The sequence below is a fragment of the Struthio camelus genome, chromosome 2 (assembly GCF_040807025.1).
Source record: "Struthio camelus isolate bStrCam1 chromosome 2, bStrCam1.hap1, whole genome shotgun sequence".
NCBI lineage: Eukaryota > Metazoa > Chordata > Aves > Struthioniformes > Struthionidae > Struthio > Struthio camelus.
In genome coordinates this window covers 160,258,338-160,323,317 of record NC_090943.1, presented here as the reverse complement: position 1 = coordinate 160,323,317, position 64,980 = coordinate 160,258,338, and the positions used below count along the sequence as shown (strand labels likewise).

Here is a 64,980-nt window from a genome sequence, read left to right as displayed (position 1 = left end):
TGTCCGTGTGCGGAGCTCCGCGCCCCCCCCCCCCCCGCTCCTCTCCGGGGCTCAGGAGCGGCGGGCGGGGCAGGGCGAGGCCGTTCCGGTCGCTCGGGGCCGCTTTGCGCTGAGGCGAGGCCTGCGCTGGGCCGGCAGCCGTGTGGCGCAGCCCTCCCTGACGCCGGCCCGCGGGTCGGGCCGGATGCAGCCTTCGGCCCGGCCGCTCGCTCGCACCTTCCCCTGCACGGGAAGTTACACATCCATGCTGCAAACGTCTCCGTTGCTGGCGGGGTTGGTTTTGCCCTGATATAGTTGCCCGGTCCCCTTGGCCCGAGAGCCGAGGGGAAGGCCGTGGCTGCCCAAAGCCCGGCGGGAGCAGGCCGGGGAAGAGCGGGACCGTCTGCCGGTTAGGCCAAGCACGGCGCCCCAGCGACGCGCGGGGTCCGCACCGCCGGGGGATGCCCGCTGCCCACCCGGAGCCCTGCGCCGCCCCTCCTCTTCGGGCAGGGTGTCTGAGGAAGTGGGTTAATGGAGTCAAGGACTTTGCTCCAACTGAAACGGTAGCAGGTTGCCCTTCCTTTTCTTAGGAGTCGGGTTTTTGTGAGTCATTTAGAATTCTGCCAGTGGTGAAGTTACTGCCGTCTTTCCGTGCAGTAGGATTTTCTCATTGTTTAATAAACGTTGGGGTATTGCAGATGGGAGAAGGGCTGTTTGTTTTTAACACCGCACAACATTGTGACTGAATTAGTTGATTCATAAGTAGAACCAACTGAAAGCAAGCAAGCGCCTGATCAGCTGCTCCATTTAACTACAAAAAATGTTGCTTGGTGTGTTCGGTAATAACTTTGGAGTTAGGGCAGCGGTGACAGCTGAAAGGAGATCAACAGCAATAGAAAGAAACTCAGTGCTCTGTTAACTTGGAGTAGTTCCCAAAGAACTACAGAGCCAAATCAATGTCGTTAAAGATATCTTCAGTCCCGCTTCAGAGGAACACAGAGACACCCAAGGCTCAGCCTGTGGACGTGCCCCGTGGTGCCAGCGCGCAGAGGTCGCCACAGCTACGGTCAGTCCAGCAGCTCGCACAGGAGCTCCAGAGTCTCAGGCAAGATCTCCCTGTTCATAGCACTAGCAAGGTCCAGTCTGGGAGCACAGTCAGAGCTTGCTGCACTGACCTCATCCCTCGTTTCTTTCAACCACAGTTGTCAGGTCTCTAGGAGTTGTCCTCTGTCACACCCTTCATTAGTTTATAAATAAACTATCAACAGGCATTAATCCGAAGCCCTTTTTGCCTTGGTACATAACCAGATGGTACAAGTCTTTGGCTGGTACTGTCTGTTTGCTTTTGATATCAGTAATTAGACACACCTTTCAGTAGGGCAAGGACAATTTTTTCGTGTGTGCTTCCGAGGTGTATTCTCTTGCCGAGGCACCAGCACCTGAATAACAAATTTTAGTAAGACATAGATAGGAGAATCCGCAAGCTAAAAATTCAGGTGCTCAGAATCACGGTAATGTATGCAATAACAAAACTTTTCCAATAGCTTGGAGGCTTCCGTTGTATTCCCGTCAGCTGCCTCAGACTGTTGACTGATAATACCGGCAAAAAGGGAAGAAAAACAATATAATCAGAAGGAAACTATTGATGTAGGGTAGATATTCAGAAAGGCAGCGTAACTGATCAGAGCTATGATTAGAAACCAATACTGGACGTAGCTGATTTTCAGCAAGATTTAAATTTGTTACTAGAAAGAATACCATACAAAAAATTGTGTTTAATAATGAGTTTGAGATTTGCAAACAATGGATTCAGTTTCACTTTCTAAACGAAAGCAGTAAATAAAACATTTTGAACTCTTGCATCTTATGTTGAGGTCACCAGACTCTGCAGTTTCAGTCACACTGGTGTAAATCATGTGGGTAAAATGCAGTGAAAGCTGAGGATCAGGCCACAGAGTATTTGCTGATCAGTGCGGATCAGCCTTTGCGCCATGACCGTGGGCATGGCTGTTTAGTCCTGGTGTCCCTTCCTTCCCTCACGTGCAACATACTGTATTATTGTTTTTCATTAAAACAGTAAACTTTTCATGCTAGAAGTTACAACATTGACTAGGTTGTAGTACCAGTCTGTAAAGACCTGAACCAAGCTCTTTGAAGAGGCAAAAAGAAGCTAAACTGCTAAATAGGTGATATCACATGATAAGCAGGAGTGAAAGTCAGCATTGTTATTATTAGGCAATGTGTTAGTTCATAAAATAGGGATACTGGAAGCCATTGAAAACTGCAGAAGCAATTTCTTTGCCTTGCAATTTGGAAGGAGTAATCTTGAATTAAATGGCAGGACATATATACTACAGCAGCGCAGATGACCCCATGTCAGATTATTAGCTGTCGTTTAAAGAAATGAATTCAAAAGTGAGAGGCAATAATGAAAAGGCCAAGAAATTAAAGGAAAAAGCCAAGGGGCATTCACTGTGGGGACTTCTCTGTGGCTGAATAAATAGAGCCATGAAGTAAGTGTGAGCGCTGGACTCCCAGTTGTTCACACAGCCGATTTACTAGCTTATCTCCAGACTCTATTTTGGGCATATCCAGTTGTTTCTCACCAAAACATATTTGCTGTATGAGGAGCAAGCCTTAAACAGTGTGAAGGTGAGGTGATCTGTATCATGACCTCAGAATCAGGGATTTGCTGCTGACCCTCCTTTGTTACTTTATTATTTTATTATTATTATCGTTATTTTTATTATTATGATTTAGCAGTAGAGACATACTCTATCAGTCCGGACTAATCTGGATCAGCTCTGGTCAGTTTGTCAGTCTGTCAGGACAGTGGATCAAACCAAGTGAAGTTTGTTAGTTTGGGTGTATCTGAATTCAGCCAGAGATGATCCTGAGGTTCTTTAGACTGATCCTGTGGTAGGCATCAGTCTGTGTCAAATGAAACTGTTTTCCTTACAGTATTACTTTCCTGTATAAATGCTGCCTCATGATCAATTACTCTGTAGAAACACATTTGAAACATGCTTTATTACAGATATAAATGCTAAAAGTGCCTAGGATGGGGTAGAGTCTCTTGACTCGGTTGCAGCAAATCCAATATTGCTTTGGGCTGAATTTTCCCCTATAAATCACAGGAGTTCACTGTGCGCTTCTTCAGACCTTTGCAGTTTTCCCTGGCCTGCATCAGCGCTCACAGATGATTGAGATCAGAGATTGCTACTCCTAGTTTTGCACTGAGTAGATCTGTTATTTTAACTGTATCTGATTAATAATTCCTACAGATTTTTTTCCTATTTTGAGTGGTACGCATAAGTGCTTATTTAAATGCATTCATTTCTGGCAAGAATTATCTTCCTTTGTGAGGAAAAACAAAAAAGGGATCGAATACTTCAGCCTGGCATGCATCATCCGTTAGTGACTCTCCTTCCATATTCCCTAATAAATCTACGCTTACCTATGTCTACCTCTTACTTCTGATATGTTTTTAGAATTTTTGCCTTTGATGTCTCTTTGCTGTTCACAATCCGTTCAGTCCTTTTGCTTTTCTAAATTGATTCCTCTGCTCTTGTTCTCTGCATTTATGTTCAGCTGCAATTAGGAGCCCTTGTTCCTGTTCCTTTTTTGAGTTTCATGTTCTTAAAGAGGACCTGTTGCAGACTTATTGCTACCTGGTTTTTTACTACGCTTCCTACTTTTCCTTCCTGGTTAGAAAATTTCCCTTTTGGGTTTTAATATATTATTTTCCAGTCATTCTTCGTCCTTGAGATTACCTTTCCAAAAGGTCTGCTCTTCTCTTATTCCAGCCTTTTCTTCACAATAAGTTAACTATCATTACCTGTTATCACTACCTATTTCATTACCACTTTCAAAGAAACTACCTTCACCTTTGGGATTTTCAAGCCTTGCCCCCTTGTTTTGAATCAGAAGTAGAGGCACGACTTCCCATAGTGGTTTCCTTTGTTTCCTGAGACAGAAGCTGATTCTGATGCACCCAAAGAGCTTCATAGATTGGTGACGGCCTGCTCATTCTCTTTTCTCATAGACAGGTAGCAAATTAATGGCATATCTGCACAGTAAAATGCAGTGCTCTGGAAGAGCTAACTTAGGTGCTGAAAGCCACCCGACTGAATCAGCACAGGTCTCCCCAGGACTGAATACTGAGAAGTACTAAGGTCTCCTTTCTTCCCATACCTTCTAGTTCTGGCTGGCTGGCTGAGCTGCCTCCTGCCTTCCCTGACATGTGAAGAACGTCTGCTCAACCTAGGTAACTCCTGGCTCCTTCTCAGGAGTGACTTCTGCAGTACCCCCAAGTGGGGTCGTTCAAGTTGACAGCTGTTCATTTGAGCTATAATCATTACTCAGGTCAAATACTTGCCAGGGAATTCTCCCCTCAGAGACAGTAATTTCTGTACGTCCCGGAATGGGACCAGTCGCTTCCCCTGAGGACACACTGACTTCTAACTGGAGATGGATTCATTGTAAATGCCTGGTTTTAGCCAAGTTTGTTGGCTAGCTGGATTGCTTGTTTAGGATTCCCCCTCCAGTTTTCGACCCTTTGAATTTCGTTTCAAATTGAACATTTGAAAGTTTAATTCCTTCCTGCAGCTTATCCCTGTCAGTGAATACCTTGGTAAAGCTTTCACTGTCTTTTCCTTGAAAATCTTTCGGTCCGTCATAGTGCCTAATTAGTCTCTGGTCAACCCACTGCTCTTTTTCTCTGGCCTGGACAAACCTCCAAATACGTTCTGAATTTTTGTGATTGTCCTGACTTTCTGCATATTCTCTGTCCCATGGGGAATGTCAGGGTTCACGAGGGTTGAACAGGAATGCGAGAGTCACTACCACTATGAGAACTGTTTCACGGCTCACGCCAGTGCTGCAACCAAGGGGAAGATATTCATTCTGTTGACTCGTGGTCCTGGTGCAATCCACAAGCCCTGTGTCTCTGCCACTCAGATGTCCACATATCTGTGTCTCCAGAAGGACAGTTCTGCCTCTTTTTACATACAGGCAAGGGACCATCTCATCTGCTGCCAAGGCACATGGGCTCACAGCCGCCACAAATATCATCTGCTGCAAAAAGTGCAAGCCATCTTCACTGAAAAGCTCAGCTTAACCTAGGCCTTGCCTGCTACCTTTGTTATTTCACTTATTTCACTAGATTAAAGGTTTTAGTAGCCTCTTCCATTTAACCTCAGTTAAGGCCCATCAGCTTTAACCAATTGCTTTAGAATAAAGTCACAGAATGAATCACAGAATCACAGAATCGTTTGGGTTGGAAGGGACCTCTGGAGATCATCTAGTCCAACCTCCCTGCTCAAGCAGGGTCCTCTAGAGCATGTTGCCCAGGATCACGTCCAGGCGGGTCTTGAATATCTCCAGCGAAGGAGACTCCACTAGCTCTCTGGGCAACGTGGTCCAGTGCTCTGTCACCCTCACAGCAAAGAAATTTTTCCTCATGTTCAGATGGAACTGCCGGTGTTTCAGTTTGTGCCCGTTGCCTCTCGTCCTGTCGCTGGGCACCACGGAGAAGAGGCTGGCCTCATCCTCTCGACACCCCCCCTTCAGATACTTGTACACATTGATGAGATCACCTGTCAGTCTTCTAATAGCAATGTTATTAGTCTATAGTTGCATATAGCAGCGTGCAGTGCTTCTTACCTAGGATAACGTTTTATCTCTTTCTCACCTGTTTCAGCTTTCCACATTGCACCTTTCAGAGGACAATATCTGGTTATAGGCACCCTATTAACAAGCCCTTAGTGCCTACTCATCCTCAGCATCCCGCCTGCTTGATCTTGCCATGGCATAATACCAGACCCTCAGTTTTCAATCCTGCTGGGCAAAAGAAGGAAGAAATAGATGGAGGCAGGCTTCATTCACTACATACCGAGTGGTGCCCCTGTTCTGTTGCCACAGGGGTATGATGCCCAGGTCTTCTGCAGGGAGGCAAAAGTACTGTACAATCCTTTTTTTTTGTTAATCATACGAACCTTTAAACTCCCAATACATAAAGTAAGTAAGTCCACAAAATTGGTCTGTGCAAGTAGCACATAGTTTGCCTGCTGACACCTTATTTGCATGGGCAAATAGACCATTTGCATGCACAGCATCATATAGTATGACTCATTCTACTGTTTGTATGAAATCCTTAATGAGCGATCCTCTATTTTACCTTCTGGGCTGCAGTGTTTCACCAGTAAAACAGTAGGATTGCAAGCCTGTATTGGAGGTTATGGATGTACTCTAACCTGACAGATTGCAGAGAAGCCCTGACGTTGCTTTCTCTCCAACTTCAGTATTTTCTTTAATGTGAAACGGGCCGATTTTGTCCCCCGAAATGAGGTGAAATGAGTGGGAGGTTCCCAGCGTAGTCCAGATTTTGAAAATGTCTTTGAGAAAGTTTGCTACCACAAAGCATTGAATTCTAGACACAATTCTTCATAATCACAATTGATTTTTACATCTCATATATTTGAACACCGTAACCAAAACCAATTTCTTTATTTTTAAGTGTGTTTGAATGTTGAAGAGGTCTTTGCAGAAAAATGCTGTCCGTCAAACTGTTTAAAACCGACACCGATGTCTTAAGAATGAGCACTCTAATATTAAATAAATGATGGATATTCCCAAGGCTGTTGCCTAGAATTAGTACTGTACTCACTGTAATGCCATGATTTTAATTTTGCTTACTACTTAGATAATCATTCGGAATTTTTTCCAAGAACTGCTGTGATTTCAAATGTTCTTGTTCTCTTCTGTTACCGTTTTCTGCCTGTCCTGGCCACAGTTTAAAGCAGTGAGATTCTGTCTGAAATATTTTACGGGGCTCAGGGGTCCTCATAGCATATAAAATCAGACCTAGTACAATTTCTTCAAAGCAGGGATCCTTCCTTCTAAAGTGTTTGGAAAGCTCTTGCTGGGCATTAACATGGTTATATATTTTAAATCATCGTAATAACTATTAGATAAAAGACTATATATCACCTGGGAGTTTATATTGTAAAATCCAGATTTTTCTGAAGAGATTAGCCAGCTCTATGACCCAACAGGATGTGCTATTAGATTGTAGGGATGATAAAGCCACTGTATAATGATGAACACACCCCACCTTGAAACGACTAGAATTTAAATAATATCAGAAGTTATTGATTAACCTAGGGTTGGGTATGATTTAGCTGCTCTAGTAAAACTTGACTATTCCATCTGAGTGCTTGTTTTATTGAAGAGCAGAAGAGTCGTTTCTTCCACGCTCAGACTAGGCAAAAATGGGTGGCTCGCATGTAAGTAGCTATTTAATTTGGATTGTCAGGAATACAGCCGTTTCCTTTTGTTATTTTTATCCATTTTCACTTTAAATTACGTTAATGCAGCTGCAAATGAAGATTTAAATGCAAAGTCTACTTTAAATGTGAGGGAAAAGCTCTTGTGTGTAGCCAGTAACATCCACTTCATTGCACTACATGAATTATGAAATTGCTACTGTAACACACGGGTTCTGAGTGTTTTAACACTGATTGAGGCACAGTTTAAAATGGCATTACTTTCATTTTGAGAAAAAGAAATGACGAGTAGGATGTCATGGGACAACTCATTTTAAATGGCAAATTTATATTGGAATTTTCTTAAACACTAAAATAGCTCCGTAACGCTCTATGAAAATCTTCCGATTCCAAAGGCCAACAGTTTCAAACTTTGACTAAGTTTATCACTGAATAGCAGGGACAAGAGTAATCTGAAACTGCAGTGCTCTCAGAAGGGCCTGATTAAAATCCAGGCATCAGGACTTATCACGTTGAATTACCGTACGAGTTTTGACTGAGAGAATTTTGGCTAATATGCAGGTATTTAATAATAAATATCTAAATTGCATATTTATTCTCAAAAAAATGTATTCTTTATTGTCAAAAAATTGACGTAATAGCTGTGAATGCTCATTGCTTCTGAAAATTTAGTAGCTTGCACTGAAGAGGTTTTTTAGCTTTATTTTAAAATTAATGGATAAATGACAACAATATTTATTCAGCTTTGCATATTGATTTCAGAAAATCTGCAGTTTTAACAGTTTCAACAGAGGAGAGCATGTTAGCTTTGACAGACTGATGTTGCAGTAGTTTCTGTCTTAAGATGTGTATTATTTTATTACATGACTATTTTTTATTCAAATTTAGCAAGGCCTTGAGAAATGCAGAGCACCTGTTGCTTTTGGAGCTGTTCTTCAAGTCATTTTCTCTGCCAGACTCCTAGCGGAAGAACCCGTACCATTTGCCCAAGGCTCCAGCTACTGAGCCAAGGACCTAGAAGGGATCACAAGTCAGAGCCAGTAGAAAGGGCCAATTCCTGCATCATTGCATCTCCCTATGAAAGAGTAGCTGGCCCCATCTGCTCACCATCCGTTTCTGACCCAGCCGCTTGCAAGGGCAGAAAGAAGTAGTTCAGCAATCTGCCTTTGCACAGGAAACATTAGGCCAAGAAAGGCTCCCGCTGCACAGCCCTGTGTGCTCACAGAAGCACATATTATAGCGTGGACGGTGGACACCTCCCGAGGCACCCAACCCTGGAGAGCTGCCCCTGTCCCCGCTAACGGAGGGACGCTTTCACTGGACACTGCACTAAATGCAGTATGGGGCAGATGTATCCAATTTAGCTTTAAATTAGCCAGTCTTTGGCAACGGAGATCACAGCGCTGCATCTCAGGCCGGTTTAGCAGTTGTATGAGCTCTGGGCTGGATGAGGTAGCCAGCAACGCTGGCCGGATGTATCTATAGAAAAATGAAGTTGTGCTGTAGGCTTCAGTGGGAAGAGGTGCAAGCCCATGGTTGAAAGAGTATCTCATGATTCAGCCCATGACTCATCTGAGAACTGCAGCTCGTTATCATCATTCTGTGTTTGCCTCTAGGAAATTACAGATCATCTTGGAGAAATGCCTGCATCTGTTTCAGAGAACCACTTCTGGAATAACCTGAAAATATTCAGTTCTTACCAGAGCTTTTTAACTGCAGTTTGTTCTTTCTCCTAATCTCATGGTTTGCAATCATAGGTTCATGAGTGTCTTGTGTATTGTGTTTTTTAAACCTCCAGAGCAAGTCTTACAGCCTCACAGAGGATATACGGAAATCAACTGTAGGGACTACCAGTTTGTCAGCAGATGAGCCAGTAAGCGCTTTTTTTATGAAGGATGAAAGGGGCACCATGGTATTATACAGCACACTTTGCAGTGGCTTATGGTGGCTTTGGGAGGCACTGCAGTGCACAGAGGCAACCCCTCTTTGGCAGTCCAGATTGACACTAGTAAAGCTGGGTGAAAACTGGCTTGTTTCTTTCTCTTGAATACTGCATCTTTCCAAAAATTTGTCTGCTTTGAAATTTCAGAACTGAAAATTTTTTGAATAGCCCAAATTCTGATGGGAGAAAAGGCAAATGAATCGTCTGTGCCAACTGAGATATTTTGTTCTCGTTATATGGATTTAGGTTTTAAAACTTAAAAAAATAAGGTGTCATTAATAAATGAAGTTTGCACTGAAGGCTAAGCATTGTTCGAAACAAAATAATGAAATTTTCCATTACGTGGACTTTAAAATGGAAATTTTCAGCTGTATCAAAATGTCTCATCATATTTAAAATAGAACTTTCATCAAAACCACTATCTTCCTAAATATGTTAATTTGAACAAAAGTAACAGATTTTACTGAAAAAAAGGTTTCAACAAAAAAATTTCCAACCAGCTACAAGGCATAGCTTTCTCACAGAAATTGAGCTCTTGGTCAAGAGCTGCACCTAATGCAACATTACAGCTCCAAATCTGCATATTTCCACATGCTTTTCACTGTCTGAAAATTGAATCCAGTCCCTCTTTCTACAATCAACCAGTCTTGACTGCATATCCTACGAGATTTAAATTCTCCAGTTATTGTTTCTATGCAGTCTTGTATCTTCACACTTACCTGCAGTTCTGCTTTTCTTCAAAATTACCACAAGTGGAATGAATCCTGAAAATCTGGGTAGCTGCTCTTCTGTAAGCAAGGTGCTTTGGGGAAAGTTTGAGAATGATAACAATGGTTTTCACGGTATGATGATTTCAAAAGTTTGATTGGTTTTGACTGTTGTGAAATTGCTTAGCTTTTTAAACTTTCCATCTCTCAAGAATCCTATGTGCATTATTCTGTTCTCAGTGGTGTTTGTGACTTAAATTAATCTGGGGGATGGACAAGGGTTTTGTTTTTATTTTAAACCATTGTTTGAGATTCTCTGGGAGTCCCTGGAGTTTCATCTTGTCATTGTGAGCAGCACAAACCTTCTGCCAGGGAGGGCTCTAACATAAGAAGGGGACGGCAGGTTGCCGTTGGCCAGATGGTTTGAGAGCTTGAAGGTAAAAAAGTAAGTATAACTTTGTAGAGCACATCTGCCTGATAAAGCTTCTTGGGGATAAGTTCAAAGCTCGCAAACATCACAAGGGTCTCTGCATTGCCTATAGACCCTTCTACCCTTGCAGAAATGTCTGCTTAGTTCCGGTATTACTTATTGCAGCATGATGTTGTTATCTCATCACAAAGGTCAACAATAGTTATTTGTTGCTTGCGCTGGTAGACCGAATTCAGTGACAGTAGATTCTTGTTCAGTCCCTGGCCATAAGCCCAGAGTCAGCAGAAGACAGAAATACCTTCTTGTTCAACCACGCGATACTGGGGAAAAACCATGGCAGATTCCTATTTGTGTCCGTGGTCCCCATTTATCCATGATATTTGCTGTTCCTTTTAGACCTGAGTGCAGCTGTGGTAAGTGTTAAGAAGCATATATCCATGAAACATTTATGATGCCTTTCAGTTGTGGCCAAAAACTACTGGAAGTATTAAAAGGTCATTATTTTTGCAAAAAACATAAAAAATGCGAAATGCCTGGAATCTCAGTCTTCTGTGTATGCAGCATCTTTAGTACGCTCTGCCAAGTTCCGTCTTTCCTATGAAGAGAAGGAAAAAATACTCTCCCCTTTATTGTTAGCTGTGGCCACCCACTGAAGTAATGCACTGATTCAGCTGACCCCGGTGGCTCAGATGACCTGGTTGTATCTCGAGATTTCCTCCATCCTATGAGGCAGAAAGGAGTTAGACACAGAAGCCTCCATGTTCAGTAAAGATAGTTGGTTTGTTAGACACTAACCGTCATATGAGCAATGTCTGTACAGTAATAGCCCAGGTATGTATCTGTGATATATAGAGGTATTTTTCACACTGTGTTTAGATAATGCATCTTGCACAGGAATGTTTTAAAAGCAATGAAACATTAGGGACCGTAGGGAGAAGCATGTAAGCCTGGGGCTTCCTTGATGAGGCACTACATCCATCCAGTTCTTCTGCTTTTAAATAATTCAGATTTGGAATATATTAAGAAGTCAGCATGACATCCCCAAAGACTGTGTCCATATATTTGAGCCTTGTATAGGCATACTTAAGTGACGTAATTTTTTGTGCTGGCATACGGAAGAATTAACTTCTGCTCCATCAATATTAACTTACTGGAACTCATCACAAGACTTAGTTGATGTAATGAGAAGAGTGTAAAATTATTAATAAATCATAAGAACACTTGAGCTATATCTGTGTTACCGTTCAAGCCAGAGATTCGGTATCTCTACTGAAAAAGAGGCAGACCAGTTTCCGACCATTTTAGTCATAATCACCGGTGGCTCAGCATAGACAGTGTTGTAGAACCAGGCATTATGATCAGTAAAATTAAAGGAGACAAATCTATTCCTAGTGTAATACGGAATTATTCCACAGTTGAAATTCCAGATTTTTCCTAGGCGAATAAAGCCATTTGTTTGCCATTTTTTGTGGCTTTTGTTTTCAAGATAAATGTTGGCAGGAACTCGCATGGGGCATGACTCAGTGCCTGAAATGCAGGCATGGTGCCTTTGGAGATCTCTAGCAACCCTTCCTACCTGGTTCCAGCTGCCACGCGGAGGGCTCCGGTCCCTTCAGTCCTATGTCACGTCAGCCAGCCCTGGGCAGAGATCCCAGGTGCTCTGGGACGTCTTGCAGGTGATGGTATTTAGTGGTTTCACAGCTTAGGCGATCCACTTCCACTGCATGGGACCATGGTAAATAACTCCAGTTTTAAAAGTAATCTGTATTCAGGAGTTTGGACACAATTCAGCTCTGAAAGAACCCCTCCCAAAACATACTGTTCTTGATTGTGGACATCTCCATCACGGTGATGAGCCTAAGTAAACTAGGTGGATAAAAAAGTAGCCATAAGCTGTTATGAAATGATGTATTAATAACTGCCTTGAAACAGGAGAGACATTGTGGGAGAAACATGTTTTGATTTTGCAGTTTAAAGAACTGCCAGAGCAATGGGCTTGGCTGTTGCCACTTCCTTATAACAGGAAAAAATAAATGCAACTAATTCTATTATGATCCTGTTGTCGCTGTAGTTTCAGTCTCAGATTTAGAAAAGAAGTATATCTGCACCTATCAGTTTGGAAGGCGCCATTGCAAAGGCTGCTGAGCAGGGAAGAGCAGTCTATGCGATCTGTGCACGTTGCGTTATCCATTAAATGCTTCATACCGAACTGCTTCGTTGCAGCAGGCTAGCCTCTGGGTGGGGGTGGCTCTCATTCAGCCGGTAGACCTACAAGAGCCATGAGGATTTTGGAGAGAACAGCAGCCTGCCTGGCAGGCGGCGGGGATACGGTCCTCTGAGCAGTGGTGGAAGCAGATAGCAGTTTTCCAGTTACATATTGTGGCTGCCTGAGAAAATTGCTTGAACAAACAAGATAGATTGACAGGTGTATTTTACAAACTGCTAAACAGCACAGGAAGAAGCCCTTGCGGTCAAAAGGACACGTGTGTGCTTTAAGGGAGCACTCACCAACCGACGTATGTGTGTTTTGCCTAAACCTATCCCACCTGTGCTCATCTTCTCATTACATCCCCTAAGAACTAGTTTCTTTAGCAGATATTGCAGTAGAGAAATGTCCAAAATGAAGTTCAAGAGTAGCAATTCTTTAAAAACAGAACTAAGCCTTTCCTCCAATTGCAAATGTTTAACAACCCCACCTTTTTATTACCATAGCACAAACCCTGACGCTTGCTGATACTTCCCTGCTGCCAACGTGCCACAGCTGTTGGCTTCTGTTTGTTTTTAAATGTTAGCTCCCATCCACTCCGACCAGGGTGTTAAAGACCTTTGCATTTCACATGAGGTCATACCTGAATAGCGGAGCCCAATTATCTGAATTTCACTGAAGGGCTTGCAGAAAAGCCTCTTGCTTTGACACAAAGACTCTTAGAGGTGGGGAACCCACCGTCTGCTAAAGACTAAACATCCTCATCCATCAAAAATACAGCCTTAGACTATGTTAGACTTAGAGGAGGTCTGACCTTAACTACCAGTAATTGATCTTAGGAGGGGGTTTGTTGTTGTTTCCCACACTGTACTAAAGAGCCCTTTAATATTTGGAAGCTTTCCCCATGAAAGTATCTGTGAATGGAAATAAGTGGGCTTTATCTGCTTTTGTGCCCATTCTGATTGATAGTCTGGAGCTTTCTGAGCAAGTCAGCTTTCTTTCTCCCGGAAATATTTGCTTGTGGTCCTTCTTGCAGCTGCTGAGCAGCATGACTACAGCCCTGGTGCTGGGGCTGGCTGGCACGGCCACGAGTGAGGCTGCCCCGGGGCAGAGGCTGCCAGTCGCCTTGGGCCTTGTATAGCTATAGGAGTTGTAATTAAGGTGACTATTCCTGTTAGACTCGTGCCTTCTACTACAATCCAAAAATTGACCCTGTTCAAGGGAGCCTAAGGAGGCATTAAAATAGGTTGAACAAAACTTTTACGACTGGAAATGGTTGTTCTAGTATAAATTAGACTATTGGTGAAGTACAAATATAGCATCATGTTTTCAGTCTGTCTTTTGGAGTATACCGGAACCAAAATAGAACAGCTTACTCCCACATTTATTCTTGTATTTATTCTTAACACAAGGAAAGGCCTGGAAGTGAGTGACAAGAATTAGGCTATTTTTTGCTCAAACTGTCACTTTAGGTAAGAGTTGAGAGTTTGTTCTGATGTATCGGATGTTGTCCCGATATTGTGTGATGTAGTAGAAGACTAAAACCACAAGATATGGTTTTATATGTCTTTCTCTTTCTCTATCCAGGACGGTTAGTCTAGTTAACCTTGGATTCCAGTTACATTATAGCACATTAAAGGCTTCTACTAGGATAAATAATTAATCTTAAGTATGTATGTGTTGATAAATAATTAATCATGTAGGGACTGATTTGCCAAAAGCTGTCTTCTGTGATCAGAATATTTTAGATAAAATTTAACTAATGAGATGAACACCCCAGTCCCGTCATTTATCATACTAACAAAATGACCGGATGATCTGGGACATTTCTTGGTAGACAGAGGAAATAAATCTTCCTCTCCACACAAAAAGAAAAAAGAAAATAGAAAGTCATAGAATATGGGATTGGAAGGCATCTTGAGATGTCAGCCAACTTATCCATTGCCCGCAGCAAGATCGAATCTACCCAAACCTTTTTTGACAGATCCAGCAGCACTGAGCTGGAAGAAAACTGGTTCATCAGCCGGAGACGAGATCCTCCCCGAAGGGCTTTGAACTGGTGAATCTGTGACTGTGCTACTGTGAGAGCTGAGACATCTCGATAGGGTCCACAGTTTCTCATTTGTGATGGGTTTTGGATTGTTTTGGTTTGTTTGTTTTTCTGCCATTCCTGTGCTTATCATCAGGGATATTATGGATCATTTTTGGCCTGTTTTCCGAAAGAAACAGAGTGCATGTGACTGCAGCACGTACATATCTGCTCCACCAGCTAAAGACATTTGAAGCCCCGGAAAATTTTTAGTTGAATTTACCAGCAGGGTACAAGTCTCAAAAGTATGAGGTACCTGCTAAGTTTCATGTAAATCAATAGAAGAGAGAGAATGTATTAGAAATCCCCTGAACGAAAGTCAGGGGCATGAGCTGAACCCTTATTAGACCCCAGAGAATCCACACAGTGCTGGGCGACGATGACTGTGACACTCACAGGAATTGCTTCTGCTGGGAGGAGGCAGCATAGGCACTGAAATCAGTCAGCCAGGAGAGGTAAATCTGTGGGAAACCAGGCAGAGGGATATCTGCCGCTCACCTGTTTGGCAGTAAGGGAGGATAAAATTGTTGCATAGGGAACTGGCTTTTATAATTGGTTTTCAAAAACTTGGTTCTTTCCAATGCGTTCTTCTCAACATAATTAAATATATGTGAAAAATAACAAAACCGGTAAAATACTAGGTACTTTATGCTGTTGCCCAAACACATGCATCTAGAGCTGTTGGAGGTGCCCTTGGGTATGTGAGGCATCTGCACCGGGCTGACAGACCCGGGAACCGCGGGAGACCATGCATTTCCAAACTGGCAGCTGGTCGCTTACCCTGGGGCATCTCCGACGGCACTAGATACCTAAGTTTGGACAACTGAATTCTGCCCTGTTTTATTGGAAACCACGCTTACCTGCAGTGGTTAGGGCTGTAAAAAGCCTGGCTGGGTCACCCTGCCCTTCCTACAGGCTGCTGGTTTAGATGTGCTTTGTACTTCTGTTAGCCAAAGAAAAAGGAAACACGAGATAAGCTTGAAATAAGACATCCACTGGATAAAGCGCGTAAGTGGATCTGGCGGAAATGAAGACTGCGGCAGGCTCTCAACCCCCCTGGATCACCAGCCCTGATTAGAGCTCTGCCCTGAGCTCTTATATCTGCTTCTGCCCTGCTTTGATCAGCAGCCACGCTGCTGCTGCCCCTTCTTCGCGCATCGCCCCTAAGGGCCCATGTCTGCGTTTATCCAGGCACATCATCAGCATCGATCCGTGTGAGAGCTGCAGTGGACAAGCGCCGTCAGCAGCATCCTGAACGGCTGCCCTTTCGGCTCTTGTGACATTACCCCTCCATAAACATCCGCTCTTGAGCGTGGTCGTGCTGTCTGCTTAAAATGATATGGATGGCAAAGTAGCTGCGATTGTCCAGCCGTTATCAGCTATTTTCAGATGGAGTACTTTGTCTCTCTTTTGCAATACAGGAAGCTATCCGGCATGCTCTTGGTAGTGTTTCTTCTGTGCTTGTTTTCTGCTAGCTTGGCAGTTTATATCTACTTCAGGCTTAATTGTCTTTAGGTCAAGCAAGCTATGAGATTTTGGTCCCGAAGCTCACATCTTCTTTTGTCTTCATAAATTTCTGCTATGTATTGCAACATTCTAACTATTGATGCCTTGAACCCACCAGAGCTCTTATTCTTCCTCTATTTCTTTCTTGGTTTTGCTGACCTTTTTGCTAAAACATTTATTTGTGCACCATAAGCACTTCCCATGCCAACGTATTGAAGAAAATTCTCCAAATGCTTCTCTAAGCGTTGTGGACCATCATTAACTATAAGGTCATCTAACATCTCCTTGAAATGGAGCGTAATAGACAATAAGAAAAATTACTTTGTGTGCTTTACAACAAGTTTAAAATGTTAGTTTTTGACCAGCAAAAATCTGCCCATTTTAACTGAAATAAATCTGTGACGATTTTAGCTAAAGCTGCAGAGGAACACGATTGCTGTCTATTAACGTATCGTGGAGGCAATCGCTGTTTAAACCAAAGGAAGACTGCTGGCAGAAAAAAACGAGTGGACACACATAGGCCAAGACTAAAGCTAGGCTCAAAGTTAAAAGAGGGTTCTTGCCACCAGAACGCTGATTGCTCTGATTAAATTAGAAGTGTTGGAAGGAAATGTGGAAGAAAATGGACTGCAACTACACAACTGTGTAGCTGGAGCTTGATCAGTTTATGAGAGCGAGTTCCCTTCCATACCATGTTCAGCTGCAAAATATATATGTAATCAGCCCAGCTGGTATTTGAGACTCCGCATCGCACAATCAGCAAACTGCTGTAGTCACTCAAAGTCCTTAATGACTCAATTCTAATCTAAAATCTTTACTCCAAAACAATGGGCATGTTAAACAGTGACTCTGTGCATATTTTTAGATGAATACTATGTGCAAAGCCTCAAGTAGTGTTAAACATCAGTTTCTTCTGCCGTTTATCCCTTACAGCAAAATCCACCTGCCAGACATGCAGGTTAGGAAGCAGGACGACTCTGAAACAGCTCTTCTGCCCGGGAAGGCTGTGCCCGAGGCCAAGACCAAAGGTGGTGCCAGCAGATCGTGCATTTTAACCAGAGTTTTCCAGATGACTCAGGAGTTGGCCTTGACAGTCACCTACGCAGAATATCAAATTTCGTATCTATAAAAGCTGTCATGCTAGTATTGCACATAATACTATAAGAATGGTATTTCCCAGGCTCGATTAATGTTTTACAGTGATTTATTTGAAGATGTAAGCTTTAGCCCAGCTGACTCAATAGATTCCTGTGGTGCATTAAAACAAACATATGCCGAGCGTCACTAAGAAACAAGCCTTCCTTTCCTTCTACATGATTTTTTCCCTTGAAAAGAAATGCCTTTCTTTGTTTATGTCTTTATGAATCCTTGTAAATCCACACTGTTAATTCATTCATTGGTGCCACCTTTTTCCTACCCGATGCAACTGTGCTACGCTCGAACGGCAACGTTTGCCCTTAGGAGGTAGGAACTCGCTCCAATCTGGGTATAACTGAACAGCCATGAAGGCTTAAAATAGCAATTCCCAAAGTCTTGTAACGTTATTAGCAGGATGAGCTGGCTCTGTGGTAGGGCTGGGGCGGTGGGACCGGCAGGGCTGGGCAGCGCTGGCCTGGCGAGAGCTGGGAGAGAGGGAGCCGAGCCCGCGGCCGGCTCCCAGCTTAACCCCCACCCGAATCCCGGTGCTTACGGCAGAGCAAAGTACAGACCAGCACCTTCGGGCATTTGCCTAGGTATTTCCATCCGGGCTGAAGGACTGCGAAGTGGGAGCAAACGCCAGACAAAGCTTTCTCCCTCTCTTTTCTCCCCAGTGCGACTTCTGTCCTGGGTTACACGGACGCAAATCTGGAGCGACGGTTCTGAACTGAAATGAATGTCTGAATTCCCCCCATTCCTGAAATGAATTTGGGGGGCTCTCAACTAGCATAGCACTTGGATACAGCAAAACAAGCAGATCTATACTGTTGTTATATTGTGTCAGTGCTTTCCTCTGTATTTTGTGCTCCAGAATTGTCTTTTCTTTGCTGATTTTTCAGCTACATCCGTGGGCCGTACCCTCACAAAGAAATGCTTTGCAGGGAAGTGTAGAATTAAGTGCAGTGCTGGCTGCCTAACACAGACAGAGGGATCAGTCCTATGAGTGGCAGGAACACCTTCTTAAAAATATGCTGACTCTAAATAACGATAGCTTCATGTCAGTATTATTTACTCCTTCAGATAGCATCCTCTTCGTGCAAGCAGCTCTCTTCCGCGCAGCACGGTGGAAGGGCAGGGGGATCGTCGCTCCCGCTTACAGCGTCCTTTGGGATTGCTTCAGGGTGCAAGAAGTAGCCACGAGGGCATGACTTAACAGATTGGTGGCTGACAATACTAACGATCACATCTTGAATTACAGGCTAAAGCGCTGAAAACCCTTTGCCTGTTAAACGTGGTATTATGGGGAGGGGGCAACCGTAGCGGCACCACATACCCGTGTGTGGTGTCCCACACTACAACCGCCGCTGTCAAACCTGGGCCCTCTGCTGTCAGGATGAGTTCTGCCCCACTCAAGAGCTCGGAAGTTCATGCGTAGAAACCTGAGGGACATGTTTCTAAGGCTTTCCAGAAGCAAACAGTAAATTAGTGAGAAAAAGGGGGGAGCTCAGCCGGACGTAGAATTGGTTTCCGATTGTATTTATGTAGCCTTAAGAAAAGTGACGGCCTCTAGAAGTAATGCTGGTGCGAATCAGGCATTTTCATTCTGCAGAACGGATCTCCAGATGGAAAGGCCCTCGAACGACTTGCCAGGGTCCCGATGCATATTACATGTAGCGCAAGCTGTTGGCAAATAACGCTTTTGCACAAACAAATTGCACAGCGTACCTCATGGTCCCCTGTGCGGGCAGGAGCGGGGCACGCGCGGGCGAGCAGCAGCCCAGCACCCTGCTGGGCGCTACGCCGCCATGCTCGTTGCACCCAGCGCTTGCCGAGGACCCCTTGAACCGCGCTCCTTGCGTCAACACCGTGCGTGTGCAACCCTCAGGCAAAGAGGGCCACTGCGCAGGCAGCGTTTGCGTGGCGGAGCGGTGTGTGCAGAACGGACTTTCGCTCTGTCGGAGGATGCTGTTATTGCGCTCACCTAAACTCATCGCCGATTCCGGGCAGCTGCTGTTGTTTAGTCTGGCGTTCCAAAGGACAAAGGCCAATCTGATACTCGCAGACCTTCCTATCACCAAGTGGGACTGCAAATGAGGGTGTAGCATATCAATTAGAAGGAGTAAAGACACTAAGTCTGTTTAATTTTCAAGTATATTTTGCAAAAATGTCTTTTGTGCCCGATTCCATCAAGGGAAAAGCACGTGTACCCTGTGATAATAGAAGAATGTGAATGCAGCTCGTGCAAATGCATCTGTTTTCTAACTTTGCCTTTTTCTGTTTCGTTTTCCTTTTCCTGACCGATTTGAAGACTCTTAAATAAACTCTCCCACTGGAAAATATTAATTTTTATATGCGTCTATTTCCACCTTAATTGAAAGGTTTAGACAAGCATATCTTCGAGGCTGGCATATGTCTGCTTGCTTTACAATCCTTTCATAGTATATGGTAGCATACCTATTGACAAGTGAGCTTTGTGCTAATGACAAGGCAGTGAAAGCGTTACTTTGGGAGGCCGCAGTCAGACAAGACTGAGAGAACTTTTTGCAATGTTATAATACCTTTCTAATTGCAGTTGTTGTAAAAATGACTTCCAGTTAAGGTAATTTCAGTGAGATGGTTGCGTTACGGCGGGTACAATTAGCATTAATTTGAATCCTGGTTGCTAACTGCATTAGAAGAGCTGTGTACTTAAATGGCCTTTAGTCTACCACAAAGGTAAAAACAGCGTGGAGAGTGCATTTGGCTATTATCGTTGGTGTAAGACTCTATGTCTCTGGACAGATGACTCCTTTATACCTGTCACCATATTTTCAGAAGGGTTTAGGAGCGCAGGGGTGTCATTACCCTTAATTAGCAGTAGCGGAGAGCACACTGCTGTGCCCTGGGGTGTCACAAGCCTTAATTAGCAGAGCGGTGAGCCAGTGGCGGGCAACCCTGCAAAGCGAGGAGTCGGATCCACTTGTTGCTCTTGGCATGGAAATGCCAAAGCGCTCCCAGTGCCCGTATTAGACCCCCGCAGTTGATGGGGTGCATACAGCTCTAATTGATTTAGGAGCCTAGGACCACTTTTCCAGGCTTATTTTAGCACATAGGCATTTAAAAGATCTGATTCGTGGTACTAGAGGGATTGAAAAGGTCGCTGACCTCCCGCTGCCGGAGACCTCTACCCTTGTCTGCGAAGCAGCCGAGCAGAGGGTGCTCTGGCATGTCCACCCCTGTGATTCTCAGCCGGTCAGATTCGTACGAACTGGCATGGTTTTCAGTTTTCCATAGTTTTCAGTTATTGATATATATCAGGCTGTAAACTGCCGCTGCTGTGGACTTTGAGTTATTATGCCTAATAGATTTAGCTCAAGGTAACCAGATATACTTTTCTGACAAAAAAGCTCCACCAGCTTTATGATGGTATATGTGCCCAGCTATCTGTTTATGTGAATGCACCAGCACAGGGCAGGTTTGCTGGATCTGCTTTTTATTAGGCCAGCTGGGATTTTGCCTGGAGGAAAGAAAACCAGCTTCCAGTATTTACAAACGTACTGCAGAGGTGCAGCACAAGTCTGTGCGCATCTGAGAAGGAATTCATACTGGCCTAACGTTAAAGTGGTACCAACAAATACTATCTGATCTGGCATAAAATTGTCTAGTATCAAGTGATTGCATCAAAAAGATTTGAGCACAGCTGAACGGGCAGAGTGAGGTTATACAGGCTCAGCACCTTGTGCCACGTGGTCACAATTGCCTTCGTTCTGATCTTGCTAGCACTAATGATAGAGACATCGTACCAGCAAAGCCCAGCCTAGACGTCGCAGCTTAGATGGGGTGAACAAAAACCGAGCGACCGCCTGACCCAGACTTCGGGAAAACAGAGTCTAACGCAAATTTGTTTCCCGTGTACCTGTTGTGTCTCTATTTTTCTAGTCAACCATTCATCACCGTCATCATGGCTTTGATGCAGACCGGGATGCCAAGAAACTGCATAAAGCCTGCAAAGGAGCAGGTAAGAAAGCTCTTGTTTTCTATACAATGGACTATTCAATGTTATAGAGAGCATATGCACAAACTTATGGCAAAGCAACTATTTAAACCATTTTGAGTTAATCTTTATGCTTTCTGCCGCTCACTGACTCGAAGAATGTGCACACACAGGGACAACCGCAGAGATTTATATGATTAAGATAAATGGGAAAGGAAGCCAGCTTCTTCCTCAAAGATCTGAAACATCTACTTTGCTAACTGCTTGGCAGCAAGAGATCAGGATGAACATGGCATTTGCTCACTGATATAGGACCATCAAGCTGTCCCCACTGCTAATGACAGTTGTGGGGTCCAGCTAGCCAGGCTAGATTAAAGTCATGGTTATATGTCCTTTTCCAGGTCTTCAAGGAACAGTCAAAAACATCACCACCTCCATATGCTCCTCAGAGCCCACTGCAGCACCTTCAGCTGAAAGGTTTATAGGGTGCTCCTCAGTCTCGCTCAGGAATTATTAGCCAAAATGTTGGCTCACACCATGTTCTGTGGGAGTTTAAACTAAGCTGACTGACTTTGCACTAATGTGCGTAAGGAATACAGTGCTCCTCAGAGCCATGGAGGTGGCAACGTCCAGCAGAGGAGGAACAGCCAGTCAGCACAAGAGAGCAACAAGTTATTAACCTACTCTAGGCATTTGCAATTAAATACATATTTTAGCATTTTTTCCTGTCTACAGTTGGATCATGCCTTCTGTCTCAGTTCTAAGCAGGAAAAACTGGACAGGATGCCATAAACTTGTCCTGTGCAGATATGATATGCAGTGATGAAAATGAATGAGCTGCTGCCGAACACAACTGCCATTTGCAGTTTTAACACGTCTTTTCGCAGCTCCCTGGAAACCCTCGCAGTGCTAGGTGCTGTGCGGGCAGGGGACCAGAAAGAGGGTCCCTGCTCGTAAGAGCCTGCCAGCAAGGCATGACATGCCATGAAGCACGCTGGTGGATGCCACCAACAGTACAGCGCGAGAGAAGCGATGTCCGTGTCAGCCCACAGGAAGTGCGTGCTTCAGCAGACCTGGCATATGGCTGGATGCATTTGATCTAACATCTAAACCCTTTATATCCTATAGACATTTTGGCGGTGCCTATTGCATACAGGATCATAGGTCCCGATAGACGTTCTTCATTTCACTCCCTATGTTGAAGAAACGAAGTATCAGGCCAGCTGCTGGCCCAGCACTTGGAAGTACTCTGGGACATGCACGTTAATGCAATACCTCCTCTGTTGCACCACGCAGGCACCCAGCTAGGATCTCTGTGGTCTTGCCCCATAGCCGCAAACACTGGCTAACGCCTTTCAGCAGCTTTGTTTAGTGCAAACGTCTGTTTCCATGGCTGAGGGCAGGGAAAGCACAACAACAAGGTCATTGCCTTTAGTAAGCGGCTGCCATACCCTGCAGCAGCTGCAACTCAGAGCTGCCATTTCCTCTCCGCGCCCAGGAACCCCTCCCAGAGGGCTGTCACGTGTTCGATTCCTGCACGGCCTCCCCTCTCACCTCCCTGGGAGCTGAAGCTCGCTGTTGGGCCCCATGCCAGGGCTCCCCAGCAGCTGTACAGCCAGGCGCTGCGCTCCCAGCTAACTCCTGGTTATTTTTGCCAAGTGAAGCAGCATCAACAGAGGGATTCAGGAAGTGGAGGCTGGTTCTTGCTCCTCTCCCTGTCTCCATTCAGCGCAAATCATTCACTTCCTCCAGGCTCAAGATGGGTACATCCCTCTGAGGAAGAAATCCAGCAAAGCGGGCAGGAGACCTGCCTGGATGAGCAAGGAACTCCCGGCAAAACTCCAACAGAAGAAGGAAGTCTACCGAATGTGGAGAAGGGGACAGGCCACTTGGGAGGAATATAGGGACATTGTCAGAGTGTGCAGGGATGCGACAAGGAAGGCTAAGGCCCAGTTGGAATTAAATCTGGCAAGGGATGTCAAGGACAACAAGAAGGGCTTCTTCCAATACATCAGTAGCAAAAGGAAGACTAGGGAAAATGTGGGCCCGCTGCTGAATGGGGGCGGGGGGTGCCCTGGTGACAAAGGATACAGAGAAGGCAGAGTTGCTGAACGCCTTCTTTGCTTCAGTGTTTACTGCTAAGGCCAGCCCTGAGGAATTTCTGACCCTGGGGACAAGACAGAAAGTCTGGAGTAAGGAAGACTCTCCCTTGGTCGAGGAGGATCAGGTTAGAGATCTTTTGTCCAAACTTGACATCCATGAATCCGTGGGCCCTGATGGGATGCATCCACGAGTGCTGAGGGAGCTGGCGGATGTTATCGCCAGGCCACTCTCCATCATCTTGGAAAGGTCCTGGAGATCAGGAGAGGTGCCTGAGGACTGGAAGAAAGCCAATGTCACCCCAGTCTTCCAAGAGGGCAAGGAGGAGGAGCCAGGAAACTCCAGGCCTGTCAGCCTCCCCTCCATCCCTGCAAAGGTGATGGAGCAGCTCATCCCGGAGGTCCTCACTAAGCATGTGGAGGACAAGAAGGTGATCAGGAGTAATCAGCATAGATTCACCAAAGGGAAATCATGCTTGACCAACCTGAGAGCCTTCTCTGCTGGAATGACTGGCTGGACAGATGAGGGCAGAGCAGTGGATGTTGTCTCCCTGGACTTCAGCAAGGCTTTTGACACTGTCTGCCATCACATCCTCATAGGCAAGCTCAGGAAGTGTGGGTTAGACGAGTGGACAGTGAGGTGGCTTGAGAACTGGCTGGATGGCCGAGCTCAGAGGGTTGTGGTAATTGGCACAGGGTCTAGTTAGAAGCCTGTAGCTAGCAGTGTCCCCCAGGGGTGAGTCCTGGGTCCAGTCTTGTTCAGTGGATTCATCAATGACCTGGATGAAGGGACAGAAGTTTGCTGATGATACTAAACTGGGGGGAGTGGCTGACACACCAGAAGGCTGTGCTGCCATTCAGAGGGACCTGGAGAGGCTGGAGAGCTGGGCGGAGAGGAACCTCCTGAAGTTCAACAAAGGCAAGAGCAGGGTCCTGCACCTCGGGAGGAATAATCCCATGCACCAGTACAGGCTGGGGGTTGACCTGCTGGAAAGCAGCTCTGCGGAGAAGGACCTGGGAGTGCTGGTGGACAACAAGTTAAACATGAGGCAGCAAAGTGCCCTTGTGGCCAGGAAGGCCAATGGTATGCTGGGTTGCATTAGGCAGAGTGTTGCCAGCAGGTCGAGGGAGATGATGCTCCCCCTTCTGCTCAGGCCCGGTAAGGCCACATCCCGAGTACCGTGTCCAGTTCTGGGCTCCCCAGTACAAGAGAGACATGGCACTCCTGGAGAGAGTCCAGCGGAGGACCACAAAGATGATGAGGGGAGTGGAGCATCTCTCCTATGAAGAAAGACTGCAAGAGCTGGGCCTGTTCAGCCTGGAGAAGAGAAGACTGAGAGGTGATCTGATCAACGTGTATAAGTATCTGAAGGGGGAGTGTCAAGAGGATGAGGCCAGTCTCTTCTCCGTGGTGCCCAGCAACAGGACAAGAGGCAATGGGCAGAAACTGAACCACAGGAAGTTCCATCTGAACATGAGGAAAAATTTCTTTGCTGTGAGGGTGACAGAGCACTGGAACAGGTTGTCCAGAGAGGCAGTGGAGTCTCCTTTGCTGGAGATATTCAAAACCCGCCCGGACGTGATCCTGGGCAACATGCTCTAGAGGACCCTGCTTGAGCAGGGAGGTTGGACTAGATGATCTCCAGAGGTCCCTTCCAACCTAAACGATCCTGTGATTCTGTGATTCTGTGATTCAAAGCACAACGCGTTTTGTACAGGCCGTGGATTCAGGCTGCAGGCTAATGAGGCTGATTTAAGAGTCACTCATCCCCACCCACCCCTCTCATCTTGTGCCATTCGTTCTGTGCTGATGGCACACGCGCTCCCACACCAGATCAGGAGACGGACCTGTCGGGCAAGCAAGCCTGTAGGAAAAGGTTATTTCTCCAGCAGATTTGCTGTTTTGGGCATGGGAGGCTGGAAGTGCCGTGTGATTCAGGATACGAGAGCCGGAAAGTGCGGAGGGAAGAGGGTGGTGAAGGGGCAGAGACCGCTCAGGCCAGCATCGCCACCAAAACCTGCACGTCAGCCAGCCTGGCGGCCACTGGGCTAGCGGTGAGGGCTGCGTCCCGCCGACAGCGCTTGTGGTCCCACGTTGAGCGCTGCGGGAGCAGCGGGCAGAGCAACGGGGCGTGCAGCTGAGGCCTGACACAGCTCAGTGCTCTTATGGCTCAGGTGGCATGAAAGAGCTTCGCTGGCGTCAGCTTCGGCATCTAGGGTTAAACACAGCCGGATCTGAGGATCTAAATGGTGGAATAAGGCGCTTTGTGTGGCCGAGCGGCGTCCAAGCAACCTTGCAAAGCTAGGTGCGACGGAGCAGGGCACGGGGCTGTGCGTCCGTTCCCGCTGGAGTCAGGGGGCGTTTTCCCATCACCTTCGCTAAGTCAATGTCTCCTGTGGGACGCGGCCCTGGGGCAGGCCAGGGGCTCTCTCCACACCCTGAGTTTAGGAGCAGACAGCGTCTGATCTGCTAAACAGGACAAGGCTCAATGGAGAAGGCTCAATTCCCCCTGATAAAATTTAAGCAGCACGAGATGGTGAACTTCCACTTTATGTTCTCAGCATTATACCCAACTACAGATAAATATATCCTCAGAAGAAGCTTAGATGCTACAAAACCTAAAGTTGGCACCGGTGGATATATGTATATTTATATTCTTTTCTTTGGAGAGGGGGCACTTGATCATATTTTCTTCCTGCTACATTAGGTTTCTGATGAAATTCTCTGTATGCCCAACTTCTTTTTTAGGAACTGACGAAAAAACAGTTATTGAAATCTTGTCAAATCGAACATCGGAGCAGAGGCAACAGATAAAACGGAAGTATAAGGCTGCATTTGGCAAGGTATTTCAAAATAAATGGCCTCTTTGTTTCAAATAGTGTGCTTGTTAGAAATATAGCCTACATTCCCCTACTTTGGAAAATACCGAGGGCTCAGTAGTTTTGAAGAGGGCGTCAGTTGGCTTCTGATTTAGTATTTTCTTTTATCTCATAAAATAATGATTATTAATAATCTTATGCCTCAGAGTCTTCTTCAAAATGGAAACCAGCCTCAACCAGATCAAAGCCAGCAGAGCTAGAAAATAATTCATAAATGAAATCAAAAACATTTCGGCTGTGTTCATCTGCAGCGCAATTACGGGAAACAAGTCTGAAAAAAAGCATAAATGCAATTAATGTAACAGGCGAATTCCCAGTTAGGATCCCTCCAAGACCAGATGCAAATTGAGAGGCACTGTTTGATCTTACACCATTATATCTGTATTGAGTTAAATGGATTTAGCATTGTTTAAATTCCAGTGATGGAGCAGAATGCACATTGCAAAACTGAGAAATCTCTTTGGGCGCTTGGTTTCTGAAGGAGGAAACACTGACTGCCTTGGCGACTTGGCAGATAGGAAAAGTTAAAGCTTCCAATGTGTTATTTAGGTAAACACCCAAATCCTACAGGGCTTATTACTGAATCGGTCTTTTTTATGGTCTGCTTGCACATTAGTCATTAATCAGTGTTACTAAGGCAAGCATCACTGAACCTGAAAGCCTGCTGTCTGTAAACCTTACAACAAGCGTGTGAAGGATTTTGGTTGCATGAATACTACAGAATTAGTTCTTTAAGGAGGATTAATAAAAATATGCATTAGAAATGAGCAGATTCTGTAAAACATCCCGGTTTTGTTAGCCTGTAACAGGTCACAGAAGTTAGGTTCATGATGCGCTCATTTAAACTGCTTCAGCCTTGATGTTAGTCTTCTACTGGAACAGATGAAGCGTTAATTTGCGATCACGTAAGAGGACGCTGGAGAACAATAGTTTTAAAGTTGGGTTTTCTTTTCATTTATGATCTGAACTTGTCAAAGACTTCCTGTACGACAGGAGATGTTAACTGCAGATAGGGCTTAAAATAAATCATTAGAAATAATTCTCAGCATGAATGTTCAGCTGACACATATGCAGTAGCTAATTCTTCTCCAGGGTCTTATTAATTTTTAAATTAAGTAGATCACATCAGAAAGGGTTTTTTTTTTCTTTTCTTTTCTTTTCTTTTCTGGTGGAAAATGCTAATTGCTTGAAAGCAAAGCACTTCAGAGAAATGTTTTGCTTTTCCCAAGAAATCAATTCTAAGAAAAATTAAAAGAGAAATTTAGTAAGTTTGATTCCTTTGTTACAACTTTTTCAGAGCAGGAGATCCTACATTGTGTTTCAAAGCTTCTTCTGTCGAGCTTTTAAAACACTAGCCTGCGTTTCTTCCAACAAGTAATACTTACAACTGCTCCAGTATTGCTGATATCTGGAGGTGAGGGGATCATTTCCGTCAACATAAAACAATGATTTTTAGGGAATTTTATTTGCAAAAACTGTCCGCGTGTTTCACGGGTCTTCATACTTTTTTTGATATTGTTCCCTTTTGGTACGGAAGAAACGTTGAAATCATTAAATTACCTGAAACAAATAAACAAATAAATACATTCTCTAATCGCACTTCAGTTTTGGCAGTAACCCTTCCGGCTGCCTTCGCAGGACTTGGAAGAGGTGCTGAAGGGAGACCTAAGCGGGAATTTCGAAAAGAGCGTGCTGGCCCTGCTGGATCTTCCCTGCGAATACGAGGCCCGAGAGCTTCGCAAAGCGATGAAAGGCGCTGGGACGGACGAGTCGCTGCTGATCGAGATCCTCTGCACGCAAAACAACAAGGTCGGGACAGGCCTGCTTGTTTTTACCCACAACCTTCCTTAGGTGGCGGGGCAAAGCGCGCCTGTGCGGTCGCGAGGGGCCGGGACGAGAGCAATGTCAGCTTGTGCAATAAGTCCGCGTCGGTGGCTGCAGCCCGAAGGCTGCCAGCCAGCCGTACGGGGTGGAAACTCGGCGAGGACTTAGGAGCAATACAATTCAAATTCGCTCCTCGGTCCCGTTTGCCGGACGTACATCTCCCTCGGACAGCACAGAGGCAACGTCCATGGCATGCAGATCCCCCGAGTCTATTGACAGGCAACTGTAGAGCCCTCTGCGCCCCTCCGGCATGGGCCGGGCACGGGAACGCGCGCCTCCTTCACAAGTTCACGCCCAAATGCAAGGAAAACCGGGGAGACGCCTGCACAAGGGGAGCATCGGATCCGGGTGGGAGCGGTGCCGGCGGCCGCCGCCAGCCCGGCCATCGCGGCGGTGGGAACGGGAGCTGCGCGGGCGCCGGAGGGCTCGGGAAACGCCGGCGTGCTGACGACCCGCTGCTGTGTTTGCTCGTTTGCTTATTTGTATTTGTTTTTGTTTTGTTTTTTTTGTTCGTTCGCCTAGCAAATCGTAAGCATAAAGGAGGCGTACAAAAGGCGTAAGTAAGATTTTGTTTCACACACCTTCACTGAACGCTGTCAGCATTGAGAGAGCCCTTACGGACTTCTTTCTCCACAGTCTTTGACAGGGATCTAGAGGCTGACATTAAAAGCGACACTGGTGGGTCCATGAGGAAGATATTAGTCGCTGTGCTAGAGGTAAGGCTGGGGGCGGTCCTGTTATGCACCTACGTGACAGAGACATTTTCTTTTCTCTACCGTGGGCAACGCTAATAAGTATTAGCTGGTAATTACAATAAGTAAGGTAATAGTGAGGTAGATATAACAAGCAAAAGGCTTTCATCAGGGAAAGAGCCTTCCGTGTTTACAGCTTTTTAATATAATTAAAGGGGTTATGTAAAATCATAGGTAATTTTATAAATTCTGGTACCTTGAAGAGGACAGACTGTGGCTTTACTATTATTTATAGCGTGGTAATGGCTGGAATACCCACTCACGGTCAGGGCTGCCTTATGCTGATTTCTGTCTAAAACCAGCAAAACGTGATTTCCATTTCCACTGAGGAATCTGCAACTCAGATAGATAAATACAGAAAAAGTAGTAGGAGCTTGTCCTCGTCTTATTCTTTCATTCGCAAGGGAGAAATATATTTTCAGTAAGAGTGCACTTTAGTTTACATCAGCTTGAAATAAGGACAGAAATTAACTTCTCCATAGGAAGACTGTAAGTGAGAAGAGGAGGAACACGAGCAGGAATCAGTGTGGTGGACAGCCTCAGCAGACAGCCCCGAGGGATGAAAAAATTCAGTAAATACAAGAAACTTTCAGGGCACAACAGTCACATTGCTAAATACACTGCAACTAGATTCCCATTGTGGAAAGCAGTGATATAGCACAGCTCTGTTCAGCCTCTTGGGGAGTATTTTCAGGAGTGACAAATAAAGGGTTTATATGTGGAGAAGTCCTTCATGATTTCGATCGGGAACTACAGTGTTAGTAAACACTCGGGGTGCATAGATTAGTGAGGCAAGTACAGAGGGACATTTTGCTGCTCTCGGGGCCTACCCCGGGCTGTCAAAAGCGACAGCACTTCCAGTATTGGGAATATTTTCTCTGTAGCTGAACGATGGATACGGCAGCTGCTATCCTAAGAAACGTCCCGGTGGGCACCCCACACGGATGGAACTGTAGGATAGACACCCCACCTTGGGTAACGCACAGGTTTCGCCACCAACGTCTGCAAAAGACCGCGATCACCCCACGCAGAGCATTCAATCCCGTAGTGCCAAGGCCCCAACTGCCCAATTAGTAGCCAATTGTCAGCAGATGGCAGCAAAGCTATAACCAAAGGGGTTTTGAGGGCCCTGGGCTGACAAACCTCCCTTCCACTGCAAAGAGCGGCCAGCGCTTGGCGTTTTTTTTTTTTTTTTTTTAACGTAATGTCCTTTTCTGCAGGCAAACCGAGATGAGGACCAAGAGGTCAATGCCGAGCTTGCTGGGCAGGATGCCAGAGAGCTGTATGAAGTAAGTGCAATTGTGGAGAAACCCCCGCCTTGCCTGGTGCTGCAGGGCTCCGCACTGCCTCCGAGGCGGCCGCACACACAGAGCACCGAGGCCGTGGCAGGGGGCACGTGCTGGAGCTTGCAAGCCCCGGGCTCAGGCTGCCTTCCTGTTTCCACCGTGGATAAACAAGTGCTCTGCAAAATAACATGCAATCTTCAAGGCAGGGGAAGGCCGCTGGGGAACGGACGAGCTGGCTTTCAACACGGTCTTAGCAAAGAGAAGCTATCGGCAGCTGAGAGCTACTTTTGAAGCCTATGAAAAGGTGAGTTGTTCTCTTCTGCAGTGTGGGTTGCATACAGCAGGGCCTAACACGTAGTTGGCAGACCCTACAGCTACATGTGGAGCAGGCAATCTTTTATTTTCCATTTTGAAAATTGTTCGGTGCTATAAGTATCTTGGAAAATATTTCTGTAGGACTGGACCCTGATCTTATAGAAGCAGGGCGTAAAAGCTGCGTCTTCTTCCAGTAAATAACTGGTTTCCCTTTGTAGCCCGCACAATATCCAGCCAAATAAACGTCATCATGTCCTTTTCTTTCCACAACTGCACCAAGATGTGTATTCCCACTCCGGCAGGAGGACCAGAAAAAGGACAAGTTCACAACATACTGCCCTGAAGCAGAGCCCTTCCGATCTCTTCCTCTCCTTCTCCCAAGCAGAGCCTGACTAGGTCACTCATCCTGATCCCCCCGCTTCAGAAGAGGTGCTCTCATACATATTTAGCACGTTAACCTACCCCCCTTCCAACTCAACGTCCTCTGCCAGACCCTTGCTGTCCCCACTCCACGTCACGGCATCTCCTCTGAAGACAGGGGGAGACACGGTTGAAGAGCAGTGGTGGCTGCCAAGTGGCCACTACTCCACGGTGGGCCCCTCCGTGTCCGGGGCTTCAATCCTGTTGGGACAGCAGGGAGGTACACAGCTGGCTCAGTCTACGCTCGCCCTGGCTTGCCCCCGAGACCCACACGTGTCTGAGGTTCCCACCTCCACCGTTGCACACCGTTCAGCAGCCCCTCTCCCAGGGTAGAAGCATGTCTCCTGCCACCTCCTCTTTCCCCACCCTGGCCAGACAGCCTGTGTGAGTAGTTTTCTGTGCTGTCCTCTGCCTCTGAGCCTCTCCCAGCCAAGGGAAAGGTAGGCAGTGAGGTCACAACTCTCTGCTAGTTCTCCCCGTGTCACCCACCAGTGACATTTTACTCATATCTAGGCCTGGAGCTCACCTCCACTGAGACCTCTTGCCTTGAAATTGCCTCTGAAAGTCAAAACCATTGGAGACGCAAGGTCCTTCTCCTGGCAGCTAGCTGGAAGCTCAGCGGTAGCATTTATTCTGAGAAGAAGGTCTCCCCTCTAGCCCCTGGCTCACAGCCCCACACTTCCCTAAGATGACTCTAAGATCATCAGAAAATTATAACCCTAGGCACTGAAGATGAAAAAACCTTCAGTCAAGGCCATATTTCAGTGTCAGCATAATAAGGAACCCTTAGTTGGAAATACATTCACAGTTTAATCCAAGCCTTGGTTTGTTGCTGGCAAGAGAACAAAACCAGTCACTAACTGCTATTCCCTCCCTCCGAGCAGCCCATACCCTGGGAGTTCATATTATCCAAGATACCTTGGCTTTTTGATTTCTAAAGCCAAGCAGATCACATTGCCCAAACCGATCCATCCACATCCTGCCTGGCTGTGTTTGAGGGAGAAACGGGCCAAGATTAGAGCCATGCAAACATCAGTCCTTCTCTGCATTTGGAAAGATAAATAGGGACAGATCTAAATGAGCTTGGGTTTTGCGGAGCTCAAGGCCAAACCCTCAGAAGGTATCCCTTGCTGGCTAGTATCTGTGGTCTCCCAGGTCTGAGCTAAAAGTCCATTGCAGCGTTGAGCCATGCAGGACCATCCTGATATGCAAAACAGAGCAAAGTAAAAGGCTTTGGGGTTTTCTTTGATTCACAGAAGTGAGTATAAGCTCTATTCTGAAGTGGCAGTCTGTTTTTCCCCTTCTTCAGCCTGACAATTTATTTCCTACAGAATAATATAGAAACTCAGGAACAACTGCAGTGCTTGTAAACTTTCCCTGGGAGCCCAAAGGCAATAAGTAAGAAACCTTCTTACAGCTGGGAAAGCTCCAAAATTTATCATGTTTATGTGGGAACCATCCAGAGCCTTGGTAGAGTAATCAGAAGGAGCTCAAACAGTTTCTTCTGCCTAAGGGTTACCCAAGAAGAAACTGCAGCTTCTTTGTCATAGAAGCCCCTGGATACAAGTATGACTGATTTAGGTTATTCACCTCTTAACTGTTCTGCTTTACCTGACCTCATAGGGCCTCTACCCTTGGTGCCAGTGGACTTGTGAGCATTTACCCAGAGGAAGACCTCCTTTGCCTTTGAATTACTCCCTTAGAAAGGCTGAAAGGGATCTAAATTGGCCTTTTTCCATTGGATCCAAAATCCGATGTTGGTTTTATGGTAGCAGGATTATGTGTACAGACAGCTGCTCTGATGGCTCCTCTTTGTTGTCCTTGTAGCTGCATGGGAAAGACATAGAAGAAGCCATTAAAAGTGAAACTTCTGGAGATCTGGAGAAGGCCTATCTCACTCTTGGTAAAAGAAATATGTCAATAGCTTTCCTTTCTTGTTCTTATCTCCATCTGATATTAACTTTTAGGGGTCTGATGAGAGCTATTGAGATAGTCTTAAACTAAAGCAAACGTAACTGCCAGGCAAAGAAGACCCAGAGACATACAGGGACCATGACAACAATTCAGCACTGTGGATGACTGTGACCGGTATACAGGCCTATGCCCTGGCTCGGGTTGGTTTACTGCTATAGATTTTATCTGAGTGAGGGAAGAGCATCTGGGATCCCCGTATCTCGCCCCTGCAAGCTGCGGAGTAAGCAGCTCTCCCCAGAGTAGATGGGAAGGAGAAATCCAGGGGGGCAAATCCTGATTCTCATGCATGACATTCTCACTGTGGAGTAACAGTGTATTTGGTGCTAATCATTTCATTGCGTAGCATGTTTTCCCTGTGGAAAAATATATGTTCACATTTAGACTCCAAGCCTCCTCCTAGCATACCGGTAGGGGACCCGTTACAGAATTAAAGCCCTACCTGTTTGTATGTCTGCTTGAGCACAAACCCTGAAGAGTTTTCTTTATTTCTTCTTTATTTATTTCCTTCTCACTGAAAATGTAATACAGAGTGTAAATACGCAAGTATAAGAAAGCCTCTTACTGTTCTTCTGTAGTCAGCTGTGCCAAAGACTGCCAAGGTTACTTTGCTACACTTCTGCATGAGTCGATGAAAGGAGCTGGGACTGATGAAGAGACTTTGATTCGCATCCTTGTGACCAGGGCTGAGGTAGGGTACCCTGCGATCTGCCGTACCTCAAATTGTATTTGGGAGAAGTACAAATTTAAAGGGTTCAGGGTAAGTCCTGGTGGACCGTGTGCTCAGTCAACCCAGTTTCAGATTACTGCAGAGCCACTGACGTCAGTCAGTGGTTACACTCTGCTTTTGTACATAGGCAACCCTAATTTACATATTGCATCTATTTTTGTTTTCAAAAGAACTGAACACAAAAGCATGCAAGCAATTTCAGCTTTACCTGCATCAAATTGGCCCATGGGGAGATCTGGCCCCAGAAAGATCTTCATAAGTAAAATCCTAGTTAAGGTAATCCTGGTTAAGATAAAACAGCAGTTCCCAAATTGAGAATTTCTTATAATCATATGTTGCCAATTCTTTGTGATTCTAGCTGGGAAAAACAGATGGGGGAAGGAAGGGAGGAAGGAAGTAAAATAAAGAGCCAAAGGAGATAACTGTGATTCTAAAAAGAACAGCACTGCACAAGACAGTTCAGATTTTAAACACAGTCTTTAAATCTTCCTTCCCTATAAGCTGTTTAGGTTGTAACCCCAGGGCTGTTTCAGTCTTGACGTAAAGGAGAAGTTGTTCGTAGAGGAGGGGTGAGGAGGTGATCTGTATCTGATCTCAGGGATCTGGAGTATGAAAAACAGAAGTTAGTCACCAGGGTAGTCTCTCTGTTAAGACGTGGTCCGGTCATGATAATACTTAAAAACCCCAGTAATAAAGATCTGAGCTGTGCGTAGGTGCCTTTTCAAAGGAAAACTCTAGACAAGGTATTTCGTTCTCCCCACATAACAACCAGGAAATTACCTGTGGCTAGAAGAACACAACTATCATTTAATCATACTCCTGGAAGTGCTTCTTTCTGTTCTTGCCACCAAAGAGTGGCCTCAGGAGGCCCCAGCGACCTGTGCTAGTTTGTGCAGTACTAAGGCTGTGCCGAGTGCTGGGCAGAGATGCCCACCAGGCCCCCTGGTTCAGCTCTGCACACCACCCGTATCCCTCCTTGCAGCTAGCATCCCATCATCACACCACATCATGCAGCCGTACCTCAAGTCCAAACATTAACCTGAAAGTCCTTCAAGGTTCTGGACCTCCTGCTTTCTCCTCCGCTCCTCCCAGTGAGCACAGTAGACTTTGGATCAGACGGTGGGGGGCTTGGTAGAAGCAGGACATATTATACAAAGCACATCCCACTCTTCTAAAGAGGCTCTCCTTGTCTCCTCAGAGTGACCTGCCAGCAATAAAGGAGAAGTTCCAGCAGAAGTACAACAAGTCATTAGCTGAAGCTGTCCAATCTGATACCTCTGGGGACTTCAGAAAGTTGCTGCTGGCTATTATACGCTAAAAAGCCATCCAGAACAGAGAGGCATGCTGAGCAGCCACCTCTTGATTAGTTTCCAAAGTAGCATCCAAAAAATGTGGCATTAGCAGAAAGAAAAAAATCCAATTTATTTTCTTTCCAGCTGAGAAACATGTTGCCAAGTAATGCTGGACGTGAGGTTTATGTTACGGGTATCTTGCCAAATGTCCTTAAGCAATAAAGATATTTTAAAAAAAACTAAATCTAAATTGACCTCTTTGTGTTTGCGTATGTGGAGGAATCTTTATCTTCTGACATTATGTCTTCTGGGTAGACTTACTGTCTTTCTCCAGTTCAGAAGATTATCCCCATTTTTTCCCTGCTTTTTTATCCCCAATCTGAAGGATGCCATGTCAAGCCGTTACAGGTCCTGCCAAGAGAAAATTGATGTTAATTTCTTCTCAGCCCATTATCACACCTCTTTACCCAAACGGGGAGCTGTGAATTAATTACTTAAGTCAGGCCCTGAGTAAAATCCTGCTATCACCAAGGAAAGTTGTAGTGATTTCTCTGTATATTGCCCCCTTAGCACAGTCAACTCCTAAGTTATCCCACAAAGGAGCTAAGGAATTGCAGTCTCCATCAGCACCGGCTCCTGTGATATGGTGCTGGAGCACAGCTGGGCAAGAAATGGGCCTTCATGAAGTGGAAAATGCTGTTCAGTCAGGAAAATGCTGTTCCCACAGACATAGTCATGTGCCTCAGGACTGTTGTGCAGATTCCATTCTTGGAGATTTCCAGCACTGAACTGGATAACACCCTGAGCAACCTGGTCTGATCTTGTAGCTGACCTTACTTTTATCAAGAGGTTCAAGAGGTTGGGCTAGAAACCTCCTGAGGTCCCATTCAAGCTGAACTACCCTAAGATCCTATAATCATATGACGGATGATGCTGGTTAAAAATAACATGGCAGGGCCTGACAAATAAGAAGGGAGAGAGAGGAGAGTCTGGGTCAAGGAGACGGGCTTAGGAGCTCTTTTCTGTGTTTAGCCCCTTCCTTCTTTTGAGTGTACTACACGGTGAGGAGTAAGGTCTTTCAGACCTACATCCCCCGAAGCGTTTTGGCATCTAATTCCCATTGACAACAGTATCTCTGAAGAACTGGACCTTTTTCTCCCTGCTTGTATCAACGTCACAGCAATAGTATCTGGACACCTAGTTATAGCCTCTAAAGATGGCGCAAGACAAATTGGATAATGGGAAAGATGGAAGGCTTTTCAGAATGATGATCTGTATATCACACAAGTATAACAGTATATTTCATATTTAAGAGGTTGAGTCCCCCTTTGGCAACATTTCTATAAACATAAAAATATCAGAGGCTGAAGCTGAAATGAACCATATGCTTCTGGATTTGACTTTATCAAAGGTGTTTTGATTTTCAGACCTAGAAAGTGTGGAGAAGCGTAGGATCTGCATATCTCCTTGTTGCTGTTTCCGTGGGGATCTTGTAACCAGAGACTGCAGAAAGAGTTACGTGAATAATCTACTCAGGTGTCCAGTGTTCCCAGTGGTATTTTATCCTTCAGAGGTCAGATTGCATGTTCAATCCAAGATAAGCCGGTAGGTACCCATTCTCGAATGATACGGTTTGGATAAAAAGTCAGCTGATGTCTGAAATGCACATGAACCTGATTTAGGCAAAGGACTTGTTTTAAATAATTCAAACAAGAGTGCCCATAGCTATATCCCTGGTTTCTGAGAAACCTCTAGAAGTTCATCACCCCTTGAAACCAACTATGTACTTATTTAATGTGAATGTGAAGTGCCTCACTTTATCGGGCAAATTTATTTTTGCCTGAAGACTGTTTTAATTAACACTAACCAGTCATTCTAACTAAAGAAGGAAGAGTGCAATTGCTTTCATCTTAATCTTTCAGCCTTTGAAAGAGGTTGGCCTGTAACCAGGCCAGAAGCCAGATTTCACATCCACACATCTTGCAGTAAAGGCATCACTGAATTACATGCTATATTTATCTGCCTATATGTCTTCCTGTGCACAGTACCTACAGAGATGGCAGTGAAGCTTGTGAAGTTGCTCTGTCTCTCCAGTGATGTAAGAGTAAAATTTGCCCGTATGCCTCTTTTGCAGGGCAAAAGAGTCAGGGGTTCAAAATTTAAGCTCAGTTTTCAAGTCTATAGAATGAGTCCATTACCTAGCCTACAGAATCAGAACCAAACTCAGATTAAGCCTTAGATCAGAAGCAAGTATCGTACCAATGCGAATGACAGCTGTGGTGATGGTGACCTCTGTGAAATCATGTTTGCTGAGCGACTAAATAGAAAATGAATAACCCGATAGTTACCGAGAAATGAGAGGGAAGGATCACAAAGATATCTGGACTTCAAAAAATAGGAGGAAGACCAGGTACTTGGCAACTAATAGCAGCAGAAGGAAGTTAGCAGATTTTTACGTGAGCAAGAAGCAGTAGTCACAAGTTGCAACAAAGGAAATTCCTAGTGAATGTATAGAAAAAAAATCTGCGCCATGAGAATGGTTCAGCACTGGAGCAGGTTGCCCAGAGAGGTTGTTGAAATGTCTATCTTTCAAAATTGCCAAAACTCAGCAGGACAAGGCCTTGAGCAACCTGATCTAACTTTGCGGTAGCCTTGCTCTGAGCAGGAGGTTGGACGAAGTGAGCTCCCAGGGGCCTTCTCAACATAAATCTTCCAATGACTCCAGAAGAATCGGAGAGTTTGTCAGCAGGAGATCACAGATCTACCTCACTGGAAAAATGAATGATACCTAGCTCCTGGCAGCTTGATGGCTTTGGAATAAGCCTTTGTAGATCTGTTACCTGAAGTAGTATGAAGGGCTTCTTCTTATTGTTACATGAACGTTTCCCAATTCCATATATTCCCAGGGGATTAGGTTTGCCTCTCTACGTCTTCTACACTCCTTGCTTGTTTGGGGAGTTTCATTACCATTGGTGAAGCTGAAAGGTAAACCAGGGAACTAGAGGGTGGGGTCGAAGCACTGCTTTCCCAACACAGCAAGGCAAATAGTGACTCCACACTCTGGCCTGGGCAAGCACAGACAGGACTCGGGGATGCTGCTTCAGTGGGGAGCATCTGGATGTGCCAGAAACCAAGTGCTGTGCCATGGGATGGCTTTACCTTCACTGGCCTGGCCTGACACTGTGTATTGGGTGAGGGCTCCAGGTGTTACCAGCCGAGTAAGGCACGGACACATGCGTTGAGCAGAAGGGTTCCCCGTCGTGCTGTCTCCTGACCCACGCCTGGGTGTTTTTTAGGAGCACTACTCGGCCTGGGCCAAAACTATGCCAAAGACCAAGCTAACAATTTCACCGTGTGGAGCCTTATAAGCCAGTGCTAGGGCCTGTGCTCCGGGCATATTTAGTTTGGTAACGTAGACATATCTCCTCTCGCTCTCTCACTGTGTGTATATTCTTATATACATTTACATGTACATGTAAGTATGTGATACATAAATCTAATAATCCCTATCATCCTTTCTGCTCCCATAATTCTTTCCCCTCTGGCTTACACTAAGCCAAATGGTGTCGTGTACCCCTCTTACCGCAGTGGGGGCCCACAGACTGAGTTTTCCGTGCTGCTAGTACACATGCTGCCAGGCTGCCCAGTGTCCCTGAAACGCTGGCAGCTCTCCCAGCCCGGAGCTAATGGGCTGGAGACATACTCATGGCCAGCTGCCACCGGGGCTTTGCATATCTCACTGCCTGCTCCAGCTCACGGCATGTGATTAACTATGATCCCTTGTCTTTTTTATGATAAAAGATGTCATTTTATATAACAAGGACTGTCAAGCCTGTTTGCTGTTACCTCTTCCAGTTTTAATAAGGCTATAGTAAGGAATAATTTTTCTTGTCCCTTAATCTATTTAGACTGAATTTTGGAGAGGGGATGATTCCTCTCTTGATACTGGGGGACCTGGTAGCCATTAGGGCAGCACACATAATACTGAAAAAGTCCAGGGAAGCCCCTGCCTTGAACACTCCTTTTTCCTTGCTTGTATTCGTTCATTTTCACCTGAATTGTAATAGGATCAGTGCATGTGCTTAAGAAACTGTCTGACATCACCGGTCTTCTTCGTGCACCTGTCTGCTGGCTGATTAGATTACCGTTTTTTTTCCGCTCTGCTGCTTAGCACATGATAATAGAGGTTTCATCATCTCGTTACATTAAAACACAAGAAGAGCTGCTCTGGGTCAGATCAAAGGTTTGGCCATTCACATTCCCAAACTGAGCAATACTAAAGAAACAGCGTAAGTGTACAGCATTACAGAAACGTGGTCGTTCCTTGGTAGGCACTTGAAGTCTCTAGCAAGTGGCCGTTTATGGGTTTCATAACCTAAAGGCTGCAGAGGTCACTGTTTCTAACAGGCACCAGGGACTCCAGCCTCCCACAGGGGCTATGGGAAGTCTGCAGCATTGACTCCCATGCTATGGCCATCGGACTTCACCTGCTGCAACCCTGCAAACAAAGGCACTTTCCCATTTGGGCACTGCATTCAGACCAGGCCATTGTCCATGCAAGATCCCAGTCGCGTGATCCAGTCGCACGTCCGTGCAAGATCCAGTCTGTTTAAGCCTTTGTAAGAACTGCTCGGTGAACAGCACGCTTACCTAGGAAACCTGACTCAAAGATTTGCCCAGGGACACACTTTCTCAGAAAAGTGCCACCATCTCACGGAAGAAACAGCTCTTCCCTCCCTCGCTGGGAGTCATGAGGGAAAATGCACTTAACTCTGAGGCACTAAGAAACTGCAGCATTGGGGGCCATAGAGCTGCCATTCTACATTCATACATCGTGAAAAATTATTTCTCATTTATTTATAAGAGTAATCCTATATAAGCATTCACTGCAGGTTCAGCTGCATGATTAAGTCAAAAAAAATGACTAAAAAATAATTTGCATAACTATGTTGGCAAGCAACTTGCAGATGTGCCCGTTTGGTTGGAGACGTGTCTGAAACCGTGGCCTCGCAGGAAGCGAAGAAGAGCAAGCTGCAAAGCAGGCAGCGGGCTCCTCACTGCTCTGCCATCTCAGCCCTGAATTAGCAGAAACCTGCAAGGAGCTAGTTAATGAGCACATGCCGTCCTCCGGCTAGTGGGAGTTTGCATAACCATGCAAAGCCCTCCAGACTGGGATCTTCCAAGCAACTGTCACATTTATCAGTATCTAAAGCAGTAGAACATCCTATCTACCCTTCCCCGACCCCATAAAGCAGCATCATTACTTAAGTCAGAGAGCATCATTACTTTCTTTAAGGGTTAAAAAAATAATCCGTGGCCACTGCCAAGAAGAGGCCAGAAGAAGTAAACAGACAGAGAAGCGTTAGAGCCAGAACAGAGACATAGAGCTAAATCAATCATTGCAGCACGCCACGACGAGAGCATATACATACAGAGCGCGCGAGAGGGCGGTTTGTTTGGGTAGCTAATGTTCTCTGGACGCAGAGTGAGAACTTCTCCTTTGGGTTTTTAATGCCACTCTAAATATTTATAGTGAGATCCTGGCCAGCTCGTGAGGCAGCGATGGCAGGGCGCGGGGAGGGGATGGCGCGCTTTTCTCTGCTCCCCAACGCAATTGTCTGGGTCATCCTTTTAGTCGGGAAAAGGCTGTACATTGCCATGTTTTCCTAAAGAGTGACTCATCCACAGGAGGCAAGTCCAGTGGCTCCTTCACTTGGCCAACTGTGCCCGCACTGTACAGGAAGGGACGATGCTGTAGCCTCCAAAACGGTGTGCCAGACTGACTCCACTCTGTGTCTAGCACGGGTTTAGGCCTTCAGGGTTTTGTCTAGCTTACAGGCTTTTTAGCATGTTGCTCTGCTGGGCCAAAGCGCCCCTGGGAGAGGCCGTGCATGGCATGGTCTGCACTGCAAAGCTGCTGTTTTTAGAACAGCCTGCCCCAGACTCCGCGGGATTCGGGGTTAGACACGAGTGGTTGTGGGAGGACTGCAAAAGCCCATGCCACCTGGGAGCCGCTATTGGGGCGCAGGGGGTCCCAGCGGTCTCGCTCGTCCACCTTGCTGTGCCCAGATGCAGACGTGACTCACCACGGAGCTTTGGCTTTAAAAACGGCCGAAGGAGCTTTGCTTTAACCTTGTGTTTCCCTGTAGGAGCGATGCATAGAAACAATGTTTTGGATTCGATCCCGTTCTGAATCAAAGGGAGGGATTTCAGGGCGGGCGAGGGGCTCAACCTGGTTACCCAGGCACAGGCAGCCACTGCTGTTTTTCCTGCAAGGTCCAGGGTTTTGGCATGGAGCCGGCACACATGACACAGGACCCGCTGGAGACCCTGGCCCTTCTGCCATGGCAGACAGGGCCCAGCAGGGCTATGAGGAGTCTCCAGCAGCACCAGGGGTGGATTTAGGCTCATCATCGTGGACACCTCCATGTATCGAATGCAGATGCCTGCGTGTAGTCCAGGCAGCCAAGCCCTTAGAGCCAGCGGAGGTTTAATCGGGGGGTGTCCAGCGAGCCATTCACCTGCCCAGATGCAGGTGGGACTTGCTGGTGACCCGAATAACGCTCTGCACTTCCCTTTACTGCCTAGACCTCAGTGAGTGCGCTGGGAGCGTGGACACCTTGTTCACATCTGCAGAGTGGAGGTGTCTCCCCAGGAGCTGAAAGCCACCCCAGGAGCCAAGTACTGAGGTTATTTTCTAGCTCTGACATCAACCTGCTATACCATTTCAGCAAACTGCTTTGCTTTGCCCTCCTGGTAATGCCTAACTCCCCAAGGCACCTGGGAAGTTTCCTGGCTAAGGCTTTCAAAGAAAGCTGAGCTCCTTATGCAAAAGGCCACAAACTCTTGTTTGCTATGCAGAGTATCAAGCAGCATCACAAAGATAAATTGCTTGAAGAGCAAACTTCGGTCTCTGCCCAGCAATTAGCTGGACTCTCCGGTGCCCGCCAGCCGCTCTACCTGAGGCAAGCTCTGCTGACGGCAGGGCGAGTCCTGGGGTAGCAGCGTCTCCCACCTGCAGTTGAGGACCTCAAGGGGCAGATGCTCCCCAGGTGTCTCCTTAGGATGGAGACAGCCTGTCCCACTGGGCCCCCTGGAAGGCCTTCTTTCTCTACAAAAATAAGTAACGGCGCATTACCTAACGCCAGCCGTTTCAGACTGTTTACAGGCTTCTCGAGTTCCCAGGCGCTTTAGGACAGGGTCCTGTTGCTGTTTCCAAACGGCCAGCCAGGACTTTTATAAGTGAACTTTCCTCCCCGTGTCTATTTATTATATGTAAACATTTGCCAGAAAAACACCACTCGGGCATGCTCAGTCCCAGGCAGGTCATTGCAAAAGGCAACGGCGGAGTCACACGTGATAACGGCGAAAAGTCCATATGTGCCTATTCTTAGCGCAGGAATGTATACAGTGCCCCCCCGCCTCGCCGCTCCGTCACAAAGGTCCCGAAAGCGGCAAAAGGGACTTCAGAATAAACACGGCCAGAAATCACCCTCTATGAATCACCTACTGAAAGAAACGTCCTGTGGGTTTATAGTTTGTATTCAGGCTCTAGCCATGGAAAATCTCACCAGGGAATAAACGACAGAGAGTAAATGAAAGCAGTGAAGGACAGCAGAAGGTAAATGTTTCTACCGTACGATTTCACTGCAGGTTGAGCTGTTAGTTATGAAAATAGATACTCATCAGATTGTTCTGCCTGGCACTTAATTTAGTCATTGTGTGTCTAATTAACATAAAAAAAGAAAGCACACAGCTCAGCTAAGCAGAGTTAATAAATAACCGTTTTAATGCAGTTTCCCAGTCTCTAGGGTTTAGTTTGCCCTGCTGCAGAGTTCGGCTCTGCCAGATTTACATTCTTTGGGAATGACTAACTCTAGGGGAAAGAGGAGCAAGTTACTAAACTGCTAATACTTTAAAATAGTGAATAAATGTCTAAGCGCATTTATTCAGTGTGATTAAAGTGAACAAACCAATTGCTTCAGCCTTTCAGCTTTCATCCCAAATCAGCAAGATAACTTCAGCGCTTTTGCTTCTTGCCAGGGATACAGGCAATACTGACCTCAGTGTTACAACCTATCTGATAGCTTTATAGAAAATTTAAAAGGGTCTTAGTGACCTTTTAGCTCCTTTATTAGTTTCCCACTGTGCTTAACCCATGTTCCATTTTCATGCATAACAGCGAACAAACATTTAGAGCAACATCAAAGTCCTGATTTGTTCCCTTGGAGCTGGATAGTTCAATAAAAGCTGCTAAGAATTTGTTTTTTCTGCCAAGTCCAGAATTCATCTCTCTCTGATTTTGCTATGGAGGAAAGATCTGCTGAAGAGCTTCTCTTCAAAGACCAGGACTTCTCCTCCGAACTGCTGAAGCAGCTGAACGGGCTGCGGCAGAGCGGGGTGCTGACTGACGTTACCCTCTGCTCCGGGGACTTTGAAATCCCCTGCCACCGAAACGTGCTGGCCTCCAGCAGTCCCTACTTCAAGGCGATGTTCTGTAACAACTTTAAAGAGAGTTGCCAGCCTAAAGTCATCCTGAAGGGCGTTGACTCTGAGATTTTATATCAGATTATTCTTTATGTTTACACGGGGGAGATTCTTATATCCCCTGAGAATGTCCTGTACCTCTTAGAGACTGCATCCATGCTTCAGTATGCTAAGTTGTTCGAGGCCTGTTCTGCCTACCTCCAAGACAAGCTGACTCCTGACAACTGTCTGAGCATGATTAGACTGGCAAAAATCTTAAACTGCCAAAGCCTTAATAAGAAAGCCAAGGCTATGGCTTTGAAATGCTTTCCTGAGGTGGCATCTTCTGAGGAGCTGAAGGACCTTTGTGCTCTGGAACTCATTGACTACCTTGGGGATGACGAGCTCTGTGGGGAGGAGGAGCAGGTCTTTGAGGCACTGATGGTCTGGATCCGGCATGACCTCGAGGCGAGGCAAGGCTACATCCAAGACTTGTTCAAGAAGGTCCGGCTTCAGTACGTCCATCCAACCTTCCTCTTCCACTTCATCGCCAATGACTCCCTTGTTCAGTCCTCGCCCACTTGCAGGAGCATTTTGGAATCAGCCCGGAGACACATGTTTTCCTTATACAGCACCAACACGCCTGACATCAAGCCCATGCTGCACGTTCCTCGCAGGTACTCCAGCCAGGAGTTTCTCATCATCGTTGGTGGCAGAAAGGACAACCAGCAGACAACAAGGGATGTCTTGCTGTACGATAGCAAGACCAACCAATGGCTAAGCCTTGCCAAACTACCTGCTCGCCTATACAAAGCCTCTGCAGTGAGCTTACACAGCAACATTTATGTGCTTGGAGGTATGCCCGTTAGCAATAAGAAAAGCCCAGTCAGTGATAATATTTACATTTACTCCCTCAAACTCAATCAGTGGAGGTCAGTTGAACCCATGTTGGTTCCACGATACTCCCATAGAAGCGTGGCATACAACAATTATATTTTATCATTCGGTGGAATTGGCGAGAAACAAGACATCCTGAATTCTGTGGAAAGATATGATAGCATCTACAACACCTGTGAGAGCATGGCAAGCATGCCTGTTGCTGTCCTTCACCCTGCTGTTGCTGCCAAAGACCAAAGAATCTACCTCTTTGGGGGAGAAGACATTATGCAAAACCCTGTCCGGCTGATACAGGTAACAGCTAGTCCTGTTCCTCCTGGTCGTTTCATCTAAAGGATTCAGTGGCTCAGCTCCCCGCAGAGGAAATCAAAGCCCAATATTGAATGAAATATGTTGTGAATCATAGGCAGCAAGAGGCAGGATACACTGAAACGTTCCTTTGGGGAAATCTTGTATGTAGGGAGCTGGCATTGCAATTCCTTCATTTCCCCCAGAGCCACCTTGATTATTTTGCAGGCAAAAGTCCTGCGGCCCTTCTTCACTCAGCCCTGTCACAGGCAATTTTCCCACCGCGGCGCTGGAGCCAAGGCCTGAGGGCTCGTGAGGCCGACACTACAGACCACGTAGCAAGCTGAAGCTTACCCACGTGCCTAACTTGATGCCCACAGTATTCTCACTTAATCAATGCTTCCCATTAGGCAGGTATGTGGTTGAGCTGGGGTCTCAGCTGAACATCTGTTCACTCGTAGTAAGAGCGAAGGTGCCGGTTTGTGATTATTAGAGCGATTAGATTCTCGCTCATCAAAGGGTCGGAACTTAAACTGACAGTTATTTCACATAAACAGTTGTTTTAAAAATGTGCCTCTTGCCACATGTTGCTGGCTCTCTGCCTCCCTTCAGTGGTTAAACTATATTAGGAGGAAAAAATATATGACATTCTTTCTTATCTGATTTGATGATTTAGTAACATTGTAATGTTACTTTCCCATGTGAGTGTTTTTCACTGGTTTAGGTATTTTAACTAAGAAGGATCGTTAAAGGTGAAGATGGCAGCCAGCACATGAGCAATATTTGGTTATGATGATAACGTTATTTCATCCTCAGGGGGAAGGAAATGTAGTTATCAATAAACGGGGAGATGTCTTGGAGATATTTGCTATGTCAAGAAGCGGATGACATGGCATAAAAGTTTGTGTTGCCCAGATATAGATGACTGAACGATCATCATCTGGCAACGGCTCTTTCTCCCACATAAATTGATGACTTAGATAGCATCTAGGTCCCATCAACAAGTCTCTCTGCCAAACTGAGTGCATACCAGCCACCAGCACAAATATAGCAACAGGGCAAACAAGGTGGCTGCCAGCATAGCTAGATAAAATTGAGGTTTGTTTGCATGAGAAATTGGTATGCCATAGGCTAAGGCAGGAGTACGCAGAATAATTGGAAAGTGAAAGCAAGTGAGTTTGGGAGAGCGTTAGCCAGGAATTACAGCGATTTAATGGCCGCACAAATATCTGCAGCCAAGAAGCTAGTTTCTAACAGATGCACTCAGCCGTGCTATGTGCTAACATCCCCTGAGCCGACAAGGCCAGAGAACTAGAATGTTTTCCAAGGGGACATATTAGGAGAAAAAGTGGGTAAATTCTCGGATTTCCAGCAGTTCAAGCCAGTGGATTGTATTCATTAAGACAAAAATAAGAACCATAAGTTCCTCTGTAATTACAATTGCCAGTTAAAATGCAGCATGAACAGCTGCGTGTGTATCTTTATTTATTTTTCAGGTTTACCACGTCTCCAGGAATATGTGGTTTCGGATGGAGACCAGAGTGGTGAAGAATGTCTGTGCACCAGCTGTCGTGATCGGAGACCAGATTATCATTGTTGGAGGTAACAGCTCTATTTCAGCCTCCCTCCCACTCGCTCGCACCCTGCTCCTGCAGGGTTTCGCACATGGACTGCGCAGGGAGAGGTGCCACTTCCTGCCACCGCTGTTGTGCTCGGGAGGCGGGCTGTGCTCTCCCCGAAGCACAGGGAGGTTGGGAAGAAGAGCAGGAGCGCACCCAGCCTCTCATGCAGGCTTGGCACGGTGGAGAAGGTGGGGACAAGTTCTCCACGGGACATCAACTTACTTCATGTATCAGGGCCCATACACAGCCAGGGGGGTGTGTAGAGGGGGTATTTGGGGAAGGGCCAATGCAAGTTGCCTCACCAGCAGAGGAAGGGAGGAACTCAAAGTAGGGAAGAGGCTCGGGAGGCCCTCAACCTCCCCTGTTGATTCATGAGCTGGCCCTCCTTAGCTGCTCTTCTCGGAAGTGCCTGGGGCGGAGAGTGGGGTTACGGCCAGGCCAGGGCACCTGCTGCCCCAACTGCTTGTGACAGATGGGGCTGATCACTCCTGCCACTGCCTCCTGGGGGTGACCGTGAAACGTCCTGAGAGAGATGTGAAATATCCTGAGGGGGTAGCTTCTTAGCACCTTACTCAACTCAAGGGTCAGCCTCTGCCCGCAGCACTTCAGTGGCCCACATTTATGTGGCGGTTTGGCAAATCGCAGTCTTTAAAGTAGCCACCCTGACCACACATGGACAACAGGAAGACGTGTTATATTGCTCGAGGGAGAAAGAGGCATAGAGAAGCTATGGCAGAGCAGAGGATTGAACTCGAGTCACATAGGGTTCAAACACCCCCTCTGTCAAGAGCAACTGCAGACTGCTCTTGCTGTCTTGCAAGAGGCCACTGCTACCCATTGCAGTGGGAGTAGGGGAGGGCTGAGTCCAAAGATTCAAGACTATCAGGCCCCTGTGCGGCAGATTACCCTGACATCAGACCACAGTGCTCAGAATACAGTATTTTCAGCTCTTTTATCTTCAGATGCATTTCTCTGAAAGACCTGTATTGACCAAAGTATTCTGCTGATGAGCTTAAGTTCTCAATTTCTTATATTTATTTAACAAAAGCCACAAAAATCCATATTAACTTTAAACATCTTTCATTTTGCTTGAGAGCAGAGAGATTTACCATGGTCAGGTTTTATTTATCAGCTTCCATGCCAAAACATTGGCCAAATGTTCTTTGTTTATCAACCACTGCGATGACGGAAAAAAAACACACAACAATAACAATTTCTCTTAAAAATAGCTTTCACCACCTCTCTGCATGACTGTTCACATCATAATAAAGGGGAATGTATTGGCCTCAGCAAGAGAGACCTTGATTTTGGCTAGGGAGAACGTCCTCAAGGCCTGCAAAACATATGGCCCAAAGCAGTTTGCTTGCCGTTGGCACTCTTGATTAGCTACAGAGGTTCATGCACAAGTTACTGCTGGGTAACACGCTATTATACCTCCCTTACTCCAGGGCAATGGCCCAAGTGCTGATCCTTACCTCTCGACAGACGTGAGGCTACTTCACCTCTCAGTGGAAGAGCTGTGCGTGTGGGTTACAGTCCTCCTGGCTTGCACAGAGCCAGACCACAGGGTGTGGGAATGGAGCTAGCAAGGGTGGGACTGCACTAACAAGCAGCCAGCTCCCATCCATAGACAACAACAACTCCAACCCAACAAGGCATTGTTGCTCCCTGTATCTCTTCTGGCTTCCCAGATGCCACTGGCTTCTGTATTTCCAAGTGAAGCTCTAGGAGTCTGTTAGGTTACAAGAAATACATTGGGACTTTGAAAGGCGCAGGCAGAAAACTGCAAATTCTAACTGTGTTTGACAGGTGGGTGGCCCACTTAAAACAGCAAATCATGCTTTATACCTGCGTCTCTCATCTGGCGGGTTTTATGGTGATCACCGAACCTTGGCCACCAAGGTGACATAAGGCAGAGCGAGGACACAGAGGAAGGGAAGATAGACAGACATTCCTGTAACACATCATCACTCCCCAGCTAAATTAGATGTCTTAATTCTGTCAAATTATCTAGCAGTATAACAGGTTGTATTGAAGACTAGCAAGAAACACATTGTCATTTCTCCTGCTTGCCATAGACTCTAATTCCTACCTATGTCTCCCACCTCTGGCTTTGCATCTAGGGTATACACGGAGAATAATCGCTTATGATACAAAGGGCAATAAGTTTGTTAAATGTGCAGACATGAAGGACAGGCGGATGCATCATGGGGCCACCGTCATCAAGAACAAGCTGTACGTCACAGGAGGACGATGTCTCACCGCGGACAACATCATCGAAGACTCGGATTCATTGGACTGTTATGACCCAGAGACCAACACATGGACACCAAAGGGAAAACTGCCACACAAACTCTTTGACCATGGATGCCTTACTCTCCAGTGTGTCCCCTATTCTAACCTTCTCTAAAAGGAGTTTTGTACTCCCCCGCGAAAAGGACCCACCTTGCTCTGCACAGAGCACATAGAGAATCCTATCAGGGTCCCACAGACTGCTGTTCATGAGGGCATCAGAGGGGCTGGTCATTCCCCAAATGCTCTACTGGAAAGGTCATGAGTTTCATGTGCATGCCGTATTCAGCTGACAATATTGCATGTGGTGCTGCTAAAGTCCAGCCCTGAAGCCTTACCCAGCATCTCAGTAGCAAACAGGAGAGAAATACTGGGCAAGGACCTAGTGCAGGATTTGGTCTTGTGCAGGTTTTACACTGAAAGGTGGATAGGAATGCTGCTATCTCCAGAGAAAATAAGATCTGAGTGATCTGCATTTGTGTTAGCATGCAAAGAAACATAACTACTCAGCTGTGGGCCATGGCCCTTTGCTGCTCGGTGCTGACCAAGCTTTCCGTTTCGAGTAGCAGGAACGTTTGGAACAGGAAGCCCCAAACTGAGCCTTGTTCTTACCATGAAGGCTTGAGTAGCCAGCCCAGTAGCAATTATCTGGATTAGCTGCAGTAGTTATCAAAGAAGAAATAATATTTTAATGTTCCAAACATCAAATTAGCGAAAGCCTGATTCTTCAGTCTGAGCTCTCGTACATTGTGGCAAGATGCAGATTTGAGTTTTCCAAGCTACTTCTCTTCCTCAGTATAGGGAAGACAATCTCTCCAAGGATTTTTGTTCCATCTGCCTGCTCTGAAGGAGCAGGAGAAGGGAAGATGAAAAGGAAGGTTGTTCGCATCTTCTTCTTGGAGGGATTTTGTCCTGTTAGAGAGATCTTGTTTTATTGGAGGGATCTTGTTTTGCATGGAGCTTTCTACTTTCTTTGCATCGGGGATAGCACTGTGGTCAGGACGTCTCTAGGTTGATGGAGTTCCTGAAAGCTGAAATAACAGAGGTAACACAGGGGAGAAAGTGGATGTAAAGGAGAAGAGGCATTTGGGAGGAACAGTTTTTTGAGTTTTTTTTTTCCTTTCTCCTCTCTCCAAACCACTCGAAAACAGTGATGAGAAAAAGCCAGTGACAGGAAACTAGCTTTCCAAGAAGAGCAAGTCTAAATCTGCCACTTGGCAAAACAGCTCTGGCTCCACCAATATTTTTGCGGGGTTCTGCCACTAAGTGCATATTTTTAAAGGGAGGGGATTAATCATCAGATACTGAACAGACTGTGAACTGCTGTCAGGTCACCAGGCTTGGTAAGATTGCTAAGACAGCAAGGAGCTTTTATGATAGCACTGGAGACCATCACCCAGAAAAGGACAGCAGGAACCACACTTTTTCTCCCTGTATTTGAAAGAAAGAGGGACTTTTCCAAGGGCACAGAATGGCATGAGGAAACCACACTCAGCCCTTCTCTTCGCAGGCAGCTGCACAGCCACCCGGTCATGGCCATGTCACAGGACACAGACTCCAACCGCTCACTGTGGAGCTAACACCTCCTCCCGTAAATCTGTATGTGGGAGCAGAAGGTCAATAAAAATAATTGACAAAGCGGGAGGCTGGAAGGAGGAATTGCATATCGACTGCTGTTTTAACAATGCAAAATAAAATGGTTATTATTATTTGTATGAACTTTGTGTTCAGGAGTCCCCATTGTTCCCTCCGCATTGGTGATAAAAGGAATTGTTTTGTACCAGAGGCTTTTGCCAGGGTTTCCTTCTAAGGATCTGAGTAAACGTGCAAAAAATTGAGTGGGAACCCAAACTCATCTCCTAGCTTGGAAGCCTTTGGCTACAATTCTCTTCTGTCTTTCAGTCTATATAATCATCTTATCCCCATGCAAAGCAGGGCTAAATCACGACACTTGCCAAATTGGACTGGAGCAGTGATTCATTCTGCTTCCTCACAGGCCAGCTCCAGCTCTCTGGAGAAAGAAGCCTTGTCATGGCCAATTATGGAAACTCTGCCCAAGGGAACTGTTTATTCTTAACCCCTCGGTGCTGCCTTCCCAAACTCCTTCCTGTTGTGACCCCCCCCCCACCCCGTCACAGCTCCATAACTCCATGAGGTGCCAGTTGCAGCCATACATTTCAGCTGACACTGATTTCTGGCCGGCTCGTGACTGTACCCGGAGCTGATGGAAGAAGCTCACTTGGGGTCATAACCCTGTCTTTGCAAACCATTGCCACAGTGAATGGTTTATGCTTGGAAGCAAACAGATTTTTTAATTCCTGTATCATATAACTACCAATTTTCTCAGTATTTGTGCAGGGACCAAATAGTACCTTGTGCAGCTGTAGCCGGGCAGGAAACAGAGAGCGCAAGGAGCAGGCACAGACGCAGTGTTCAGCAAAGCATCCTTCCTCCATCCCCCAGGGATCCCTCACGTCACTCTCAAGTCCCTCGTGTTGCCAAGGGCTCTGGCCAGCTCTGCCAGTGGCTATAACCCTCTGCTCCTTCCCTTCACAAGGGAATTCAAGGAATTTGGGTTCCCTGGGCAGGAAAGAGATCTCTGGGCCTGCTGAAACCATGTTTCTGGTAGACTTCTGTTCTGTGGCTGGTTGACTTTGATGTCCAGGAAGCTGCAAATTCTGACTGAAGCTTTGGGGCTCCTTGTAAAAAGGGTTGAAATCAGACAACAGAGTGAAGCATTACTGAGGTAAACATGCACACAAAGACAGGTCCCATCACTCGGTTGCCAGAGTGCCAACAGACCCACAGAGTTTCAGGATAGAGCTTGGAGGCAGGGGCTGCCTTTCTGATCAGGTTTTGGTCACCACCTGCTCCACCGAGGGCAGTACCTGGTGCCCCTTGAGTGCTTTGTGGCTGTCGTAGCCAGGGGTGCTGTGGATGAAGGCACTCACAGCAAGTGTCAGCCAAGGCACCCCTTTCTCCACAGTGGCAGGGAGGGACTTTCCTGAACAGGATCTGCAAGGCTAGCTCTATCCCAAGCACTTTCTGACTCGTTACAAGCTTTTCCCAAGGTCTCATCATCCAAATATTTGAGTATTCAGGGTGTTTACCTAGATGGAAAGCAAGGTACTTCACAAATATGATCACAACTCCATGTGGAGGTGGGTTTTTATGGCTCTCTATTTAATAACCGTGGAAGTCAAAGAAAAGAAGGTTTTCAAAAAAGGTCGTTCTTTTGTGAGTCAGCTTTTGGAGAAGCTGAGCAGCTGCTGTTCTTTTGCAAGTCAGGGAGGGCTGCGAATGCTCACCACCTTGGAGGCCTCATTTGTGGGTGTCCCAAGACGATCACTAGATCAGAGAAACTGTAGGATGGCGTGGCTGAGGGCAGCCTCCTCTGTGGGACAGTGCCCTGGTCCCTTGTGCCAGGTAGTTGCCTAACACATTGAAAATCTCCGATGAGAGACATTCTGCTGACCTCTCTTAGTAATGTATTTGAATGCTGTATCAGCCTCATAGCTTTTAATAGTATACATCCTAAAATCATCTTTGCCGTCCGTTCAGCTATCCTCATGAAGATAGAGAGGAATTGATTACCCTCTTTGGTATCATATCTACATTTTTTTACACCCTTAAAGTTCATTAGCATGATTTCAGATTCTGCAGACTAAACAAGCCCAACCCTTTTTCAATCTTTCCTCAGAAGTCATGTTTTCTAGCCCTCTGATCATTTCTGTTGCTCTCCTCTGGACATTTTCCAATTTGTCTATATTTTTTTTAATTTAAGTGCATTGCTCTGGCTCAGCCTTACAGTGCTGAGAAGAGTGGAATAAAACCCCTCTGCATCTTACCTACAGCACTTCTGCTTGCAACGTCCCAGAAGGATACTTGCTTTTTGCAGTGGCAGCAGATTACTGACTTGGGTTCTGCTGTGCTCAAGGCCTCAGGATTAAGGAAAGCTTGCAAGTTTGGGCAAAGTCAGATGGAAAGACTGTGGGAGATCCAAGATCCCCCAGGGTTATGTCTTAACTCCATCTTCCCTTTGGCTCCCCAGGGTCCTGAGCCAGACCTTGCTGAAAACAATGAGTCTCTCCATGAGCTTCAACAACAGGCTTTGGACCAGGCCCTAATTATTGTGTTCTCAGCTGGATTCAGCTCTAATTCTACTAATTTTCATAGCAAATATTTTATGTTTGAGTCATTTTTATACTAGGGAAAAGGTTTCAGGCAAAAAATAAGGAAGGGAGGAGATTACTTCTTCTTTTTAAGTTTCTTCCATTTCCCTTGCTGCAAACTCAAAGCCGAATCCCGCTGCACAGACAGCTTGTGGTGGAAGGCAGTTTTACTTTGATCTTAGCAAAGAGCTTTGTAGGTTAAGCCTGTGTTTTTTCACAGCGGCCATTTATCAAACAATACAATCTGTTCCAAGGGCAACCTTTTTCTTGCACAGTAATATGTTTATAATTACAATGCATTTCCTGCTTCTTTTTGATTAAACACACCTGACAAAGTAGGAAAGATGTTGCTGCAGAAATAAACTGGCACTCCAAGTTCATCACTTTGTCAGTCCCTTTTTTCCAAACGTCAAGGAGTTCACTGCAAGGTGAATCCCCTAGTTAAGAAGGAAACAACTGGAGAAAGCATACATGAATAGCATACAGGGTAACTTATCCCTGGCATTGTTCCTTAGCCTGACCGGAGAGCCATTAATAATTGACAGCAGCAGAAACAATCCCTTTTTAAAAACATGAACATCTCTACTTTTTTTTTCTCCAGCTGCTTGAAAGCTCCCACACAAAAGTTAGAGAGTCATATTCACCATGGCATAAAAGAGCATAATTCCTAGATGCAGCTTGCCCAGCAAAGAAATTGAGACCTTCCAATTAGCAGGCTGTTAATAATGCTTTCATTAGCTATTTCTGACTCTCTCATCCAGGGTACAAATGAATTACAGCGGGCTGTGCAGGAAAAGTTTTTATCTCAGAGCCTGCGTTTGCTACTGAAGTCGACGGGGCTCCTCAGGATTTGTGCTAGGGCACAAAGAGATCGATCTGGCCTCTAATGTTTATTGAAGTTTCCAAAATAGTAGCAGTGTAGCAAAGGACCCAACTGCTCTGTCACTCTGCAAGTCACACGCGTGCTCCAGCTGCCACTTGTCACTTCTCTCAGTGCGGCTCTTTGTTTTCCTGTACTGCTTTCATGATGCAAGAAAGATTTCTTAGAAAAGCAAGGAGCAGCATGTCTCGAGCAGTGCTGGGCCATTAGGTGAATACCTAGTCGCTGTTTTAAGTGCAAAGCACCCCCACAGCTGCTGGAGACATTCGGCTTTAAGCTGAGGGGCCAGTGATGGGATAAGATACTGCTGGAGGAGAGCAAAGCAGGCAGGATCTGCTCCACTTGTTGATCTGATCAGGAAGATATCTACATCCAATCCTGTGTCTAATGCTCCTATATCTAGTTCTGCTAAGTTTCTCAGCTGGGCTGTGCCTGTTGATGAACGAGCCGTGTCCCATCACACCTTCATAGCAGACCCCCTGGGCCAAGGCTGAGCCGCCCTCCCTGAGCTCAGCCACTCTCAGCCGCTGGAACAGCCCCTGAGCTTCCTCCTGGGCTTGGTGTCTTGCTAAGGTTTCTCTCTGCCATACAGCCACCTTTGCAGGCCAGGCAACTGCGCAGATGAGTTTTTGTAGGTGCTTTACACCCACGCTCGTGGGTGTGAAAGGCTGCCCAGAATACCAGGAAACGACGCTGAGAGAGCTCTCAAGCCCTTTTAACGCCCCCAGATTTGGAGCTGGTGGGTCTGGCAAATCAGCAAAAATCACTCTGAGCCTCAGGGCAGAGTCCTGGCACCTGCTGCCCTTCTGTGGGAGCCAGGAGGGGAACATGGTCACCCCCAAGGAGCAGAGAGCAAACTGCACAGAGGCTGCTGAAACGTGAAACGCTTTCAGGCTACAGATCCAAAGTGCTGGGAAAGTACAGTGTTTTACCCAGATCAGCAGCAAGCCCTGCAATTATCATACGGCTGATTAAACAGTTTTGATGTCCATGGTATGTGGAGATAAGGGCCCAACTCCCAAGGGCTTCCAGTGAAAATTAGATGTTAACCATAACAGTGTGTCACTTCCCTTGAGACGGGTGAGGAAAGCTGCTGCAAGACAAGAGACAAACACAAAGCAAAGGGGCGAAGGAGGCAGCTCTTGGGACAGCAAAGTTACCACGGGCTTGCTGGCTCTGTTTTGATATTGAAATGACGTGGACCCTGGCACCAGGGAGATCGAAAGCTAGGGAAATATGCCTGCTTTATGTTGTTATGACACATATATTTCTCTGAAAATGACATTAAAGAGTACCAGAGGCTCAAACATTGTTCTGTTTATCTGTTCCCTGCATAGGGCTCTTACTCTTAGAGACAGGCTGAGCACCGTGGAATATGGCCCTTGTCAAGGAAATTGTGCCTTTGGCATGAGGAGGAGAATTAGCAAGGACAACATTGGGACATGCATGACTACTGCCCTGCCACCGCCGGGCGGGACGATGTCCCTTTGGATGTTCCTGTGGCAAGAATGAGGCACCCAGGAAACCTCCGCCACTGCTCAGGGCAGGGAGCCCACGTGGCCCGAGCCCCTGCTCACCGTCCCAGGCAGAGGCTGTCCACCAGCGCGCAATCCTCCCCTGCCGCACGTGGAGGTTAGCATGTAGGAACCCAAATTCACCCCTATCCACAGTGTGCACAAACCCATTCTGTGGCAGGCAGTACACGCATAGCTTGCACACCCTAATGAGCAGAATCTCAGCAGCTGAACTGGGCATTAGATCAGGCCTTGAAGAAGGATGAAAACAGAGAGGGGCCCATGGAAGTTCTTCAGGATGCCATGGTATTTCATGGAGAATTCAGTCCATTTTTAAAAGAAGGAAATATTTGGGCTTGGGAGGTGCTGACTGAAGCCTTGAAGGCTTCTAACTGAGAGATCCTGTTTAGAGCCTACAAGAGGTGTCTTTTTGCTCATTATAGCTTGGAATAAATGTCAGTAAATAGAGTCTGTTTTTTCTCCAGTCATAGTGGACTCTGGAAATTTTCTCAGGACAAAAACAGCAACACCCAGAGAAAGAAGTATTGCCTGCAGACTGAAATACAAATGGCAGAGAAGCCAAAAGTGCGTTCACCCTTCCGAGCTTGAGATTGTTTTTAATGGCATGAAATGTGACAGGCACAGTCAATCACAGGTTTCAAGCAGAGAGTATGTTATTTGTGATGGCACTGTAAAATACACTGATCCTTACTCCAAAGTGCTTAAGAGAGAATCAGAGCAGAGGAGGACACAGATGACCCTCAGAGCATCAGGAGCTGGAGTTTCAAAGCATCCAGGTCACGCGCTAGTCAAGAACAGCTCCTCACATCATATCCTCGATAACTGAAGTACCTCTGAGAAAAAAATCATCTCTTTGCTGTGGCTCCCTCATCCACAGCTCTTCCCACAGATCAGCACACAAATGGAATTAAACAATTGCTGGCCCACTGCTGAAGGAAACAGGGGCCCTGGTGACAGAAGACGTGGAAAAACCCAAGGTACTCAGTGCTGCCTTTGCCTCAATCTTTACTGGTAAGATCAATCTTCAGGAATCTCATGTCGCTGAAACCAGTGGGAAAGTCTGGAGCAGGGAAGACTTATCCTTGGTGGAGGAAGATCAGGTTAGGGAGCATTTAGGAAACCGGATAAACACAGGTGGGACCTGATGGAGGAGCTGGCTGATGTTGTTGCAAGGCTACCCTTGACTATCTTTGAAAGGTCATGGAGATTGGGGCAGGTTTCTGGGGACTGAAAGAAAGTTCATGTCATTCATATCTTCAAGAGGAGCAAGAAGCATGATCCAAGGAACTACAGCCCCTTCAGCCTCACCTTGATCCCTGAGAAGGTAAAGGAACAACTAATCCTGAATAGCATTTCCAGGCACATGAAGGACAAGAAGGTGCTCGGAGTAGTCAGCATGGATTTACGAAGAGGAAATCAAGCTTGAGCAATATGAGAGTCTTCTATGATGAAAGGACTGCCATGGTGGATGAGGGAGAGCAGGGGATGTTGTTATCTCAACTTTAGCAAGGCTTTTGACATTGTCTCTCATAATATCCTCATAGGCAAGCTGATGAAGTACAGGCTGCCTAAATGGGCAATGAGGTGGATTGAAAACTGGCTGAACTGCTGGGCTCAGAGAGTTGTGATTAGCAGCACAAAGCACAGCTGGAGGCCAGTCACTTAGTGGTGTACCCCAGCAGTTGATAGTGGGGTCAATACTGTTTAACCTCTACATTAATTACCTGGGTGATGGGACCGAGTGCACCCTCAGCAGGTCTTCAGATGATACATAACTAGGATGAGTGGCTGATACACCAAAGGGCTGTGCTGCCATCCAGAGGGACCAGGACAGGCTGGAGAGTTGGGCAGAGAGGAATCTCACGACGTTCGGCAGGGGGAAATGCAAAGTCTTGCCCCTGGGGAGGAACAACCCCATGTACCACTACAGGCTGGGGGCTGACCTGCTGGAAAGCAGCTCTGCAGAGAAGGACCTGGGAGACCTGGTGGACAGCAAGTTGACCATAAGTCAGCAGTGTACCCTTGTGGTCAAGAAGGCCAACGGTATCCTGGGTTGCATTAGGAAGAGCGTTGCCAGCAGGTCGAGGGAGGTGATCCTCCCCTTCTACTCAGCCCTAGTGAGACACATCTGGAGTACTGTGCCCAGTGCTGGGCTCTCCGGTACAAGAGAGCCATGGACATACTGAAGTCAGTCCAGTGAAGGACCACAATGATGATTAAGGGACCAAAGCATCTCCCATACGAGGAGAGGCTGAGAGCTGGGCCTGTTCAGCCTGGAGAATAAAAGACTGAGGGGGAATCTGATCAATGTGTATATATATCTGAGGGAAGGATGTAAAGAGGCCAGGGCCAGACTCTTCTCAGTGTTGCACAGCGACAGGACAAGAGGCAATGGGCACAAACCGAAACAAAGGAAATTCGGCTTGAAGGTAAGAAAACATTTCTTTACTGTGAGGTTGGTCAAACAGTGGAATAGGTTGCCCGGAGGGGCTGTGGAGTCTCCATCCCAGGAAATATTCAAAACACAACTGGACGCTGTCTTGTGCAACCAGCCCTAGGTGATCTTGCTTGAGCAAGGGGGGGTGGACCAGATGGTCTCCAGAGGTCCCTTCCAACGTCAGAGATTCTCTCATTTGGTCTTTCTGTAAAGAGCCAAGGCAAGGGCTCAGGGCTTCCTGGGAAGTTAAGGAACACCAGGCCGGCTATGTCCTGGCATTAGCTGTCTAACACCAACCTCTTCTGTCCCCAGGTGTCCCACAGCCAGCAGAGTATCATTATGCTAAAAGATGCCTGAGAGAAAACCTTTTTCACTGCTTTCAACTTCTACCTTTTTCAATAACCAGGCAAACTAACAGAAGGGTTGGGATAACTCTAGGTACCAGCACTGAACTGGGAAACTCTTTTGACAACAAATACTTTCACAGAGGGAGGGGAGAAATTCAGAGAGCTCAGGGCTCTCTGAACTCCAGGAACAAACTATCAAACCCATTTAGATTGACTTAAAATGCTTTGGCATTTGCCTTTCATATTTCCAAGGCTATTTCTAAGATAAGGTGATAGGTAGGCGCAGACAGACCTTCCTAAGATTGTCAGCATGAAAAGGAAATGCAGCTTAGGAGATGATCACATGCATCTCTCTGCAATAAGGGTTTTGCCTTTATCATATTTCTTTGACTCTAGAATACGTTTTTCCTTTGCTGATTTGCGGCTAGACTAATGCAAATACATGAATCTTCCTGTAAATACAACATACCGTTTGTGGCTCCAGGATGTTGGTGAGCTCAACGTTATCAGGAGAAAACCCCTTGCATAGATTTTAGTAGAAACCCGAAGACACGCTGCTACCAGAATTGTGGTACTGCCAGGTTCAGCAGGATATTATGCTTGCAAACAATATGAGTCATTTGCTCTGAAGTCATAGGAGCAGAGGACATTCGAAGATCTAGATCAGATTGGTGAATCAGCAGCATCTGACATAGTTTAAGAGGTTAAGCCTATTTATAGACAAATGAGGGTAATTTTCATAGCTGAAGGGATTGCATTTTTTTTTTAATAAATTCATAATAAACTCTAGGGAGAAAAATAATGAAATCTTTACTCAGTTAACTCCACTGAGACTAGAGGAAGTTAGATGGAGATAGAGATAGAGTCAAGGGAGCCAGAAACTCACGAGTACATTATCCTCACTGCTTTGCTTTTTATCTACTCATAGGATTAAGTTACATTTTCAAGACAGTACAAAAAATCCCTGCTGAGCCAGGTCTCGATCTTGGTGCCCAGCACACTGGTGTGACTCCACTGACACCAGCAGAGATTCCACCAGCACGAGCTGGTGCATTTGATGGGGGGAGCTGGGAGGGAGGCTTCAGATGTGCACTGATGGGGATATGTGTCCCTTCTTTGCAGGGACATTTCTGTTCATTCATTTCTTGCCTTACTTCATGCTTTGCTCTTGATTAGCGCTACTAGTGAACGTGAGAGTTACTTTCTCAGTGTATACTAGCAGTGGCGTTAAGAGGCATCATCCGTGAAATGAGAGAGGATGAGACTTGCTGAGTGACTGTGGGCAAATTATGCTATTTCTTTTTGTGTCTCCATTGGCACATCTTTAAAAGAAGGATGGCGCCAGCCCCACAAGGGCATTGTGAATGAAGCCACCAGAGCCTGAAAAATGCTATCTTTCAAAAACTGCCAAGGACAGCTGCTGTACAATCCCACTATAGCTATTTGCCTTTTAAGAAGCAACCACACCCATAGAAATAGAGTGCTGCTGAAATGAATAACTGATAATCTGCTGGATAAATACAAAGTCTCATAAAATTAACAGAGGTCTGATTTTGACTGAGGCTGTCAAAAAAAAATTTATGCTCCATTAAAGACTGCAAGTATTAAGAAAAGCCTTTCTTTAAATGACAGAGCTGAAGTTAGTCTCCACCTCCTCTTGCTACGTGTTTTCATACGTTACTTTGCACAGAAATGAGGAATGAATTGGAGTTATGGACCTTTTGGAGGAGGAATGGGCTTTATGAAAAGGACACAAACGCGTGCAGTGTTTGCAGGTGGGTTGTGCCCATGAAGTGGCATTGTGCTTTATTTTAAGAAGGGCTCCTCTGCTTGGAGGCAACCTCTCCAGTAGGATGGAAATCTCCTACCAAGTACCTGGATATGAAAATCATCCCTTTGAGGTTATACTGAAACCTTTTTTCAAAATTCAAAGTAATGATGTATGTAGCACTCCATGCACTCATTTCTTTTCCAAGTCTGTAATTTCAGAACCTGCCAAAACATGGCATTTCCATAACATGCATCTATACATCCAAGGTCTGCAGGACCAAGTCTTGCCTGTTCTTTTGGAAGAATAAAGTTTTTCAGTTCCTTCAATGTTTTCACACCAGCCTTCCTGAGACGCCTTCTCATAACCTCCCCTCAGCATCTGTTTTATTTTAAAAGGATAAAAATGCATCAAAGTCTCACACATTCTTCCTACTTTCAAGCTTCTCCAATTACGCTATTTATATGAATCCAATCCACTTTTTTTTCTCATGGTAGTTTAAATTTCATATAGGCAGTGGCAAGGACAGAGACCTGCAGGGTATGTTGTTTTTAAAAATCATTTTATTTTGTCTGTTCTGTGATGAAAACTGCCTGAAAATGGAGGATTGCACGGATGTTTGGGTACCCGCCATCACCCCATTAACATTAAGCTGCTTCTAGGAACTGGCAGTACTTGACTCTCCAGTTCCAAAGTAGCATTTGTGGACTGCAGGAGTCCTTCAACTTTGTCTTCTAAGCAGTGCTCCTCAGATCTCTGCACTCCTCTCCAGCCTTAGTAAGCTCAAGTCATCCTGAAATCTTAAATCGAACATATGACATCTCTGTTCTTTCGCCTTTATGTGCACATCTTGGCACAAAAGGGGGCACAGAGTGGCAGCACCCAGGCTGGCAACCCAGGACACTCGACAATGTAAACCTGATCCACCTGCGCTCGTCCAAGTCAAAATTCCCTAAATTATCCCCTGGAGTTTGATTTGACAGTAGACAGGCCAAATATAGGAGGCTGCCTTAAGGTGTTAGCTGAGGCTTCCAAGAAGTGGAAGTTCCTTGGTGCTCCACCATTTCTCCTACCTCCCCAAAAGCGCATCTACTCAGGGTGCTTCAGGCTGGGCCAGATAATTCCTTTTGAAAATCCTGGCCTCAGCCATGATTTCATTGAAGAGATTTCTCTTGATAACAGCTCTCCCTGGAGTGAGTCAAGAGCTCTCCTTATTTTCTCTCAATCCAATGTCAAGCAAACTTCTGCTAACCTCTTCATTTTGGTTATTTGATTTCCATAGGAATTAGACTGCAAGGGACCTTTGACCTCAAGCCTTGTATATTTTCTCTAATATTCTTTTATCTCCGCTAAATAACACGTACTAATATTTTAAGCTTATGTTTCTCTCCAGAGGTCACACACAGTTCAGCATGCCTCTGGCATCCAAAGGTTTCTCCAGGTCTTTAGTGTTTTCTTTACATTTTTCTAAATAGGCCAGCTATTTACTTGCTTTTGCTGACAGGAACAAATTGAGCCCTTTTGGGGGACAGGTTGCTACATCCAAAATAATTAAAGGAAAATCATATGTAAATCATAGTTTCTGGAAGGAAACTGATCCTTCTACATTTACAGGGTCAGGAGAGTACAGGCAACCCTACATGTCCCCATGTGACTGCCCAAGTGTCTGCATAGCAGAAGAGAACAGGTCACTCATATGTAGTTACAGAAACTGAAAGAGAGCACAGGGATGAAGAGGAGATTAGGAAACACCTCCAGATTTAGAGCAACAGGTGGTTCCTTCGCAGCACCCTGCTGCTGCTGCCCTCGCTTCACCCACGAGGGAACAGCGGAGCCAGGGACCATTGGGGCACTCAAAGTAACCTCTTCCAAGGATAATGCACGACAGGAGGTGAAAAGTTATCTGGGAGTACAGGACACCACGGAGAGTAAACAGAGGAACTAGCCCCAGCAACATCAGCCCTTTCCTAGGATTGGTCCTTCAAGGAGTTTTGGAGAAACCCGATCCAGTGATAAGGACTTTGGAAACATAGGTTTAGGCACCTGCTGTCCCAGATTGTGTGCGACTATCAGCAAACCAATTTGGCCATGATGCCTAGATCCCAGTAAGTGTAAGTAAGTGTTCAAACACTTTCGTAGATGTGGGTGTTGGTGTCTCAGCTCTCCTGTTTCCTTTCCGTGCTGTGGAGAAAATAGCTCTTAACTACTCTGCATGTTTGAGAAGACAAACGCATTCAACAGTGCCAGGTATGCAAAGGCTATTTGAAATGAGGACCTTATTTTAGGCAGGTGAAGGTGTCAGTCCACTTGACTCAGAAGGAATAACTCGTTACCATGTTTCCAGCTCATCACCGATGCCCTCTGTGACCGTACAAGTTTCCACCCAGCAGAGAGCAGGTCACACAGAGGCAGCGGCAGAAAGCCAAGCAGAGCACTGCTATCTAGAGAAGATTAAAAAGCCCTGAGCAGCTATAGGAGTGGACTTGTAGCAGGTGGAGAGGAAAACAAATAGTATAAGGTTTGAAGCACAGTCTCTGGCAACACAGAAAAGCTTTTCATAGTTCAGACTGCCTTGGGTGGAGGGAATGGGTGTCAGATGCCCAGAAAAGTCTCACATGGACATTGAACTTGATTCTCCACCCTGCTACCACTCATGTGGTCACTGACTCATGAAGTGCATGTGAAGCATCGTAGAACTTTAAGTTGTATTTTACCTCCAGTTCAGGCTCTTGAGGGTAAGAGTCTGCCCAAGAGAAGGAGGAGCTGAATTTTTGTATACTAAGCTTACAGAATAATGCTGCTGCAGTGGCTGGGGCTTTCAGAAGTTAAAGTCTGCATGCAGTCAGACCCTTCCTAGCCACACTGACCTTTTCCCATAGATGACTAACATCAGGCTTGTCTGTACAAGCAGAGAGCAAACAAGTCCACAGTGGCAGATCCTTGGCAGGGACTTAGTTTATCTTTCAGTGCCACATTTAATAACTCTGGATGGCACTTGTCAGAATAGATTTTCCAGCAAATGGCATGCCAAAGTCTTGATGAAATCAGGCCTTCTGTCTGATGTCAATCACCCACCCTTTGCCAGTTCAGATGCACTATCCACACTGGAAAAGCAAGATCCAAGGAGACCTCCGGCACACTTTAGCCCAGAAGCACATGGTTAAAACTGGCCTAGCAATATGCTGTAGTTAAAAGAGGTAATAAGAGCGTAGCCTTCAACCTGTTCTTGTACACTGAGTTCCAAAGAGCTTGGACTCACCTAACTCCTGGATGTGTTCCCAGGTTTCCCGTATCTTTTTGATGAGGATTCTTTCATGGACCATACATTGGAACTGGACATGCATAGAGGGATGGCTATCTACTGAGGTGCAACATCAAAGTATATCCACCACTACATATTGCAGGCATTCCCTAGTCTTTATGATAGATTGAACCAAACAGCTGATTACAAATATGTGAAGATTTTAGGGTGTGGGTAAAGGTAATTCTTAGCTCATGGCCTGAGACTATCCTTGCTGAACAGGCAAAAACACATTTTCTTCTCACCCTAGATTAGATTATAGTTTCAGGTCTTGCTGTTCCCTCGTGTCAATAGGAAGTATGTTCTCTCACATATGCATTAGAGCTACTTGCACCAGTCCCCGACAGCCGCGGAATTGCAAGTTCTGCTTGTGGGTGGCTTCTTTGCCTCCTGGTCTTTTGTTTTTGAAATGCAGCTGCAGAAAAGAGGAACGTGGCATCGTTGTTGCTATGAAAGGTCTTTTCATCCTCTGTGGTTTCCGAGTTAGAACTGTGTTGGCTGAGGACTCCTCCCCCAGGATGAAGGAGTAATGGAAACGGAGCCTAAAACAGGATCAGGAGGAAGATGTGAAAATGAGCGCAGACATAGAGCATATGAGTCAGTGCCACAAGGAATCTCTATCCTGCCTTCCTTCTCGACAGAAAGTCAAGCTCACACCTCCTCTTGGTACAGTAGAGCTGTTCCCACACAGAGAGAAGACATCGTGTGGTATTCTGCATCTTAAAAAGGATTTATGTCCTAATTGAAAGTTTAATAGTGGGAAAATGTTTGCAGGTCAGTAACATTCACAGAAGGGTAGGGAAAGCAAGCATGACAAAGCTACATTCATTATACGCTATAAAATAATAAGGACTAGGCACTGGGGCCAAATTCTCTGCCTGTGCAAACTGACAAAGCCTCACTGATGTTACACTGATTAACTCCAGCAGATAAGCTGGCCTTTGCTAGCAACATGATTTCTTGTATTGTGAGGAGGTCTCTCGTAGGGTATTGGATTTTATATTTTCATTAACAGCCTCGCCTGAGATTATTCAGAGGAAATAAACTGTAGCTTTAACGCCACCAGTATGCAACATTGGCTGAGGAACTCTCCAAAATAACCGCTTGGCTGTCAAATTTCTCCAGACTCCCAGGCCCCAGAGAGGAGTACAGGGCCTATGGCAGCCTGGGACCATAAGGTGGCTGGAGTTCAGACCCGAGCCCGTAGGTTCTCCAAGGCTGACACCAAGTCCATTACACAGACTGGGATTTGTCCCTCAAGGAAAGAGCTGGGACCCAACAGAGAGATACCTTACCCTCTTAGGAAAGCATGAATAGTGCAAGGCAGTCCAGCCCAAAGATTAGGGCTAGATCTGACTCCAGGAAGGATTAGGAGTTAGTACTGAAGTCAAGGCAGCCACAAGGCAGAGAAGTCTGCTCCGAACCAAAAGTCCAGGTGACTAGCATGGTTGAAGTCAAGGAGCAATATAACAGCAATAGTTAATTTTTGTTACTATTTATGTCCTTTGGACCAGACTCCTACATGAAGTGGGAGGAAGTAGGGTGTCAGGAGGCAGGGGCAGGGCTTCAGAGCACAGTTGTAACCCAAACAGCTGTGCGGTGTAATGGTGGGACTGCTATACAGACCTGACCACGTGGTGAACTGTCAGCCCCGCCTCAGCTCTTCCTGGTCAAGTTTATTAAGCCCTGCCTCTCACAAGAAGCTACCTAGAGTCAGGTTGCTGGGAGCAGAGCTGATAGCAGAGGTAGTGCCTGATGGACCACCTAGCTGTGTCTAGTGCAGGTAAATCCATTGCCTGTACACACCACTTTACATGCGGGAGTCCAACCAAGCCTTGTTTACAGTGAAACGGCTGAGACTGCTGGGGCAAACTTTAGCGACCTCCATGTGTTTTAGGGCATAAAACGGATCCCACTTTCTCCATGCTGCACAAGCAGCTAACCTCGAGTCTTCCCAAGCCATTTCATTCCCAGTTCCCCGGTAAGTTTGCCCTGCAGCCTACTGGGTTCATGCCTGAGCAAAGGTAATGCTCAACACCAGCCTACTGCTTCTCCAGCAGACCACACCATACTTGAGGAGCGGCAGCATGC

At 46.0% G+C, this 64,980-nt stretch overlaps 2 protein-coding genes and 1 long non-coding RNA gene across 7 annotated transcripts; 2 read left to right on the top strand and 1 right to left on the bottom strand.

Annotated features, from left to right (window-relative positions):
• Positions 1–7,149: 7,149 nt before the first annotated feature.
• On the top strand, positions 7,150–35,139 carry ANXA13 (annexin A13). 2 transcript variants are annotated; one of them, XM_068933224.1, is made up of 12 exons: positions 7,195–7,265; positions 9,064–9,138; positions 21,201–21,279; positions 26,104–26,198; positions 27,873–28,043; positions 28,641–28,674; positions 28,755–28,834; positions 30,091–30,159; positions 30,359–30,460; positions 32,719–32,794; positions 33,441–33,553; positions 34,791–35,139. In XM_068933224.1, the coding sequence occupies exons 1-12, from the start codon at positions 7,251–7,253 to the stop codon at positions 34,908–34,910; spliced, it is 1,029 nt and encodes a 342-aa protein (XP_068789325.1). In that variant the 5' UTR covers positions 7,195–7,250; the 3' UTR covers positions 34,911–35,139. The 2 variants fall into 2 exon arrangements, with proteins under 2 accessions (XP_009680938.1, XP_068789325.1); XM_009682643.2 differs by lacking the exon at positions 9,064–9,138 and having other exon boundaries at positions 7,150–7,265; positions 34,791–35,135.
• LOC104149135 (uncharacterized) lies at positions 26,206–42,113 on the bottom strand. 4 transcript variants are annotated; one of them, XR_011139318.1, is made up of 7 exons: positions 42,023–42,113; positions 35,206–35,295; positions 33,801–34,796; positions 33,305–33,376; positions 32,503–32,718; positions 27,620–27,794; positions 26,206–26,505 (listed from the first exon to the last, which is right to left on the bottom strand). It is a non-coding gene; the product is annotated as an uncharacterized lncRNA (long non-coding RNA). The 4 variants fall into 4 exon arrangements; XR_011139317.1 differs by lacking the exons at positions 26,206–26,505; positions 27,620–27,794 and adding an exon at positions 30,474–31,092; XR_695282.2 differs by lacking the exons at positions 26,206–26,505; positions 27,620–27,794 and having other exon boundaries at positions 30,474–32,718; positions 33,801–34,194; positions 34,613–34,796.
• A 201-nt stretch (positions 42,114–42,314) lies between these two features.
• On the top strand, positions 42,315–50,166 carry KLHL38 (kelch like family member 38). Its single transcript, XM_009682655.2, has 4 exons — positions 42,315–42,505; positions 43,067–44,541; positions 46,032–46,137; positions 48,281–50,166. Exons 2-4 carry the CDS (start codon positions 43,192–43,194, stop codon positions 48,565–48,567), a joined length of 1,743 nt encoding a protein of 580 aa, XP_009680950.2. The 5' UTR covers positions 42,315–42,505; positions 43,067–43,191; the 3' UTR covers positions 48,568–50,166.
• Positions 50,167–64,980: the final 14,814 nt, after the last annotated feature.

What these genes read in the sequence shown, in the direction of transcription:
- ANXA13 (XM_068933224.1), top strand. An exon ending in TCTGCACGCAAAACAACAAG is followed by an intron (nt 28,044 to 28,640) that starts GTCGGGACAGGC and finishes TCGTTCGCCTAG; the next exon opens with CAAATCGTAAGCATAAAGGA. An exon ending in ATGCCAGAGAGCTGTATGAA is followed by an intron (nt 30,160 to 30,358) that starts GTAAGTGCAATT and finishes GCAATCTTCAAG; the next exon opens with GCAGGGGAAGGCCGCTGGGG.
- KLHL38 (XM_009682655.2), top strand. Translation starts at nt 43,192, where the DNA reads ATGGAGGAAAGATCTGCTGAAGAGCTTCTCTTCAAAGACCAGGACTTC. An exon ending in ACCCTGTCCGGCTGATACAG is followed by an intron (nt 44,542 to 46,031) that starts GTAACAGCTAGT and finishes TTTATTTTTCAG; the next exon opens with GTTTACCACGTCTCCAGGAA. An exon ending in CCAGATTATCATTGTTGGAG is followed by an intron (nt 46,138 to 48,280) that starts GTAACAGCTCTA and finishes CTTTGCATCTAG; the next exon opens with GGTATACACGGAGAATAATC.